This window comes from Nansenia antarctica, assembly GCF_963989245.1.
Source record: "Nansenia antarctica genome assembly, chromosome: 2".
Taxonomy (NCBI): Eukaryota; Metazoa; Chordata; class Actinopteri; order Argentiniformes; family Microstomatidae; genus Nansenia; species Nansenia antarctica.
In genome coordinates this window covers 82,873,920-82,946,008 of record NC_137675.1, presented here as the reverse complement: position 1 = coordinate 82,946,008, position 72,089 = coordinate 82,873,920, and positions in this window count along the sequence as shown.

Here is a 72,089-nt window from a genome sequence, read left to right as displayed (position 1 = left end):
GCATAGACTACGTCATCGCCTAATGACGGTATGTTTTTTTCAAATCATTTATGCAAGAAATGTTTATACTAAGGATAGTTGATTGTTGAAGTGACTGGATGAAAAGGTAATCTTGTGGCTTATATGCCTTGTTGTGATTTTAATAGATAGCTGGAACTCAGCCATATGTTTTACGTACCATTTTCTAGCATTGACTAATTTTAGATGCACTTGAATTCTACAGGGAAAGGAGGTTTTCATTGCTGACCTTCATGTAACCGCAACGTGGGTCCAGCCCCACAACTGTGATCCCATGAGCCATTTCCCAGTAAGTCAAATGATTGAGCCGGTATTTGAATAATATAAACAGCTATGTAGACAACATTGTATCCAGCATTACAATTGGCATGCCCTTCATGGGACATCAGCACATTAGCTGTGTTGGTCCTAAATACCTTCTTTTTTTTTTTTACTTGATTTCATCAAGGTAAATTAAATGGTTTCCTAACACTAAGCCAAAAAAAACACTACATGTATGAGAAAGGACTTCATCAAATTATCATGTAATTCATAATCATGCACACCCCAGTTAAGTGTTGGATAAAAATGATAAATGCAGTACATGGTTTTGAACAGGAACATGCTGATCAGAAGGATGCCCTTATCCTTCAACTGTGGGTTCCAGGCCACTTTGTCCTGTGTGTAAGTGTACTATACCCATATATATATATATATATACAGAGCATAACTTTATGGTGAATGGTGAATGAATGGTGAATGGTGAATGGTCTTTATTGTCATTGCTATAGTACAGGTACCAAACAACGACATTTGGGAGGGATGGCTCCCCTGGTGCTAGGAAAAAAAAGAAAAAAAGAAAAAAACTAAAAAGACAAGAAGGGAAAGGAGCTGGTTTACATAAATAAAGGCTATGTACACTATCCACTATACTATACTGTACAGATAAAACACTGTGCTGTACTCTATGCTATGCTATACCTATTCTAACATTTCCTATTTCTCTGCAACCTTATGTACCCTAGGGTTGTCATATTGCACATAGTGTTATTGCACATTCATTTAAAGTGTCGCAGTTTGCAGGCTTGAAATGTACACATTTGTGCCTCAGCACTACACCTGATTTTTCAATCCAGCAGCTGCCATCAATCCGTCCAGACTGTCCAGGGCCCAGAACCTAGGTCTTTGCTGTGTTCAGGGCCTGGATGGCCCTGGGGTAGAAGCTGAGCTTCAGTCTGTTTGTCCTTGCGAACATGGTCCTGTACCGCCTGTTCGAGGGCAGCCGAGCAAAGTGTTCGTACCCAGGGTGGGATGGGTCTCTGGAGATCTTGGAGGCCTTCCTGAGGCAGCGTGTGTTGTACAGCTCTTCCAGAGAGGGGAGGGGGGTGCCGGTGATCTTCTGGGCCGTTCTCACGACTCTCTGTAGCGCATTCCTCTCTGCGTCTGTGCAGCTGGAGAACCAGTTGCAGATGCAGTAGGTGAGGATGCTCTCCACTGCGCAGCGGTAGAAGGCCACCAGTATCTCCTGTCTGGTGTGGTCCTTCCTGAGGACTCTCAGGAAGAAGAGCCGCTGTTGTGCCTTCTTGATGATGGCTGCTGTGTTGTTCTTCCAGGACAGGTCATCCTGTATGTGCACCCCCAGGAATCGGAGGGTTGAGACTCTCTCCACGCTCCCTCCGTCGATGAGCAGGGGCTGGACCTCAGATTTTTTCCTCCTGAAGTCCACGATGATTTCCTGGGTCTTTGACTGGTTCAGCAGCAGGTTGTTAACCTTGCACAGCTTGCTCAGCTGCTCTACCTCATCCCTGTACGCCGCCTCGTCCCCCCCCGAGATGCAGCCCACCACGGTGGTGTCGTCTGCAAACTTTACGATGGAGTTGCTGGGGTGGACGGGGGTGAAGTCGTAGGTGTAGAGGTTGTAGAGGATGGGGCTTAGCACGCAGCCCTGGGGGGACCCAGTGCTGAGTCTGAGGGCTGTGGAGGTGTGGGAGCCCACCCGCACCCTCTGGGGGCGGTCGGACAGGAAGTCCTTGATCCATGCACATATAGAGTGTGATAGTCCCAGGTCTAGTAGTTTGGTCACTAGCCTGTCTGGAAGGATGGTGTTGAAGGCAGAGCTGAAGTCCACAAAGAGCAGTCTCGCGTAGCTGTTTCCCCTCTCCAGGTGGGATAGAGTGGAGTGGAGAGTCGTCGCGATGGCGTCCTCTGTGGACCTGTGGGCTCTGTAGGCGAACTGGTATGGATCCAGGTTGGGCGGGAGGCGTGTGACTATGTGGGCCCGGACTAGTTTCTCGAAGCACTTCATGATGATTGGTGTGAGTGCCACCGGGCGGTAGTCGTTTAGGCAGCTCACCGTGCTTTTCTTCTTATATGCAACATATGACATCCACAGTAGTAGATTATAAAGACATACAATGTAGTTGAGCATTTCTCAGCTTTAACCTTTATATGCCATATGTTTGTGAGTTTGTGTCTATTGTATTACCCCCAGTGTCCTTTTTGCTTATTGCACTAGGAAAGCCGTGAGGTGTCATAGGGCACCAGTGAGTACAAAAACAAATCTACCTTTGCACTCGATCAAATGTCAGGACCCTCCTTTCATGACTTTTCCTAGATATGTGCTTTCTACCACCCAGCATCTTTACATTTTCAAAATCTAGTTAGTATAAAGTGTTTTTGCAGTATTTCTGTGTGTGTCTGTGTATTTGCCTTGGAATTCGGCTGCCATCTTTTTCTCCAAGGCTGCAATTCTCTTTTATATTAGCAGAGGTAGCAAGGGGACACACACTGTGCTCAAACTTCAGGCTTCAGTGCTGAATTAGATACAGTGGATAAGACTGATACGTATGTAACATAATGTGTTTATATATAGGCTATATATAGCAATAGGGATACATAAGATATGTATATGTACAGACAGTTATGAAAATGATAAACTGTACAGTTGTCTCCCAATCCCTTCAGATTTGTTGGAGCGGAGTTTTTTTTTTCACAGCGGGTTTACCCAAGTTCCATGCAATAGTGATAAGATATTATGATATGTGTAGCCTATGTACAGTTATGAATGATACACTGCACAGTATGTACCTATCAAGTTGTGTGGTGCATGCATAGCTCCCGCAGCAAAGTAATTGCAGTAGCCTACGTTTGATTATGCATGCACTCATCAATGAATATTATATAACAAACGGATATTTATAATATTGTATATAATGTATTTTTTGTATATCACTGTAGACCACGGTGCTAGACCACTGGACCACCTCAGGCCACCAGTAATAACCATAATTGTGGATTACTATTTACAATTAGTAGTCTCCTAATCTCGCTACAGTTTGAGCGAGTCTGTAACTACTTTTGTTTCAGCCCATTCTTGCCTATAGACAACAATGTACAATCATTCATATTGACTTTATTCACCCAATAAAGTAAAGATGAATAATACTGCCCTTCATCTTATTATCAGATGTTCAGTTATGATTAGACCTGTGTCGGCAATGATAATAATACATAACAGGCAAGACGGTTGTACCATAAATATACGCAGATTAATATTTGTAGATTCGTTTTCGAACATTAGATAGGCCTAGTTGATTTTGGCAACATTGTAGTAGCCAATTGCAGAGTGTATTAATTATTTTGTTTGTTTGAATCCTCACTGTGTTCATGTTATAATGTTTAGTGAACGAACAATTGTTGGGTGAATAAACTGTCTCTTGCCACAAATCGGAATTGTGAAATGTGTACATCAAATAACATGATGTCTGCGATCTACTAGAACTGGAGCGGGACGACTGCAATGTACCATATATATCTGCCATATCATACCGTTTTATATTGAAAAATATGATGGTAAATAAATACATGTGGGACCGATGTATGATATGGCAGAGGTGTGGTGTGTATCAGTCTGTCTCGTTCCAGCGAGTCAACTCGTGTGTGTTGACTCAATAAGACATTATTGCGCTCTGCGCTGCGGGCTACATTTGATTATGTAATCATCAACGAATATTATATAACGAACGGATATTTATAATAGGCCTACAGTATATAATGTATTATTATTTTTATTCTGAGCAGTCCCACTCATAATAAAATACTGATGTTCTCATAATATAATTATAGATATAGCCTAGCTAAATCGTGTAGACTGCTATGGAGGTATATTGAAAAATATGATGATAAATAATAGGCTACATGTGGGATGGAGGTAAGGTGTGGGATGGCAGATATATGTATGATATATTATGGCAGTTTCTCGCGCCTGTCCAGCTCTGTTGTTCAAAGACTATAATATAAAACTTTAACTTTACTCTCATTACTCTCGTGTGCCGTGGGCTCTCGGAAAGCTGCGCATTGAATGTATTATGTCTGAAAATAATGCAATAGGCTACATAGGAATAAGTGTGTTCATATGCAAACATACTCGAGAGATATGAGTTCAATCTGTAAACTGTTATCATCTCAATAGGACGGCCAATGTAATGCTTTGGTTTTTTGATTTTGCATTCCTTGTTTCGTGGTAAACAAATCTCTTTCTGATCGTCCCGTTCACAAAAACCTAAGGTGCCTAAGTCACGTAATATGTCGAAATAAATGTTCGTTCAGACAATACAAGATATATTGAAAAATATGATGATGAATACATGTGGGATGGAGGTACGGGGATGTGGCATGTCCGCTCGCCAACTAAAGCCCATTCTTTGATTGATTGATTGAAAACTTTATTAGAAGATTTGCAGAAGTAGGTACATGAAAGTACATATTACATACAAGGTCAACTAACAGGATAAAAACCCAAGAAAGCCACTGGCTTATTTCAATTGGGGTCCTTGATTCTCAATTCATCGTTAAATGTAAGACAGACAAAGAAACTTGTCTATAGACAACTGTACAATCATTCATATTGAGTTTATTCACCCAATAAAGTAAAGATGAATAATACTGCCCTTCACCTTATTATCAGATAGACCTGTGTCGGCAATGATAATAATACACAACAGGCAAGACGGTTGTACCATAGATATACAGTACGCAGATTAATATTTGTAGATTCGTTTTCGAACATTAGATAGGCCTAGTTGATTTTGGCAACATTGTACATTGTAGTAGCCAATTGTCCGCTCGCCAACTAAACACACCACATACCTCCGCCCTATATTTATCATCATATTTCTCAATATAAAACGGAGGTACAACACTACTGAAGCATCCAGTCTTAGCTAGCAACACTACTGAAGCACACAGGAAAGGAATCAAACCATTTTTTTCGTAAAAACACTACACTCCAAAAGTTTGGAAATCAAACAATTACTTTGTGGTAATAGATTACAGTACACGTTGTTGATGATATTTGTATACGTTCAGATAAAGGTCAGAAACCTGTATAGAGCTTACTAGTTAGTCAGTAAGTACAGCTTTATTTATATAGAACCTTTCATACAGGAAATGCAGCTCAAAATCCTTTACAACAGGGATACAAATATAAAATGAATATAAAAGCAGGGGAAGTAGATAAAACAGTAAAAAGAAGGTAAAGATAAAATACGATAAAAGAAGAGAAACAAATGTAAGAAATTAATAGATAAAACATTTAATAATAGTCTTAATCCCCCCACACAAGTGAGGTTCTATCCCCTAAACCGAAATGTAGGTTCTACTGCCTTAATAAAATGCTTAAGGAGTTTGTACCACTGAGTCCCTTCCCTTGACAATATTTAAGACTTGACTTGAAAATATTTAAGACTTGACTTTATGAACATATTTAAGACTTGACATTAAACCTCACAGGTTGGTGAGAAAATATAAAATGTATCTTTTTTGTCTTCAACTGCCCTAAGCACTAGTAGGCTTTCAGTATTTCTTAAAAACATGTTTTTCCCGTTCAGTCGTTTCCCACCGACAGCTGAGCTGTTGACCAGAGGTGCGTTCGTAAATGCGCTCTGAGAGCGCTGGAGCACACACTGGGTTCACCGTCATAAAGGGACCAAGTCATTTGATTGGACAAGAGGCATTCCATGAGTGCTGATCAGATTTTCCAGCGCGTGTTTACGAACGCCACCCCCAGACGATCACGTGATGACGTCATGTCCTCAAAGTGGGGAATGTAGTCTTTTTGTTGTAAATGTGTAGTCTCTAGTTTAGTTTATTTATGTCACAAATGTACCTGTCACATCCAGTATGATCATATGTGTTCATATAAATACGTTTTACTCTTTTTTGTAATGTTTTTTCTGGCAATTTGACCATGTCGGTTTGATTTCGCAATGCATGGTTAAACACAGGATCCTCATATTACCCCTCTATAGTTCATCTACTGTTCAAAATAATAATAATAAAAATAAGTAATTCTTCCTTCCTTCTAGCATTGTGACTGCCAACGGCACCTGGTCCTGGTATAGATGTCGTATTATGATGACGTAAAGATGATTCACTTACTTTAGACAAAATGCACTTGTTGTAAGTCGCTTTGGATAAAAGCGCCTTCTAAATGTCAAATGTAAATGTAATCTATTTTAATTTGTCTTACCTAAACAGAATACAAATTGAATTCAAGGTAGAATGTTTCTTTATTGTCCCCTAGGGGGAGTTAGTTCTGCAGCCAGGTTCACATCAACATCAACCTCAACCCCAACACAACAATCAATACAATAAAATCACAGAGCTAATTCAGAGAAGTAAACCTTGAGAATTAAAGGATCATTAGAAAGAGGAGGATCCTCTCAATACACTAAGTTTTGATTAAGTAAAATGTTTGATTAATTAAAATTGATTTTTGATTAAGTAACATTTTTGATTAAGTACAATTTTAAAACATTTGCAAATCCAAATGCCACCGTTTCTGTAAAATGACCCACAGGCGTTCTGTCACCCATCATCGTGATCTTTATTACAACCCTGCCTTTGCTTCCGAAACAAAACGTCCGTTGCTGGGAGAAAGCAAGTTCCGTCTGACATGTCGTCCCGGCTTCCAGAACTCCCGTAGCGTGGTTACATAGGTGTCATGTTTGGTCCTGAAGTACCGCTTCACGAACAGCTGGGGGAGACAGAGAGTCCATTAAAAACAGCAGTAGAGGAAAGTTCACCAGAGTAACGCTTCACAAACACCAACAGAGTTTGACACTTGTTTTTAGACAGGAGTCAACAGAGTATAATAACTTACCCTGGCTTTGAAATTCTTTGTTGCTTCATCCTCTGAATCGCCAACGATGTCCTCGCCAGCTATCGGAGAGGTCAAGGATGATTCTAAAAGACACAAGGGATAAATACAGCCTTTGAATAACACTGCAAAACAAGTCTAGGTAAACATGGCTGCATTCACAAACCTTTAGGAGGCATGTGTGAGTGGGTGGGGGATGGTGGCAGTGGCGACGACAAAATGACATCAGTGTGATGCGCTAGGATTCTGTGAGGACAGACACAGCCACAGGGGAGTATTCCATCAATGTTGCTAAAGGAAAATCCATTTGATCTGTTCCACCACCAGCACACCTGATTCAACTAATCAAGTACAAACCATAATTGCTTGGTGGAACAGATCAAATATGTGGTGCGGCTAGGGCGCCCCGAGGAGAGGGTTGAGAAACATGCTCTAGGCTACCTGCCACCCCCTTGAGCTGTTCCTGGGGTAAACTGCTTTTTCCGTTTCTCCCCAGGGCCGTGTACACGCAACAACGCCTGCATACTCTGAATGGGGTAGTGGTGGTCTAGTCTCTAGTGGATAGTGAGTTGGACTTGTGATCGGAAGGTTGTGAGTTCAAATCCCGCCTGAAGCCACACCACTACTAGTGTGCCCTTGGGTAAGGCAATTAGCCCTCAGTTACTCCAGGGGGAATGTCCCTGTAATTCGTAATTGTAAGTCGCTTTGGATAAAAGCGTCTGCTAAATGGCAAAAATTAAAATTAAATTAATTAACTCTGACTCAAGGTTAATACACATCCAGACCAGGTGCAGAACCTTTTAGACATTCTAGTACCCCGAGACTATACACGAGTGGAGATGCCTGTGGGCTGGTTAGTTGGTTTAGTGTTAGCAGGGTTCGACAGTAACGCCGTTCTATATCGTGGAGCTCCGCCCCATAGGGGAGCTCTGCTCCTATTGGTTTACCCGCTACCTAAAGTAGCCAATGACTGAATTTTTCAATGCCTGCGCCCGCCTGGGGTGCTATATAAAGGGGCGTACTTCGCTCCATCATTCTCCCAAAAAGTTCAGCACGGGTTTATATCTGAAGACTGAGAAGGACGACTACTAAGACTGGAGAACCCGCCAGACTTTCCCTTCAAGATATGGATCGTCCGCCGCCTATGGAGAAGTTCCTCCGGGACGCCTGCCGCTGCGACTTCCAAGCAGCGGAGGACACTTTTCAGCGGAGGAGACTTTTCCCTTCAGCGATGGATCGTCCGCCGTCGACCACGAAGAAGTTCCTCCGGGACACCTGCCGCTGCGATTTCCTAGCAGCGGAGGACATGCACGACTTCTGCCACGTCTGCCTCGGCCCCGAACATGCCGAGGCGGCGTTGGTCGCCTCCCCCAGCTGCCTCCCCTTCCACCTCCTTTCCGTCGCGGAAAGGCGAAAGGGGATGGCCTGGTTCAAGGAGAGCGTTCCCCTGGCGGGCGCTATCTCGGGGATGCTATCCGACTCGAATAGCTCTGCCGATGATGCGTCCGGACAGACCCCAGAGCGGCGTTCTGGGCAGGCACCTCCCCAAGTAGGGATGGTCCCGCCCGCTCAGCCGGCCCTGACATCACGCCGCCCTCACCCAGCTGAGTGGTCGGTGCCGGTGTCAGAATCAGAAAGCTCTGATGAGCTCGGTGCGCAGGCGGCGGCGGCGGCGAATAACATCGCCGTGTTTAACGCCGCCATTGCGAAAATCACCACAGACCGACCCAACGGTCTGTCTGCAGCGGAGGCGGAGTTTCTGAGCAAGCTCAGTGCCGCGACGATGTACCTGGTCCACCTCTTCTTCTTCCGCCGTGGTGACGACTAGGCCGTCAACGGCTGCGAAACGGAGTTTTCGGCGTGATGCGGCACTGGCTCCACCTCTACCGACGGAGCCATGCCCCACTCGGCATCCCCAGCCCCCGCCGCTGACCACTGGGAGGGCCCGCTACGGCCCCCCACGGCAGCGTGACCCGGTTTCACTGGCGGAGGGGTCGGTAATGACCCCACCACCGGTTTCCTCTTCATGGCTGTTACCTCATAAAGAGGCAAAGGAAGGAAAATCCCCACCTTACTTTTTCAGTAAAGGTGATTTTCCCATGTTATCTACCAGAGCGGAGACCCGCCTGCCTTGTCAGGGCGTGGTCCAATCGCTACCGGTTAGAAACAAAGCGGAGACTAGCCCAGCTTACCAGCGTGTGGCCAGCTCTCTGCCTAGCGGACTAACCCCTATCACGACACAAAGGGGATTAAACACCCCTGTCTGTAGCCGTATGGAGGGACCGTTATTTACATCAAAAACTCCTCCATGTCTATCAAGACCTGGCCCAGCTCATGAGCGTGCGGCCGGTTTTTGGGTTATCAGGCATAATAAACCTACGTCGATAAAGGGCATTGTTACTCAAAACAAACACTCTTTACAGACGGCAAACCATCCCTAAGGAGGATTTTCCATGGTATCTACCAGAGCGGAGACCCACCTGCCTTGTCAGAGTGTGGTCGAATCGCTACCGGTTAGAAACAAGGCGGAGACTGGCCCAGCTTACCGGCGTGTGGCCAGCTCGCTGGGGATGCCCCACTCGGCATCCCCAGCCCCCTATCTGACCACTGGGAGGGCCCGCTACGGCCCCCACGGCAGCGTGACCCGGTTTCACTGGCGGAGGGGTCGGTAATGACCCCACCACCGGTTTCCTCTTCATGGCTGCTACCTCATAAGAGGCAAAGGAAGGAAAATCCCCACCTTACTTTTTCAGTAAAGGTGATTTTCCCATGTTATCTACCAGATCGGAGACCCACCTGCCTTGTCAGAGTGTGGTCGAATCGCTACCGGTTAGAAACAAGGCGGAGACTGGCCCAGCTTACCGGCGTGTGGCCAGCTCTCTGCCTAGCGGACTTACCCCTATCACGACACGAGGCGGGTTAAACACCCCTGTCTGTAGCCGTATAGAGGGACCGTTATCTACCAGAGCGGAGATCGACCTGCCTTGTCAGAGTGTGGTCGACTCGCTACCGGTTAGAAACAAACCGGAGACTGGCCCAGCTTACCGGCGTGTGGCCAGCTCTCTGCCTAACGGACTTACCCCTATCACGACACGTAGCGGGTTAAACACCCCTGTATGTAGCCGTATAGAGGGACCGTTATTTACATCAAAAACCCCTCCATGTCTATCAAGACCTGGCCCAGCTCATGAGCGTGCGGCCGGTTCTTTGATTATCAGGCATAATAAACCTGCGTCAATAAAGAGCATTGTTACACATAACAAACACTCTTTACAGACGGCAGCCCATCCTTTTCGAAATGACCCCACCTTGGGCTGTGCCACCTCCTCGGTGGGCAGCGGCGGCTGGGGTCATACAGAAATTCTAGTTTTTTCTGTCGACTGCACCACAACAGACGGTCCAGCCGCTGTCGTTGCGTTATGCAGAATGACTAGAAGGGACAGGTATTCTGTCGGGCTGGCTAGACAGGACATTGAGGAGGGGATATGCACTACAGTTCATTCAGCCTCCTCCGCCCTTCAGGGGCGTGAGAGAGACTGTTTTTTGTCCTGCCCGATAAAGACACGTGCGCTCCAGGAGGAGATTACGAATCTCCTAACAAAGGGCGCAGTGACATTGGTTCCGAGGGACCAGTGGGACATGAGATGGTACTCCCCGTATTTCCTTGTCCCAAAGAATTCGGGAGACATGAGACCCATACTAGATTTCAGGGTCCTCAACGAGAGAGTGGCGAAACGCCCCTTTCGTAGATACCTGAGGGTCGCGTATTTCGTGTGCCAATCACAGAGTGGCACAGGAAATTCCTACGTTTTGCTTTCCAAGGGAAGGTTTACGAGTACACGCGCCTGCCCTTTGGGTACGCGCTTGCTCCTCGTTTTTTCTCCAAATGCGTGCAGACAGCACTCGAACCACTGAGGCGAAACGAGATACGCATATTAGCATATCTCGACGACCTACTGGTCTTGGCCCAATGCCCAAATCGAGCCATTCGGGACGCAACCTCACTGGTGCAGCACCTCACTCAGCTGGGGTTAGCTGTAAACTGGACAGAGAGTGCTCCGTGGCCGGCTCAACAGTTTTTCTATCTAGGCATTCAGTTGGATACTGCCGAGATGACGGCCAGTTTATCGGCACCACGGAGAGCGACACTGACGTCAGCTCTCCGGGTGTGTCGAGTGACAAATACAATCACCGTTCTGTCAAGGATGTCCTTACTAGGACTGATGTCTGCAGCCCATGTGGTGGTCCCCTTAGGCCTGTTGCACATGCGCAGACTGCAGAGGCGGTTCGCACGACTGCGACTGGTTCCAGTGAGACGCCGTCGCAAGTTGATTGTAATACAGAGATCGGTCAAAACCGACCTGAGCTACTGGAGAGACCCGCGCGTCATCGCGCGCGGAGTCGCCTGAGTTCGCTGAAAGCTCTCCACATTCCAGGTCTGCTCAACGAAGGAGCAGATCTGTTATCACGGGGAGGCCTGAGGGACGACGACTGGAGGTTAGCACCCTCCATTGTGTCGCTGATTTGGGCACGGTTCGGGCAAGCAGAAGTGGTTCTGTTTGCGTCACGGACGAATGCGCAGTGTCACCTTTGGTTCTCCCTGCGCGAACAGGACAACCCGCCATTGGGAGTCGATACATTCGCACACCACCCATGGCCGAGGGTCCTGTTATACGCGTTCCCACCCCTGACATCTATCCTCCCACTGTTGGCACGATTGAGGTCAGAGAGGCTAGAGTTAATTCTTGTAGCCCCGGACCGTCCCGGAGCCCCGTGGTTTCCGGAACTGATGGAGATGTTGGTAGAGGGCCCATGGCCCATACCTCATCGACAAGATGCACTCTCTCAAGCCGGAGGCTTGGTGAAGGGGCCGCCTATGAGGGGGGGCCCCTCATGGCCTGGTTACTGAGAGGGATTGTTAGAACGCAGGGGTCTGACAGACGCGGTCATTCAGACCATTCAGAGTGCGCGCGCGCAATCCACTGCAAAGGGATATGCGGCGCGCTGGCGAGTTTACACAGTGGTGTGAGGGACAGGACGTTGACCCTGTCTGTTGTCGGGTCGAAACGTTCTTGTGCTTCTTACAGTCGCTGTTGACAAGGGATTGGCGGCGGGAACTATTAAAGTTTACGCGGCTGCCATCTCAGCTTGTCATGAGGGTTTTGCGACAACGACACTGGTTTTTTCAGTCATTCGCTGGTTAAGCGTTTTTTGACTGGAGTGTGTAGGCTTAGACGCCCTCATAGGACTCTAATGCCAAAATGGGACCTGTCGATTGTGTTAGAGGCGCTGTGCGTGCCCCCATTCGAACCCATTGTCACTGTGTCGTTGCGTTTTATTGTCTCTCAAGACGAGTCTTCTCCTCGCCTTGACTACGGCTGAGCGAGTGAGTGATTTGTGCGCTCTCTCGTCACGGGCAGATTGTTTGATCATATCTGATGACGAAACAAAAGCTGTATTACGCCCTAACCCGGCTTTTATCCCTACGGTTAATCGTGGGTTTTTAGGGTTCAGAGCTGTGCTCTGAGCGCCTTTTTTTCCTCCTCCTCACGACGGAGAGAGGGAGAGGCGTTTTACATTGTATTGCCCGGTGCGCGCGTTGGCACAATATGTGAAGCGCACGGCAGGACTGAGATCTTCTCCCCGGCTTCTGATCTGCTATGGCGGACAGAAAGCCGGGACACCACTCTCGAAGCAGAGGCTGTCCCTTTGGATTTGCGAGGCTATTAGCCTCGCATACGAATCGAAGGGGCAGCCCGTGCCGACTGGCATTCGGGCTCATTCCACCAGGGGCATGGCCACATCAGTGGCCATTCTCAGGGGAGTGGGAGTGGAGGAGATATGTGTGGCGGCGTCTTGGTCGTCGCCATCACTTTTTATACGGTATTACTTGAAAGATATTTCTTCCTCATCCTTTTCTCATTCTGTCCTCAGTTTTGCTGATGACTGATGTAGTGGGGAAGGCACTTGGATTACCCTGGTCATGGGGATTCTATTCAAGTGCTGTCAGGATGAATAAGGATGTGCCTGGGGAAGGGACCCTCCTCCAGGACATGTTCCGTTAGATCAACAACCCTACGTGCTCACGTAAGGGTTAGGTCAGTGATATTCTTCCTCAATCCTTTCTCATTCTGTCCTCAGTTTTGCTGATGACTGATGTTGTGGGAAGGGCACTTGGATTACCCTGGTCATGGGGATTCTATTCAAGTGCTGTCAGGATGAATACGGATGTGCCTGGGGAGGGGACCCTCCTCCAGGACATGTTCTGTTAGATCAACAACCCAACGTAAGGGTTAGGTAAGTGATATTTCTTCCTCATCCTTTTCTCATTCTGTCCTCAGTTTGCTGTAGTGGGGATGGCACTTGGATTACCCTGGTTGGGGATGCTATTCAAGTGCTGTCAGGATGATTACGGATGTGCCTGGGGAGGGGACCCTCCTCCAGGACATGTTCCGTTAGATCTACAACCCTGCGTGCTCACGTAAGGGCTAGATCAGTGGAGCAGACTCGGTGTGGGTTGGGCCAACTTTTTAAGGTTGTCTTGAACCAACATCAGTGGTCAGCTCCGGGTGCCGCTGAGATTGTTTTCGGATTAATAGTCTCAGTGGGGGTACATTTGGCCTCGCTCGCTCCGCCTAAACCAATAGGAGCAGAGCTCCCCTATGGGGCGGAGCTCCACGATATAGAACGATAGTTATGGAGATAGACTCCAGTTCTATGAGTGGAGCGGAGCCCCATAGGGCTGCTGGCCCACTTCGACTCGTTCAAACCCGGCTGTTTTGTATGTTTGGGAGAATGATGGAGCGAAGTACGCCCCTTTATATAGCACCCCAGGCGGGCGCAGGCATTGAAAAATTCAGTCATTGGCTACTTTAGGTAGCGGGTAAACCAATAGGAGCAGAGCTCCCCTATGGGGCTCCGCTCCACTCATAGAACTGGAGTCTATCTCCATAACTATCATTTTACTTGCCCGGACCAAGTAAAACATTCGCTGGGGTTGTTTGCGCGAGCCCGACGACGCTGCTAGATCCTGGATATGTTTACCTGTGTGCAGGAAGAACAACAGACGGCGCAGGCGCGAGACTAGACTAGATGATCGTGGAGTGAAGATATTATCAAAGCGTACGCGCCTGTCGATCACCCGTACGCTTTTATAATATCTTCACTCACTCGCAAACAACCCGGCGAATGTTTTACTTGGTCCGTGCAAGTAAAACGGCGTTACTGTCGAACCCTGGTTAGGGTTAGTTTTTAGGGAAATCACCTGCACTTCTTCTTTGGAGGGAGGGGGAGCAGCTTGCCACTGAGGACACGGCACAATTCCTGTAAAGCAGCAGGATATTTAACAGATGAAACCTGGAACGTCTACAGGGTATATACAGGAATCTTGAGGTTAATTTCAATACCTTTCTAAGACTTTTTAAAGACCGTGTCAATATTATTCCAGACCTCACCGCCACTTCGAGCTGTAACCGTTGACATCAGTGACACCTTTAACTTAACAGTTTTAGTTTGCAATAGACTAGACCCAGGGTTCGAGTTATAAGCTGATCTCTGTGGGGGTCTCCAAAATAACAGTGCGAAATGTTCTCATGCACGCACGAATCATGCCCACACAGCGATGGGACTTACAAGTTTTAATTAGCTATAGGCAGTAGCGGATTAAGGTGGTCAGTGGCCCTAGGCTACTCCTTTGTGTGAGGACCCCCCGCCCCCATACACAAGCCTCCCCCTCCCCAAAATATACAACTCACGAGCACCCTGCACACACACCACTCATAATGCTTTACCATAAAACACTTAAACACTTTAATAACACAATAACACAACAGTGTTAATAATGCAAAGAATAAAAAAAAAGGTTCAGTGCATTCAGTTCTGTCTCTATTGCTCTCCTCTCCCGTTGTCTCTCTGTTACTGTCCTGTTGTCCGTCTCTCTGTTGCTCCCCTCAGCTCTAAATGACAGAAATGAATTAGCTAATTAGTTGGCATGTAAACATATAGTTAGGGTTGGGTACAGTTTGGGTTTTATTCGATACCGGTGACAAATCGATACTTTAAAAACGGTACTGGTACCGAAACATCATCCTCATCCTCATCCTCCTCCTCAAATACCAACATATCCTGACGCTACAGCTGCAGGCTACTCATTTCACCACTTCAACAGCCCCACATGAAACAACAGCTATAAAAGCGATAGTCACACATGTATCTCGGCCAATAATTGTGTTATTTTTGCTACAGAAGGAGCGAAAAATACATGTACACTAGGTTAGTAAAAAGTAAAAGCCACCTTACCTTTACGGAGACAAGATAGACCTGTTTGGTCTGTTTTCAGTAGGCTGCGGTCGCGGTCCTGGAACCCATGATGCTGACGTCCGATGTCTTTTCTTTATCCAAGATTGGATGAACGGGAGAGGGTCAAAAAATGGCCTTTTTTTGGGCGGCATGGTAGCTACTGTATGTATATACTCCTGTATAGCTAATGAATGAATGTTTGCTTCTCAATAATAGGCTAGGTGCACGATCTCACTACTTCCTGAAAGGCAACTGGTATATGAACATATCCTGTCTCACTCTATTGGTTTAATTGATTAATCAGCTGTGCACTGTGTGTTCCAACGGTTTACCGCACAGCTGATTAATCAACCTTTTGCTGTTGCACAATATTCTACTGCGCCCCATGGTGTCTTGGTGGTGAAGTGCAGGCAGTCAAAGGCCTACTGTCATTCACAGGAGATTAATGGTGCGCGTAGCTCTTTTGGAAAACGTGTTTATTTTACAATATTTATAATATAAATTAAATAATATTCATTACATTGACATTTTGATCAAATAATAGTTGTGGTAATGTATTATTAGCGACCCCCACAGATTTTTGATTTTACTGCCTTCATGGGAGCTCAGAGAGTCTCAGACCATCTCTATGGGAGCTCAGCTCCCATTGGCTCCCACATAACTCGAACCCTGACTAGACCACTATCATACAACAGAATTTCCGGTTCATCTTTGTTTTTTAATAAAACTAATGAATTTTAGTTCGAAACTTTTACTAAAAGTTTTTAGGACTCAAACTCTTTGGACAGAGTCTAATTCAGAAAAATACCTGTAAACCGGTAAAACATATTTTAGGTTGTTATAATCAGTACTTTCTCTTACTCTTTGTCAGCCGAGCCAGGCAGCTCCGCCTCCATCTCCACGGCCGTAGGGCTGCTGCTCAACGTCCTCTGCCAGGCCACTACAGGTTCACCTCTCCCGGACAACTTTGGCCTCTTGCCCTGTCCCCGTGGCGACCCCGTTGATTGTTTCCTGTTGCCACGGGAACGAGTATATGACATCGTGGGAGACGAATAGAATAGATAAGAAATTAGGTCTCTAGAAGTCAGCCTGGAGACCAGCACTCTGGGTTGTCTGCGCAGACAAGAGGACACCAAGGAGGACACCAAGCCTGGGTCTTCAGGGAGCTTGAGGTCTGGTTGAGGTCCTGATACTGTCGTCCTACTTCTCGTCTGCATTATTTCTCTCTCAGTCTGTACTTCCTTCCTATCCTCCTCTTCCTCTCTCACTCCGTCATCTCTTGACCTCTCTTTGATCCTGGTGCATTCCAACCTCTCCGTCGACGTCGAAATCGATTCTTGCTCTACTTCTGTTGAGGTGGATGGAGTAATAACATCTGGCCGACAACATCCTGTTCTCTCACTAGCTGAGGCTGTGAGTGGTAGTAGGTCTTTACTCGATATCAGTCCCGTCGCAGGTGTGATGGGCAATGACTTGTTCTCCACCTGTGTGTGATTTGGTCTCAGGGCTCAGGGCTTCAACTGAGGTGGGTTCAGATCCTTCTAGATCCTTCTGCCGCACTCTTCCAGAGGGCGGGAGATTGAGATTGAGATTGAGATTGATTGAGATAACGTTTATTGCCACTATGCGTTACACATATAGGAATTTGCTTCGTCACCACAGCAAGTGCGTTTATACTTTTTTCACATATCAAAAAACAGGACAACACAACAACAACACAGGACAGACAACAGTGCATTGGATAGTGCGGTATAAAGTAAAGTGCAGTGCAGAGTTTTTTTTTACAGAGTCCAGTTCAGTCCTGGGCAGACTTGGGGGCGGGGGGGGGGGGGAAGCCAGAGTCATTTAACAGCCTGGCGGCTGAGGGGTAGAAGCTGAGCCTGTGGCGGGCCTTAAGTGCCTTAGGCAGCCGCAACCTTCTTCCAGAGGGAAGCAGGGTGAGGAGGCCGTGGCCGGGGTGGAAGGGGTCAGCCATGATCTTCCTTGCCCTCCTCAGAGCCCTGGTGTCATGCAGGGAGTTGAGGGAGGGCAAGGGACAGCCGATCACCCTCTCTGCTGAACGTCGCACCCGCTGCAACTTGGCCTTGTCCTTGGTCGTTGCAGCAGGGAACCAGGTGATGATGGAGTGGGTGAGGATGGATTCTATGATGGCCGTGTAGAACTGGACCATCATGGACCTCGGCAGCCTGAGTTTCCTCAGCTGCCGGAGGAAGAACATCCTCTTCTGGGCCTTCTTTGTGAGGACCTCGGTGTTCTGCTCCCACTTTAGGTCCCGGGAGATGGTCATGCCTAGAAAGCGGCATGACTCCACGGAGGCCACCGGGGTACCTCCCAGCGTGATGGGAGGGGGCAGGGCTGCTTTCCTTCGGAAGTCCACCACCATCTCCACTGTTTTTAGAGCATTTAGCTCCAGATTGTTTAAGCTGCACCATCTCTGCAGCCCCTCGATCTCACCCCTGTAGGCAGATTCGTCCCCCCCGGAGATGAGGCCCACCAGGGTGGTGTCGTCTGCAAACTTCAGGAGCTTGACCGAGGGGTGGCGGGAGACACAGCTGTTGGTGTAGAGGGAGAATAGTGCTGGAGACAGGACGCAGCCCTGCGGGGAGCCCGTGCTGGTGGTCCTGGAGCTGGAAATGCTCTTCCCCAGCTTCACCCGCTGAGACCTGTCAGTCAGGAAGTCCGTGATCCACCTGCAGGTGGAGACCGGCACCTGCAGCAGGGATAGCTGGTGCTCCAGGATGTGTGGGAGGATCGTGTTGAAGGCCGAACTGAAGTCCACGAACAGGATCCTGGCGTAGTTGCCTGCAGTGTCTAGGTGTTCTAGTACGTAGTGCAGAGCCATGTTCACGGCGTCCTCCGTGGATCTATTGGCTCTGTACGCGAACTGCAGGGGGTCCAGCACAGGATCCGTGATGAGCTTCAGGTAGGCCAGGACAAGGCGCTCCAGGACCTTCATGACGACGGAGGTCAGAGCGACGGGTCTGTAGTCGTTGAGGCCTGTGACCTTGGCCTTCTTGGGGACGGGGATGATGGTTGATGCCTTGAAGCACGCTGGGACGTGACACAGCTCCAGCGAGGCGTTGAAGATGTTGGTGAACACCGGGGCCAGCTGGTCGGCGCAGTGCTTCAAGACAGAGGGAGAGACGGAATCCGGACCAGCTGCCTTCCGGGGATTCTGCCTCTTAAACAGTCTGTATACCTCTCGCACTGTGACAGAGAGAGGGGGTGGGGAAGGGGGGGTGGGGGTGGGCGGGGCGGGTGAGGAGGGGGGAGGGAGGGGGGGGGGAGGGGGGAGGGTGGGGGTAGCAGGAGGGACATTGGCCCCCCTGGGGGACGGGGGTGGTGGTTGTAGCCGGGGGGTGTGGAGGGAGAGGGCGGGGGTGGGCGGGAACCTCTCTTTCTCAAACCTACAATAGAACTCGTTCAGCTCGTTAGCGAGGGGGAGGTTGTCGGACATCAGCGGGGACCTGGGTTTGTAGTTGGTGATGGTCTTTAGGCCTTTCCAGACGGAGGCGGAATCCCCCTCAGAGAGCTGTTTCTGCAGCTTCTCCGAAAAGCGATGCTTCGCCTCCTTCACTGCTTTGGCGAACCTGTACTTGGCCTGCTTGACCCGGTCCACGTCCCCACTGCGCCTAGCCACCTCCTTCTCTGACCTCAGACGCCTGAGTTGGGATGAAAACCAGGGCTTGTCGTTGTTGAAGGACTTCCTGGAGCGGAGGGGGACACACACCTCCTCGCCAAGGCTGATAAATGATGTAACAGTGTCTGTGTATACGTCCAGATTGTTACCAGCCTCTGGCCCCGCCCACTCCACCAAGTCCTGGTCACAGCCTGCACTCTCCAACCAGGCGCAGAGTCGCTCACATGCCTCACTGGACCACACCCTGAATCGCCGTACAACAGGTTTAGACAGTTTTAACCTCTGCCTGTAGCGAGGGATCAGGTGTATGAGGATGTGGTCACTGTAGCCCAGTGCAGCACGGGGGACAGAATGGTAGGCTTGACGAGCTGTACAGTAGCAATGGTCCAGAGTGTTCACCCCCCTGGTGGGACACGTGACTTGCTGCCTGTATTTGGGGAGCGCCCGGCTAAGATTAGCCTGGTTAAAATCCCCCAAAACAACAACAAAACTGTCCGGGTAATTACGTTCCACACTCATCAATTGCTCTGCCAGTGTGTCTAATGCTGCGGTGACGTCCGCATCAGGTGGAATGTAGACACACGCGAGAATGAATGAGCTGAACTCACGGGGTGAATAAAAAGGACGGCAGAGGATGAATAGCGATTCTATAGCCGTGGAACAGTGTTTGTGGAGCACTGTCACCTCGGAACTCCAGCGCACGTTAACAAAGAACATTAACCCCGGGAGAGACACGGAAGAGAGGATTCGTCCGATGGAGTCGCCCGTACATGGGGGAAGGGCAGCTGAAAGGAACAGAAAAATAGGGAGAGAGAATTGAAACAGCAAATATGAGAAAGAAAATAGGTTTCAGATTCATCACACCAAGGTTCCGATAGACCGAAATGGTTCCAAAATATTTTTCATGACCAGCCACGGCCTTACCTCCCAGGATGCATTGCGAATCATCTACAGAAATCAGATTTCGCTCTAGGCAATGCGGAAGACACACTCACAAATGTAATTACTTGTTAATAAAGATTAGAAAAATTATGATAACCATCTTATTATCTTAGTTTAATGTCATTTCAATATTATAGACCTTTGAATGAATGAATGAATGAAAGCTTTATTTCGAACATGTGTAGAAAGAAATAGTTATAACAACAAAAGACAAAACAAAAACAAGAAAAACAAACAAAACAAAAACAAGAAAAAACAAAACAAAAAACACTATTTACTTAACATGTCCGAAAAGGAGTAGGAAGAAGCATAAGCTTATTTAATCCTACCCCTTCTCCAATAATCAGAGATTAATAATTAATAATCAGCAGTTGACTTCAATATTAATATAATATTTTTGTTTAATTAAATCAAATTTATTTACGTATTTACATTACATATTGTAACGATCCTGTATGAGACCCCGTTAACAGCTCCTCCAAGGGAGTTAACTCTCTTGGTCTAATGGTTAGCATGGCCGTCGGTTATGCGGGAGATCGGGGTTCAATTCCCGCATGGGGCGAGTTACACTACCAAGGACACGTTCGCTACAATATTGATAAACAATAGAAAACAGATAATGTAAATAAACAAATATTCTGTGAAAACAACAACTGTCAAAGCCCTTCTTCCTCCTCGTACCTGGTGAAAACCATGGTTTTATACCGCTTTTTGAACTGGGTCATGCTTTTCTTTATAACAAAAGTATTTTTTTTAAAAATCGCTATTACTGCTCCTCTAATATCAGTGCAGACTGGCAGGGTAGGTACACGAGCTGCTTGCCTACAGAGCACTGCTATTCTGTCATGTAGAAGTATTGTTCTTTTTTATTTGATGACTTATTTGATCGATTGATAGCATGAAACTTATATGTTGTGAACAAATCGCGAGCGTCCATGCTTTCCTCTGACACTACTGATGACGTATCAGTAAGGGTTGCCCCATCTCATAGGGGGTAACATTTCATAAGCTAACTCTGTTCAGAGAGAGGCAAGTCGAAAACAAGGGGCACTTGAAAATGAGGGGTAGGAGTAAAGATAACAAAATGGGATTGGGCCCAAGTCCTGATCTGACACTTGCTGTAGGCCTGAGATAGAAAACATCCCCTGAGAAAAGCAGCTTGCTATGTGGACCCACCTGCTGGTTCCAAGTGCCCTAGACAAGTCTGGTGCAGAAGGAGAGTCTTCAAGAGCTGGGGTTGAGAGGCAGCCCGTGCACATTCCTCCAAGACAGCGGGGGCAGTACTGAGCCAGGACACAGTCTGAGGTGAAAATTGAGAGGTCAGTCATCAACTTCTGTGACTTGGTACAAATCCTCCTGAGAGACCCTACTGAGAGAGCACTTTTCTACAAGGTCAGACCTCCTCCTCCTCCTCCTCTCAAACACCATCAATGAACAGATCTTATCGGAAAAACCTAGTCCATAACACACACACACACACCCACACTCTCTCTCGTCTTCCTCCTCCTCCTCCTCTTCCTCTAGGATGAGTTTCCTGTAGAATATGGACCTCAGTTTGACCAGGCCCTGGAGAAACTGCTGTGGGAGTTTCTGATCAGACTGGACCAGCTTCTCCCAGTCCCAAACCCTTCAACAACTTTGTCTCGGACTTGTTTGGAGAGTTCCTTGGTCTTCATGGCAGTGTTTGGTTGGTGGTGCCTCTTGCTTAGGTGTTGCAGCCTCTGGGGCCTTTCAGAAAAGGTGTGTATATACTGACAGATCATGTGACACTTAGATCATGTGACACTTAGATTGCATACAAGTGGACTTCATTTCACTAATTATGTGACTTCTGAAGGTAATTGGTTGCACCAGAAGTTTTTAGGGGCTTCATAACAAAGGGGGTGAATACATATGCACATGCCAATTTTCAGTTCTTTATTTATTTATTTTTTTTTTTTATATATATATTTCTCATTTCATTTAAAAACTAACACTATTTTGTGCAGATTCATCAAATAAAATTCTTATTTAAAAAATGTTTAAACTACAGGTTGTAATGTAATAAAATAGGTAAAAAGCCAAGGGGGGTGAATACTTTTGCAAGGCACTGTATTTGCTTTTGTAGACATTCTTCAGATCTTTCTTTACCAATGGACAGCTCTCATCCACCTTGGTTAAGAGGAGAATTTGAGGAATCCCTGTCAACATAAATAGAAACAGATTCAATCAACAAGTGATCTGCATCAGTTCCTTGTAGCACATAGTCAAAGGCCTCAGTATGTGTAGTCATGCATTGTCTTGATAATAAGTTATTATCGTCAATCGACATCAGGGGAGGTTGGTGGAGATTTAGGATTAGAAACATAGAGAAAACCTGTTTTGACTATGTTTTCTAGGTGTATTCTAAGGATTCTTAATAGGACTGGTTGTTAAAATCCCTAAATATTCAGCACAACAATTGAGTGGAGTTGGAGATGTCCTCTTGGGTGGAGTGGAATTTGGCAATGATCACGTGGTGCCACCAGTACGACACATCTTCAGTTGTGGTCCCCGACCTCATTGGGTGTTTCGGCCAGTTATCACAAGACACCCTCTGCCGAGGTTGGTCAGGCCTGGGTGTGTGTCACACGGTGGCACCACGTGGTCATTTGGGAGCCCATGTTGGGTCCCTATGTTTCAGCCACAGCCAGTGACTGCTCCGTTCTGCTGCAGTGGACAGTTCTCTGATTGCCTTCCGTTGGGCCTGTCCTCTGATTCCTACTGCCCTCAGGAGCCTTGTGGTGGAGCTGGCTACAAAGCCTCTGCAGCCCACCTCCACTGGCCACACCTTCACGTTCCAGCCCCGCCCCTCTGCTTCGACTGCTAAGTTGGCATACCGCAGCCTCTTCCGTTCGAATGCCTCATCGATGGCCTCCTCCCATGGGACCGTCAGTTCTACGATGAAGACACGCCGGCAGGACTTGGACCAGAGGACTAGGTCTGGGCGCAGGTTGGTCACTGCAATTTCGGGTGGGAAGGTGAGCCTCTGGCTGAGGTCTACCCGCATTTCCCAATCCCGGGCTGCGTTCAGTGGGCCTGAGTCTGGAGGTGATGGCTTGGTCCGCTGTTTCTCCCCTTCCCGGATGAAGGTTGTTTTCCGTGGAAAGGTAGTCTGGGCATTTAGAGGCATGGCGTTGGTGGTTACCCTCTTGTGCTCAAGTTCGGCAGCCAAGCACTTTAGCACTTGGTTGTGGCGCCAGGTGTATCTTCCTTGAGTTAGACTGGTCTTGCAACCCACCAAGATGTGTTTGAGGGTTGCTGGGGCTGCACACTGGAGACAGGCTGGGTCCTCTCCATACCAGAGATGTAGGTTGGTAGGAGAGGGCAGGACATCATATGTGGCTCTGATGATGAAACTTAGCCTATTAGACTCCATGCTCCACAGCTCGTTCCACGTGATTTTCCTCCTCTCCACGCTCTCCCACTTCATCCAGCGGCCTTGCTGGGCTTGGGAGACTGCCTTGGCGCACCTGGCTGCTTCCTCCTGGTGGCGCACCTCCTCAACCACCATCTTCCGCCGTTCGGTTGGAGTAGCCTTTTGCCATGTGGGTGTTGTTGTTTCTAAGCCAAGGCCCCCTCTGCCATGTTGGACATGCCCCACTATATCCCGGTGTCTGAGGGCGGTCTTTGCCACCGCAACTGCTGCAGATGGCTTCCATTTCCTCCCCGTTGCTAGGATTGGAGCAGCACCTCTGACGAATGGATCCCGGGATTCTGTGAGAGTCATTTCCAGCCTTGATTTGGCACATTTGTACTCCTCCACCAGGCTTGAGATTGGTAGGGAGAGGGCTCCGTTGCCATACAGGCCTATGCTGCTAAGGCCTCTCGGCAGTCCAAGCCACTTCCTCACTTGTGCATTCACCAGTCTCTCCAGCCGGTTGGCATGGGATAGTGTGACCTCGTAGATGGAAATTGGCCACATGAGACGGGGCAGCAGTCCAAACTGAAAGCACCACAGCTTCAGCTTCCCAGGGAGAGCAGTGTTGTTGATCTGCTTGAGGCCACTGATTGTATCCTGCTTGAGTTGTTCCACCTGCTTCGAGTCTTTGAGTTCTGCGCTATACCAGCGGCCAAGGCTTTTGATAGGCTTCTCCAGAACTGTTGGTATTGGCTCGTTGTTGACGTGGAACCTCTCATTGGCGAGCTTGCCTTTGACAATGGAGATACTGCGGGACTTACTGGGTTTAATCTCCATTCGTGCCCATTTGATGTTTCCCTGGAGTTTATCCAGCAGGCGTTTGGTGCATGCGTTTGTTGTTGTTATTGTCGTCATATCATCCATGTACGCCCTGATTGGAGGAAGACGCAGCCCGCTCTTCAACCGTTCCCCTCCAACAACCCATCGGGATGCTCGAATAATGAGCTCCATTGCCATGGTAAAAGCCAGTGGAGAGATGGTGCAGCCCGCCATTATGCCTATCTCGAGGTGCTGCCAAGCAGTTGTACTGGCTTGTGCTGTAACACAGAACTGGAGGTCCTGGAAGTAGGCTTTGACCAGCCTTGTGATGCCCTCTGGGACTTGGAAGAAGTTGAACGCTGTCCACAAAATCTCATGAGGCACTGACCCGAAGGCATTGGCAAGATCTAAGAAAACCACATGCAGGTCTTTCTTCTCCTTCTTGGCCGTTTGTATCTGGTGCCAGATGACATTTGTGTGTTCCAGGCATCCTGAGAATCCACTTATCCCTGCCTTCTGCACTGAGGTGTCGACAAAGTTGTTCTTCTGCAAGAATACTGAGAGCCTCTGGGCCACAACACTGAAGAAAATCTTTCCTTCCACATTCAGTAGACTGATCTGGCGGAACTGGTCGATGGTTGAGGAATTCTTCTCTTTGGGAATCAGGATCCCTCCTGCCCTTCGCCATGCCTTTGGTATGATTCCCTTTTCCCATGCCACTTTCATTAGCTTCCAGAGGTACTTCAAGACGCCTGGACTGTTCTTATATAGCCTGTATGGAACGCCGTTGGGCCCAGGGGCTGAGGCTGTTCTTGCCCGTTTTACTGTGCTCTCAACTTCGCTCCATGTAGGGGGCCTTGTTTCCATCTGGTGCTCAGGTGGTTGGATTGGTGGCATGTCATCCGGAATGCTGGCTGGCACATGCCTCTGGTTGTCAGAGTAGGTCTTCCTCAGGTGCTCCTCTAGTTCCCTTATGGGTACTTTGAGGGTCCCCGTTTTCTCCTTGACAAAGAGGTCTTTGACGAACTTGTAGGGATCTCTGTAGAAGGCAGTCCTCGTTCGCTCTTTCTTCTTGTGTTGCTTTCTCAAGCATTCTGCTCTTCGCAGTGTTGCAAGACGCTGCTTGATGTCGGCCTGTAGTGCCTCAAGTCCTTTCCTTTCCACTTCTGTGGCCTTCTTCCACTGTTTTCTCAGGCACCTTCTTTCTTTCACAAGTCTTTCAATCTCTTGTTGTCTCCTGGACTTGAGATGGGCTGATGGTTCCTTCTGTGTCCCATGGTTCTTACTTTTCACCCCAAATCTCTCTGCTCCATAGCTGTAGATGATCTCTCCAATCTTGTCCAGTTTTCTTTCCACGCCCCCTTTCAGACCTTCTAAAAGATGGACAAGGTCTGTGTCGGTGTTTTCCCACTCCTTTTTCTGGCAGGCTTTAGGCCACAAGATTTGAGGCTTTCGTCCATTCATCTTCCTCTCCACTGCTGTCTGTGGCTGGATAGGCTCTGGACTCATGTCCGTTGATGGATCTGTGCTTGGTTGAGCTTCGTCTGGGGTTCTGATACCCTGTGGACTGTGGTGAATATCCTGCCACTGGGCTTCACTCGACTGATTTGCCCTACCTCTGAGGAAGTAGTGGTCAATGCGAGGCACCTCGCTAAGCTCTCTTAGGCACTTTTTCCTGCCCTGGTGGATCTTGAGACCCTTCTCTGATGTTATCTTTTTCCAGCCACAGATGCAGCTTTGTAGCTTGTGTCCTGCCAGTGTTGTTACTCCGTCAACTACCGTGCTGATCATTTGATTCGTTGTCATTTCCGTTCCAGGGTCTGTTACCGTGTGATCCGCCGATGAGTCATCAGTCTTCCGCCCCCGCTCTCGCAGACTCTAGGGGTGTTTTTCCTTTTGAATTTTTCGTAGCCATAGTTGGGTGGAACCAAGTCACTGTGTAGTGAAAGGCTCCTGCCAACACGGGTAGCTAACCCATGCCAGCCCCGTTGAGGTCTGTTCCCTCCTGTCAGCTGTCTCTTCAGGCCGTCACCAGGTCTTTCCCAGGTTGTCAGCTGCCCTTTCGCAGCGGTCACTGGTTTTGACACCAGACATCAGGATTCTTAATAGGACTGGTTGTTAAAATCCCTAAATATTCAGCACAACAATTGAGTGGAGTTGGAGATGTCCTCTTGGGTGGAGTGGAATTTGGCAATGATCACGTGGTGCCACCAGTACGACACATCTTCAGTTGTGGTCCCCGACCTCATTGGGTGTTTCGGCCAGTTATCACAAGACACCCTCTGCCGAGGTTGGCCCACCACAGGCTGATCAGGCCTGGGTGTGTGTCACACGGTGGCACCACGTGGTCATTTGGGAGCCCATGTTGGGTCCCTACGTTTCAGCCACAGCCAGTGACTGCTCCGTTCTGCTGCAGTGGACAGTTCTCTGATTGCCTTCCGTTGGGCCTGTCCTCTGATTCCTACTGCCCTCAGGAGCCTTGTGGTGGAGCTGGCTACAAAGCCTCTGCAGGCCACCTCCACTGGCCACACCTTCACGTTCCAGCCCCGCCCCTCTGCTTCGACTGCTAAGTTGGCATACCGCAGCCTCTTCCGTTCGAATGCCTCATCGATGGCCTCCTCCCATGGGACCGTCAGTTCTACGATGAAGACACGCCGGCAGGACTTGGACCAGAGGACTAGGTCTGGGCGCAGGTTGGTCACTGCAATTTCGGGTGGGAAGGTGAGCCTCTGGCTGAGGTCTACCCGCATTTCCCAATCCCGGGCTGCGTTCAGTGGGCCTGAGTCTGGAGGTGATGGCTTGGTCCGCTGTTTCTCCCCTTCCCGGATGAAGGTTGTTTTCCGTGGAAAGGTAGTCTGGGCATTTAGAGGCATGGCGTTGGTGGTTACCCTCTTGTGCTCAAGTTCGGCAGCCAAGCACTTTAGCACTTGGTTGTGGCGCCAGGTGTATCTTCCTTGAGTTAGACTGGTCTTGCAACCCACCAAGATGTGTTTGAGGGTTGCTGGGGCTGCACACTGGAGACAGGCTGGGTCCTCTCCATACCAGAGATGTAAGCAAGCATAGAGGATGGATGAACGATAACACAAAACATACACAACATTGTGCACCAACAAAATTAATGTATTGTAATGTAAGAATTTCTTACCCAATTCACTGGCAGATAGTCTGACCTCCCTCATCTTCTTGATGACATCATGGCTGATTATAGGTAATTGGTCAGCTGGTATTATACTAACCAGGCAGTGAACTTTGTCTTCAAAACTCGGGCAATTGACGTAGCACAGGTCCGCTTCTGACAATGGTGCACGTAATTAAACTAGCCAAGGATGAGACACAATGATTTCAAATCAATGTCATTGACTGTTTGGTTATTGTTGTCGTGTTTTAATTTGTTTACATGTGCCTTACCTTGTAACCCTCTTTCACATGTCCTTTCAAGGCACTGATGATGTCTGTCTGGTGCATTCCTGCGTCTCTCATTTCAAAGCCCATGACATCATTGAAGACAAAGGGGAAGAAGGTTCTTGGGTCTCCATTTTCAATGGTGTGGGTTTTATACTGTCAAATACAATGAACATTATTATTAAAAGATTTTTGAAAACATAACAATTTCATGAGTTATTATTATATAAATTCTACTGTCAATGTGTTGTTCTCTCTGGTTTTACAGTGAAGTAAACTCATAAACAATTCTGGTAAAATAATTATTCAGACAATGGTTATTTACTGTTTTTCACTTACTTGTTTGGTAAAGCTGCCACCTGCCTGAGCTGCGTCAACCAAGGCGACACTCGTCATTTGGCCCTGAAAAATACTGTTGACTGAGTTGATGAAGCTGGACTTCCCTGCTCCAACAGGTCCATGGAGAAGCACTCTCACATGCTTCACTTGAGGGTTTGATGGTGTATATTGTCAAAACATCTGCAGCATTTCTTCTCTGTCACTGTCAGGGGGAAGCAAGCCTGTTTCAGTTTGACTTTAAAATCTTCAAACCAATCCACTGTTGCACAATGCAATGTAATTAGAGGTGTGGTCCTCCATTCCTTTTGAAAAGCTGTGAAACACATGGAATATATATTTTGATAAAGATGCTGACACATTACAAACATCTGCACACACAATCTAAATCTAAACATGAATCTTACCTGGAGATGGAGGTAGTGGAGATTTGGAAAATATTTTTTTCATGTCTACAAGTACACAATAATGTAAGTACTGGATTGGGCAAATGCTCACTTTTAAAAAGATACTCAGTACACTTTCTAAATACTCAGGATAACACTGTTGCACTGAAATAGTGTGAATATCATCTATCAGGCTACTCGTAAAATAAACCTCCAGTTCTGTCGCCGACCTGATGGACACACAGAGGTAAGAATGTGACTTCCAGTAACTTCACAATGTTTTATTATACCTCACATGATCTGATATCTTATTGGTTATGAGACTGTTGGTATGAGACTATTGGTATGGTTGGTATGAGACTGTTAGGAAACATCCTAATCAGGAACTGGTTTTCACCACACCCAGTGATGGTGAGTGATACAGTTCGGTGTGACCAGAACTGGCAAACCATTAACATACGTTGGTCTGACATGAAGATATTAATGCTTTGTATACTGCTTCAAACTGGGTGATAGATCATAATAATAATAATAATAATAATAATAGGGTTAGGGGATTTGATACTATGGCAGCGGTTAATACCACTATGCCATCGTAATTATCTGACCGTGTATTAGCCTGCTGCTGATATCACCACAGTAGTGAATATTCATTTATTAAAATATGAACATAAAACAATAAGTAGGGGCAAGTATGACCTACGCATTTAATCGGTCAGGAATTTCTTGCCAAACCATTTCCCTCGCCTTGTTAATTGCGGCAGTATTGCACTATTTTACATCTTATTTTTCATCTTCATAAAGATCAATAAGTAGAACCGCTGCGGAGTGTAGTATCTTCATTTCGACAGTTCGACTCTTCTGGGCAAAACATTTTATATATATTTGTTTACAGTTTTTTATGGTCGCTAAGTCACCATGTTCAATACTGAAACCACAGTTTCACAACTCTTCATACAGTCAGCAGAGCAGAAACCCATGTGAACAAAACTGTGACTCTTTCTCTGTGATTTGTGCATTGCTTTCATACAGAATGCATTCAATGACTACGTTCTCCAAATGCCATAACACTTCTCTCATTCAAACTCCCCCAAACTCCCCCAATACTATGTATTTGCAACACATTTTTTCATTGCTAACATGTTCAAAACTCTGAAGAACACATTCAAAACTGAATTATTTGGTGCAATTTTGCAGTAATCATATTCCTATCATATATTATGACAGAAAGCTCGCAATAAACAGTTTTTTTGCACAGTGTTTGAGTGTGCAGATGCTGTTATTTTGCGCTCTATTGATACTCTTCAGTTCCAGAACCTCAGCAAAGTCTGATAACGGATGAGCGGTGGTATTTTCACTATTTGCAGTAATCATATTGAAATGTCTAGAAAATATTACAGTAGCAGAATATATACAATGAAATGAAATAGACTAGATGCATTGCCTGGGAAGACATTAGATGTGACCAGATGCAGACCAGAGGGTGGACCAAAATCCTCAGGAGTGAGACATGTTTGGTGTGATTGCTATTGTATTGTAGCCCTGGAATTTCTGTTTTTCTTTTTTATTTGAACTTTGCATCTTCCACTTTATTTTTCACTTTTCATTTTACACAAGTAAATGTAGTGTACTTTGTGGTAAATGTACCGTAACTTACTTTCTGCAAAGTTACTGAAAAAAAGGATAAAACATAGAATATAAAGGATAGAAGCAAAAGATAGAATAAAGGATAGAAGCAAATTGTGGCATTTCTGATTCATTCTTGTTGCCTAATACTTTACAGTTTTACAGTCAACTATTCTGTCTATGATTACTATAAATCAAACCATTTTTATAATGAAATATTCATTCTTGTGAAAATCATTCAAACTATGTAATGCTCCCTGTTGTTAGTATTTTGTAAGTCAGAATGTTATGAATGACAGTGTATGCTTCTGAGTGAACATTGTTGACAGTGTGTGGTTGAACGAGCTTCTTTTGAGATATGAATGAAGTCATTGGCCAACATGAGTGTTACGAATGCAGACTGTATGAAGAGTTGTGAAACTGTGGCTTCAGTATTGAACACTGTGACTTAGCGACCGTAAAAAACTGTATTATGTCCTAGAGATAGAGATAGACTTTATTTGTCATTGTTACAGTACAGGTACCAAACAACGAAATTTAGGAGGGGAGGCTCCCCTGGTGTTTAAGAAAGGAAAAAGAAACACATTTTGGAAAAAGCATAGATGCATAAAAATCACAAGAAGATAAGGAGCTGGTTTACATCAATAGAGGCTATGTACACAATCCACTGTACTATACTGCACAGATAGTCAAATAGGGTTGTCATATTTCACAAGAAAGTATTTTTTCACATTTTTTTAAAGTGTCACAGTTTGCAGGCTTGAAAATGTACATGTTTGTGCCTCAGCACTAGCTGCCATACAATCCGTCCGGACTTGTCCTGGGCCCAGAACTTAGGCCTTTTCTGTGTTCAGGGCCTTGACGGCCCTGTGGTAGAAGCTGTCCTTCAGTCTGTTTGTCCTAGCGGCCGGGGTCCTGTACCTCCTGTTCGAGGGCAGCTTGACAAAGTGTTCGTGCCCAGGGTGGGTCGGGTCCTTGGAGATCTTGGAGGCCCTCCTGAGACAGCGTGTTTTGTACAGCTCCTCCAGAGAGGGGAGGGTGGCGCCGGTGATCCCCTGTGCTGTTCTCACGACTCTCTGTAGATCGTTTCTCTCCGCTGCCGTGCAGCTGTGGTACCAGTTGGAGATGCCGAAGGTGAGGATGCTCTCCACTGCGCCGTGGTAGAAGGCCACCAGCATCTCCTGCTTGCTGTGTTGTTTCTTGAGGCATCTCAGGGTGTATAGCCGCTGTTGTGCCCTCTTGATGGTGCCTTTAGTGTTGTCCTTCCAGGCCAGGTCATCCCGCATGATGTGTCCCAGGAAACGGAGGTTTGAGACCATCTCCACGCTCTCTCCGTCGATGAGCAGGGGCAGGATCTCGGACTTTTTCCTCCTGTAGTCTACGATGAATTCCTGGGTCTTTGACTTGTTTAGCAGCAGGTTGTTTACCTTGCACAGCTTGATCAATTGCTCTACCTCATCCCTGTACGCCGCCTCGTCCCCCCCCGAGATACATCCCACCACGGTGGTGTCGTCTGCAAACTTTACGATGTAGTTGCTGGGGTGGATGGGGGTGAAGTCGTGGGTGTAGAGGTTGTAGAGGATGGGGCTTAGCACGCAGCCCTGGGGTGACCCAGTGCTGAGGCTGAGGGCTGTGGAGGTGTGGGGGCCCACCCGCACCCTCTGGGGGCGGTCGGTCAGGAAGTCCTTGATCCACGCACATATAGAGTGTGATAGACCCAGGTCTAGTAGTTTGGTCACTAGCCTGTCTGGAAGGATGGTGTTAAAGGCGGAGCTGAAGTCCACGAAGAGCAGTCTCGCGTAGCTGTTTCCCCTCTCCAGGTGGGATAGAGTGGCGTGGAGAGTCGTCGCTATGGCGTCCTCTGTGGACCTGTGGGCTCTGTAGGCGAACTGGTATGGATCCAGGTTGGGCGGGAGGCGTGTGAGTATGTGGGCCCGGACTAGTTTCTCGAAGCACTTCATGATGATTGGTGTGAGTGCCACCGGGCGGTAGTCGTTTAGGCAGCTCACCGTGCTTTTCTTCGGGACTGGGATGATAGTTGAGGTTTTCAGGCAGGGTGGGACGGTGGCCTGGGACAGGGACTGGTTAAAGATGTTGGTGAAAACCCCGGCCAGCTGGTCGGCGCAGTCTCTCAGCACCCGTCCCAGGACGCCATCCGGCCCCGAGGCTTTCCTGGGGTCCACCGCCTTCAGTACGCGTCTCACCTCGTGCTCTGTGAGGGTGAGGCTGCTGAGAGCTGGAGAGAGTGGTGTCTGTGTTGTGGTTACCTCCGTTCGCACCTCGTCGAACCGGGCGTAGAAGGTGTTCAGCTTTCCCGCCAGCAGGGGGTCGTCCTCTGCGGCTGTGAGCCTGTTGGCTCTGAAGTTTGTCATCTGCTGAACCCCCTGCCACATCCGCCTGGAGTCGTTGCTCAGGAGGCATTCCTCAATCTTCTCTCTGTGCTCTGCCTTGGCCGCTTTGATGCCGCGCTTTAGGTTGGCCCTGGTGGAGCTGTACAGCGGTGTGCGCTTCCCTGCGAAGAAGGCGTTGTCCCTCTCATTTAACAGTTTTTGGACCTTCCCAGTCATCCATGGCTTCGTGTTGGGGTAGACCCGGACCCGTTTGTCCACGGTGACTGAGTTGGTGCAGTTCACTATGTGGTTCAGAACCGACGACGTGTACTGTTCCAGGTCCTCATGCTCATATTCCTGCCATAGGGTGTCATTTAGGCAGATCTGCAGTGGAGCGGACCCTTCTGGCCAGGTTCTGACAGTCTTAGTGGTGGTGGGAGCACTTTTCCCCATTGTGGTGTATGCAGGAATCAGGAGGATTGACACATGGTCAGACATGCCTAGATGAGCTAGCGGACTAGCCTTGTAAGCACGTTTGATGTTGGTGTATACCTTATCCAGTGTTTTTTCTCCTCTCGTTGCACATTTTACATGCTGGTAGAACTTGGGTAGTACTGCCTTCAGGTCGACATGATTAAAGTCCCCCGCTATGATGTGGATAGCCTGTGGATCAGTACTTTGTTGGCTACTAATGACGTCGTATAGTCGCGCCAATGCTACTTTGCTGTCTGAGCTAGGTGCAATATACACACATGTAATTAGCACCGCGTTAAACTCCCTAGGCAGGTATGTGGGTCGGCATTTAACAGTCAAGTATTCTAGGTCTGGTGAGCAGTGGCTACTTACAGTTTTCGTGTTTAAGCACCAGCTATCCTTCGTCGATATTATGATCCCATCCTATGCACCAGGTCAGTATGTGTGAATATACTTGGCCAGTAAAAATAATTCAGATTCTAAATTCTGACACAAATGTAGGTAACACATTTTATAAACACATGTAGTAGTAGTAGTAGTAGTAGTAGTAGTAGTAGTAGTAGTAGTAGTAGTAGTAGTAGTAGTAGCTTGTTTGCTTTCTACCCAGCCCCTCAAGACACACACACACACACACACACACACACACACACACACACACACACACACACACACACACACTCGTCTTCATAAAGAGCAACAAGTAGGACCGCTGCACAGTAAGTAGGACCGCTACGCAGGGTAGTATCTTCATTTCGACAGTTCGACTCTTCTGGGCTCTTTATGTCTGCGTGCACGCGCCCAAATCGAGTATTTCCAAAAAGGTGTTCTGTGAACACTGATGACACAAGGCTGATCCTCGTTCGAGGAATCACTTGAGGCTTGAATCCCAATCACGAGTTGCCTGAACGTGGCTTTTCTTTTAATCGCCGATATACCAATCCAACGTACGTGGAATAGCCCCCAGGTTGATAGCCTACAGAGCACCGTTATTCTGTCATGATCTGATACTGAAGCAATGTTCTTTTTTAATTGACTTGTTTGATCGATTGATAGCGTAACACTTAAGTTGTGAATGAATCGCGAGCGTCAATGCTTTTCTATGACACTAACGATGACGTATCAGGGTCTTGAAGGGTTGTCCCATTTCATAGGGAAATATTTCAACCACTACGGCTTGTGGCTCTGTTCCGAGGCCTTGGCTCCAAAGTGAGTGGCACTCCAAAATGAGCCGTAGGGGTAGGGAAAGGAATCGGAATGGGCCATACTGTACTGTGATATACTGTACTGTGATATACTGTACTAAAGCCCTTTGAAAGAGGACACATAATAAATAAAAATTAAAAAACTCAGATTTAAAAATAAATATATATATTTGTTTATTATGTCCTATGCACCAAGTGCACCACCAACACACACACACACACACACACACACACACACACACACACACACACACAAATATAATATTAAGTTATTATGGACTGTATCTATGCTCAGAGATGCTAAATACTTATGATACTATATCTTCATTCAAGGTTGGGAACCTAAGGAAATATCTAGGTATACTGAGAAGTTCGTTATTATTTTATTGGAATTGTAAACTTGGCATTTAAAATTAATAATATGAAAAATTGTAAATGTTCTTACATTTGTATGTATTTTTAGCTGTACGAAGACTTTGCACTGACTACCAATTTGTTGTAAGTCTTTGTTTTCTTTTCTCATGTGTTAACTCTGCTCACAGAAGCTGAAACACAGCCAGTATCATCCTTTACTTCTACTTTCACCTGTGTGATGCCCTCTCACTAGGAACAACTGCTGCTCCCAGGAGAGGAATTTTGTCTTCTTTTTACATAATGCACTTTGGTCTTCTACGCAATTGAACAGGTTATATGTGGTCCGATTTCTGTTGAACTGTTAAAAGAACATGAGAGGGTGATGTAATTTTGTTTATTTTCTTGAATCATTGTCTATTCTAATCTGTCATATGTAAGATGAAAGCTCCCCAAGTTCACTCGCTATTTATTTTTATTTTCTTTCTTATTTGTTTGTTTTTGTTTTACTTTACTTAATATAAAAAAGAAAAAAAATACTTTGCTCATAAGAACTGAGTTGATTGTGATATGTTGAATGTAATGACGATTGTTGTAACCAATGACCATTGACAATAAAATAACATTTTAAAAAAAAGAAAAGGTTATATGTATAAGTACACTCAAAACAGGGACATATCTACAGTTTGCCTTGCAGTTATGTTCGAACAAAAATGTTGTAATAGGGAAACACTTTTTTTAATTGATCGTATTTATTTTGAAAACACTGTTTTGTGTTGAGCTACTTGAAAAAGTAAATAGTCTGTTTCTAAACAACATTAAAGACACAAACCCTTTGAAATCATGCTTTTTTTAACTTCTAATGATTGCATATCTTAAAGCTCTGCATTATCACAATAACAATATAACAATAACATCTTAAATAATTTTTGCTTATATATTGTTGTTTTTTATGTCCTAGGCACCAACCTCACCAAGCCAATTTCCTGTATGTGCAAAATATACTTGGCAATAAAAAGAAAGAAAGAAGAATGCAATGGGCAGTGTTAGATCAAATCATGCTCAACAGGATGACTGGCAGGTTGAGTTTGAGCCTACTGACCATGGGCGTGTTGGTCTGCTTTTTGTGCTGGTTCTCTCAGAAACCTGTAAAACCCCCTGATAATCCATTCACAGGATCTGAAAAACACAGAGAGATAGTCGCCCAGAGGGATCAGCACAGCCATAGCACCAGATAGAGGAATGTCTTTTGAGAAGTCATCTGCATAATTCAGGATTTTCTTCAGTGCTCTCAAAAGCAGAACGTCGATGTCGTTATTCATGTCAGTCTCCTTGTGGTAGTTTTTGACAGGCAGGATGCAGTTCATGGGGACGCCCAGTCTCACGCTGCACTGCTCCATCTTCAGTTTGTGACGTGAGGATATTAAATGAGAAGTTTTTAGAAAACCTGTGGAACCACCATTTCCTACACATTCCTGTTAACAAACAGCAAGGAACCCTATTTGGTAACCAATTGTTGCATTTTGGTTTAAACTCTTCTGGTCAAGACAGACAAATGTGACACGTTCTGGTCATTTGGGCCGCAAGTCGGCAACCAAATCAAAATGTTCAGACGTTTGTTTTGAAACACGGAAATACATTTCAACGTTGTTGAAAATCAAACTCGCTAGTCAAGCCAAAATACTGCAACACAATGGATTGGGTGAGTAATCCCCACTACTACCTAGTTAATTATAACCAGGGGTGCACATAACTGGCGCGCCAGTGCGCATGCGTGCTGCGCGGCAGATCAGCCGCATGAAGGCGCTTTTGCGCACCAACAGCTGGGTCCAAGAAGCAAGCCCCACCAAGTAAGTAACTATTTGCCGTCCCCTCAGCCGAAGGCCCGACGAGTATCCATCACGACGACCACGGCGACTCCCCTCACGAAAACATTCGGAAAGTATCGTAACTCGTACTTTCATTCCACGTATCGCGTATCGCACGGTTATCACGGTTATCACGCCGACACGTGAAAATTCAGTCCCGAACGACTCGTCGCTAAAAGGAAAAACAACACCAAGGGACTTCACGTTTCTTTTCTCTGAAGCTTTCAAACGTTCAGACGTTTGTTTTACAGCTTCATTATCGCACCTAGACCCCTGACCCAGGGAATATGGTTGGGAATTCTATTAGAAGAAAAAAAAAAGACTTTGTTGCACAATCAAAATAACGAGCTATTTAAAGTGATGGCCTGCCCTACAACATCCTCTACCATGGTTGAAATTGAGGACAGTGATAACTTACAGCAGTCAAGAGAGCAGTGATGATGATTAAGCATAAGTAAATGCTTAGGCTGTAACTTTTTGTTGAAAAGTTGATTTCAGTGTTTACAGAACAGAGCAGTGCTTAAAGAGATGTCAGTTGATTTCATTGTGTTTAAAGAACAGACATTCAGTTAGTGCTTAAAGAGATGTCAGTTGATTTCATTGTGTTTAAAGGAGTCTGACAGACTTTCATGCTTAAAGAGCAGTCATTTGATTTTGCATTTGTTTATTTTGTTTTGCACACAATCATTTGTTCGTTCATCTTTATTTATGAATAAATGTCGTTTTGCTAATATAAGTTATCCATGTATCCCTTTTTCATCCATCCTGTGGGACGGGTCGTGACTCGCGAGCTCGGGGAGCACCAAGCAGCATCCCTAGGTGCTCCTCTGAGCACTGGCCCCAAAAAGTTATGTGCACCCCTGATTATAACGCTACTTTACATTGTTAGCAGGTTCACAAAACAAGCTGTGTTAGTTGACTAGCGAGTGTGTCATTGGTTTTCAACAACGCTGAAATGTGTTTACATTTTTCGAAAGAAAAGTCAGAACATTAAATCGGATGCCGACTTGCAGACCAAATGACCAGACCGTGTCATAAATGTAAAATGTCACAGAAGTTTGAATTCACTGATTGAAAACAGTGTGTGCCATACAGGTAGAAATCGATGGCATGGGATATGGATTCAGCTGGACCTCAGACCACTTTGAGATTAGATTAGATTCAAATGTATTATCATTGCAGAGTACCAAAGTACCAGACAATGAAATGCAGTTTAACATCTAGCTAGAAGGGCACATTTTGTGGCTTGTCAAGAACATGCCTCACCTTCTCCTTGATATACCGTACTTGCTTTTGTAGACTTCCTTCAGATCTGCACTGACCAATGGGCAAGCCAGATCCAGTCTGGTGAGGATGACCACTTGGGGGATCCCTACAACAGAGTTCATGTTGCTAGAATTTGTGACACAACTTGACAATTCTGGAGCCCATATTCATGGAGTAACTTAGGGCTAAGTGCCTTACTCAAGAGCACACTAGTGGTGGTGGTGTTCCCAGGTGGGATTTGAAGTCATGACCTTTTGATCACCAGTCCAACTCACTATCCCCTAGCCCAGGGGTGGGCAATTATTTTTCCCAGGGGGCCAAATGAGCAACTGAAAATATTTTGGAGGGCCGGGCCAAAAATCCGAACTCAGTTATGCATAATATACATTTTATTTCTATATAAAAAGCAGTAAATGGCATTGTTTTGACCGCTGGTAAGAGTGTATGTTATTATTTGGCAATTAAAAGGTGAGGTTAGCTTTCAAAAATATCATTTATTCAAATAGAATTTCCAAAATGATAAACAAAATGTGAAACATTTGACTCATTTTCAGTCACATTAATAACAAAGGGCATTTTGAGTTTCATATACTATTGAAACAAGGACTTTCTTAGCTTTCTAAAGACATCACATCATCTTTGTAGCCAAAATAAACAAGACATGTCACTGAACTGTGTAACTGTGTAAAGAAAAGTGTCCCAGTTGTGTAGCCTTTTTGACTTTACATGCCTATATTAAACATTTAATGTTTTTTTTACTGTGCAGAAAAAAAGAAAAGGATCAAGTGTCCCATTTCACTTGTTATATTCCCACATTTTAGTGTTCTTCAGTTCTTTTTTTTCATTCAGTGTGAGAAACCCAGTCTCTGTTGAGCTTTAACAAGTCCATCAAAGTCAGGTTGAATGTCTGAGGTGGAGAGGCGAAGCACAGCTGACAGATGTTCATCAGTGAGAGAGGATCTGTACCTGGATTTGGTCAACTTCATAACTGAGAATGTCTGTTTGCATATGTAGGTGGATCCAGGGCTGGACTGGGACAAAAATTAGGCCCTGCCATGTGGCTCAGACCGGCCACAATCGGTCCGACACCGCCGATCAACATGCTGGCAGTCTGTTGAATATACCATTTGTAAAACCTCCTATAGAGCGGAGTAAGTGACATGGACAGCAAGTATACCAATGCAAGTGTGAACCAGTGTACTCACTCACTGTTGACGTACTCCACGGTGATGAGACATGGCTGCTGTGCTGAGCAAACAATACCCATACTCAATACTGTTATGAATGAATGAATGAATGAATGAATGGACTTTATTGTCATTGCTACAGTACAGGTACCAAACAACGAAATTTAGGAGGGGTGGCTCCCCTGGTGTTAGGAAAAGGAAAAAAAAAAAAAACTTTTAAAGAAAAATCACAAGAAGGGAAGGAGCTGGTTTACATAAATAAAGGCTATGTACACAATCCACTGTACTATACTGTACAGATAGACGACTAGGGTTGTCATATTGCACAATAGTATTGTTTCACGTTATTTAAAGTGTCACAGTTTGCAGGCTTGAAATGTACATGTTTGTGCCTCAGCACTACACCTGATTTTTTTTTCTTCAGTCCAGCAGCTGCCATACAATCCGTCCAGACTGTGTGTTTAGGGCCTGGACGGCCCTGTGGTTGTAAGTAGTTGTATAACAAAAAGCTCGGCAGTCATAGGAATAATTACAATTATGTATTAACATTTTAATACTGTTAAGTAGTTGTATAACAAAAAGCTCTGCAGTCATAGGAATAATTACAATTATTTATTAACATTTTAATACTGTTAAGTAGTTGTATAACAAAAAGCTCTGCAGTCATAGGAATAATTACAATTATTTATTAACATTTTAAATACAAACAATATCAAATATCACTCAATATAACACCACTGTAAAAAATAGGGAAGAGAGAGAAAGACACACACACACACACACACACACACAAGAGAAATGTGAGACATGGTACAGCAACACATGTAAAAGATGGCTATAGCTGAAAAGATTGGATACTCACCCAGTTCCGAAAGGCTCAGCCGTTTCAATCTCCACCTGGACAATTAATGGCCATATCCGAAAGATAGTGAGAGGAACAGAGTAGAGGGAGGGGCAGAGATAAAGAGACAAGGAGTGAGAAGACATGATAAGTGATTACATAACTGATTCAGATCAGAATCTTCTGGGAATCAAAAAACAGATTTGCAGCATGTCTATATAGTGTATACTCACCAAGTCAAAACGCTGCCTGTGAACTCCAGATCAACCAACACAAACGGAAAGGCTGCAGTCTTTAAAACATGACAAGGGAAGGCATCCTATGAGACATAGAGAGAAAGAGAGAGAGAGAGAGAGAGAGAGAGAGAGAGAGAGAGAGAGAGAGAGAGAGAGAGAGAGAGAGAGAGAGAGAGAGAGAGAGAGAGAGCAAGAGAGAGAGAAGGAGAGAGGAATGATTACATGACAGATTCAGATCAGAATCTTCTGGGAATCAAAAAACAGATTTGCAGCATGTCTATATAGTGTATACTCACCAAGTCAAAACGCTGCCTGTGAACTCCAGATCAACCAACACAAACGGAAAGGCTGCAGTCTTTAAAACATGACAAGGGAAGGTGTAGTATATTTTACTGGGGACAGACACACATACCAGGGCCTGTAAGGGCATGTCCTCTAACAAATGGGGGTTTTATGACAACCACACACACACACACACACACACACACACACACACCCTTTTTTCTCAAAACACCCAGTGGACCAGAGACACACACACACACACACATTGACCATCTCCATATTAGGGCAAAGAACGGGGAAAAAGGAGATCATTGGTTAAAGAAGGTTAGGAACAAGCTTGACCATACTGTTTTTTGGTTGGCCCAAGGGTGAAGGTATTTACATAAGAAAAGGGTATAAAATCCTATGGGCAGCCACTGCCCAGTCTCTTGATTCCTGCGACCCCCGCCCAGATGACCTGCCAGACCTTGAGAAAACCATGCTGTGTGAACTGCCTTTTTGAATAAATAGTCTTAACTCTGCTCAAGAACTATTCCTCATTTTTGGCAGCCAACAGAGAACTCAACAATACACAACAAAGGCATCCTATGAGACATAGAGAGAAAGAGAGAGAGAAAAGGAGAGAGATTAGCATTTGTTTGGCAAGTCTGTGGCACACTCCCGCACAGTAGGTGGCGGTGTGTGGCACACACATCCCTGAGACTGGACTAGCCTAGTGATGAGAATTTAGATATTTTTAAATATATGTCTCACCTTTTTAAGCTAGAGGAGCATCTTTCTCATGAGGTCACTCTTCTCAGCTACCCTGTCAATGATGGTGTCAGAGTCCAACCCCATGAGGACATCTTTTTCGGTCGCCATCAACAAGAACGTCTCCAGCTTGTCTGCAGACAGGGTGCTCCTCAGTCTGTTCTTGATGAACTTGAGTGTTGAAAACTTTCTCTCGCAGGCCACCTGGGTTACGGAGAGCGTCAGCAGGTACTTGTAGGCAAGCCCAAGGACATGGTAGGCATCTGAGAGCATGTTGAACTGTCGAAGTACCTGAAAGCAGCAGAGTGGGCAGTTTCTGCAGGAGGCGCAGCTTTTGCTGACAATATCTGGCTCCTTATCCTCTCCTGCAGACCCATCTTCTTCCACTGTTCTGGCAGTGTATTCCTCCATGTGGGATGCCTTAAGCCTGTCCCACTGCAGAGCGAAGTTCTTCATTTCCATCTGAAGGTTTTCCACTGTAGCCCTGCTGTCAAATCTGATTAGACATTTGCTGAGGTCCTGGAAAGCATTGTGAAGAAGGTCTGTCGTCTTGAAATTGTTGAAGTTCCTGGGGTCCAGGCATGCCAAATCATTAATGAGAGTGCCGTTTGTTAAAAACCTTCTCTGGATTACCTCGCTGGCTGTGTCCAGAATTAGGTTGTGGACATTCACCTCGTATGCTCTGAGAGCATTGTCAGGTACCTCATCTAGAGCCTTCTCTCCCGGCATGTTCTTCCTCTTCCTTATTCTTTTCTTGGGGAGTGAAGTCTCCACTTCGATGTCTGCTCCTCCCTCTCTCTCTTCCAAGTTCTCGTTGTCCCACTTTACAAAGGTGTCTGCAGCCGCCTTCACAGTAGTGAAATCCCGTGTGTTGTTTTTGAGGCTGTCTTGTGTGGCTATCACCATCCGATGGGCAGAGAGGATTTCCATCCCACTGGTCTGGAGGTACTTGGAGAGTGGCGTGGTCAGCTCAAATATTCTGAGGAAGATCTGTGCTGTTAAGACGGTTTCGTATTTGAGGAGGCCCTCTTTGAATCCTCTTGCTTTGGCACGGATGGTTGGCTTCTCCTTTGCCTGCTGTTCTATGGCTGTCAGTGTGAGCACTGTTTCGAGGTAGAGGCTGCTTGTCGGTTTATTAAAGTGTCCAAACACTTTTCCAACTGCTTCATGCTTGGACAACCACCGTGTTTCTCCTATTGGAGATAGTCGTCTGTGCCTTTTGTCTTGGGCTTCATTGTCCCACAGTATGACCCTCTGATATGAGTCCTTGATGAAGACTGCCACGTCGTTTAGTAGACTGAACAGAGATCCACTTTCCAAAACACTTCCAGTCGTGTCTGCCAGGACAAGATTCAGTACATGGGCATAGCACCATACATGGACATGAGTAGGAGACTGGGATGCCATAAGTGCTGAAAAACCTCTGTACTGACCCTGCATATTTGATGCTCCATCTGTTGAGTTGCCGATGCACATGGCCTTGTCCAGTTTCAGACCATCCAGGACCCCAGAGAGCAATTCCACAAAGTATTGCCCTGTGGATGCATGGCACTTCACCACAGCAACCAGCCTCTCATGGACTTCCTCTGTCACGTACCGAATAACGACGGCACACTGATCCTGGCTGGTTATGTCCTGTGTGGTGTCGAGCTGAACAGTGAACATTCCAGCTTTTTGTATGTCACTTGCGATGGTCTCCTGAATGAGATGACCAATACTGTCTATCACTGAGTTTACAGTGGTCTTGGACAGTAAGGTGACGAGGGACCCTCTACCTTTTGTTCCACTGGATGCATGCAATTCTTTGCTCTTTTTAATGCACTCCTCAAGATGCTCTTTGAGGCTAACATTGCACTTTCCTATTATAAGGATGATCTCCAAAAAGTTGCCATGATCCAGGGTACTGTCGTCCCACTTGTATGCTACCTCGTTCTCCACATGCCTGTAGCTCAAGCCCCTCTTGCCTATACCTTCACCACATCCACAACACACTCCAAAACCTGGCGTTTCTTTCTTACTTGCTGCCTATGAGCAGACATCTGACTGCCAGCAAACTTGCTCTGGATATCTCCTTTTCTACTTCTTAGAAAATAGGCTTCAGCACAAAACAGTCACTTATCACTCAAAACACATGATAAGATGATGATAAGATGATTTATATATATAAATAGTTCTGAGATGATGTTCTGACTTTGCCTGTGTGTGTGTGTGTGTGTGTGTGTGTGTGTGTGTGTGTGTGTGTGAGTGTGTGTGTGTGTGTGTGTGTGTGTGTGTGTGTGTGTGTGTGTGTGTGTGTGTGGAATCGAATCAAGTTGTAAATGTGTTTTTTTTTAAGACAAAGACTCCTATTATGAACTATATTACTGCAGAACATAACAGCAAACAAATAAGACAAGAAAACGGTGTTATGTCATGTGACGCACTTGCTGAGGTACAAATGAAGGACATCTACTGTACAAATGACCCCGGGAAGCTATTTTAATTAATTAAAAACACGACGGAGCTTGCTAAGCTAACATCGCTAACTCCCTCCTGGCTCTTAAAGTCACAAGCGCCCTTAGCTTCATTAGATCACCACATCTACAGATTTGGTCCCACACACTCCAGATTTGAACCCAAGGTTAGAACCAGGGTTAGTTACCTAGGGTAGAAAGGGCAAGTTTCTCAGACCTTCAGAACCCATTGAAAGTAGCCCAGCCAGCACGCCCACGTGGGTCCCATATGGTTTCAAGGTGGGCTAACCCATATGGGCCTCATGTCGGCAATGTTAGCGGGATCCACTTGGGTCCCAACTGGGATGCCCATGTGGGCTTTAGGTGGGTTCTACCTGGGCCCTAGGTGGGCCCCAACTAGGCATGTCTATATGGGACCGAGGTGGGTCCTAACTGGGATGCCCATGCGGGCTTTAGGTGGGTTCTACCTGGGCCCTAGGTGGGCCCCAACCAGGCAAGTCTATATGGGACCGAGGTGGGTCCTAACTGGGTTTGGTTGTGCAATGGTTCCTTTGATTTCCAATGTGGGTCCTAATAAGATTTAAATATAAATAAAATAGATTAAGCAGTATTTGACATGAACCGTGTTAATTCTTGTAAACACACCTAAAATAAAAATTGGGTATAACATTTTACACGTCTTAAGTTTTACCAGGATGAAAATAGACAATATATATTTTGACAAATTTATTAAAAACAATATTACAACAAGATAATAAAAATACAATGAAAATAACAATGCAGCAGTGTAAAGGTGCAGGAAAAGGCACACATCAAATGTACAGGTGTACATACAGTATATACATACAAATTGTACACTTAAAATAAAAAAATATTCCCACAATGCTCCACAGAGACTAATAACAGAACAAAATATAAGAATAAAAATCAGTTCGGTTCGTTAGGTTCAGTTCAGTTCTGTTCAGTACAGTACAGTTGAGTTGCAGTTACAGTAGTGTTCCTGAAGTGTTCGTATGTTCAGGTCACGGCCGTTCACTCAGTGACTCAGTTCAGTTCGGTACAGTTCCAGTTCGGTGGGGGTGTGGCAGGGTAGGGGGGGGGGGGTGGGGGGGGGGGGGCGGAGGTGGATGGTTGGTGGTAATGGTGGGGGTAGCGGTGGAGTCACCACCCGCCACCCTGCCCCAAGCCTGCAACTGCAACCTGCTGCCCACCGAGCAGTTGTACAGTTTAATGGCTGATGGGACAAAGGAGTTATTGAACCGCTTCGTACCTGCTGGCAGTGCGATGAGCCACCAGCTGTGGCTGCTCTTCCGCCCCGTGAGGATGGGGTGGTGTGGTGTGGTGTGTCCAAGCAGTGCAATAAAAAAAAAATCTTGGGCCCTCTGTGCGTGTCTCTTCAGCCTTTCGGTTTTAATCCCCAGTGACAGAACCAACCACAGGGCAGCATTGTAGAGAAAGAGAGACAGAGACTTTGCCTACTGGGTTGGTGCATCATCCAGTTGTAGAAGCTGTGTCCGAGGTCTAACTCTTTTTACACCTCTATCGCGAGCTCCAGTGAACCACTTGGAGAGAACCTTTTCTGCATCCTTGTGGTTGGTTTCTTGAGTGAGGGCATTTTTCTTTAGTCCCCCTAATAGAAATGACAAGAGGCCAACTGTTAGAAATTATAGCATTATGGAACTTTCTTGAGTGACATCAGTTTAGATGTTTTGAAGATTTGTTGTGCCCCGTTTCCATTGCTGTATATACTGTCTTTGCTGTGGCATACCTTCTATTGGTATACATCAAATGTGTTGCCAAATTAAAAATGTAAAAGTTAGACTGAGCAATTCAACACTCAAACTTACCATATATGACATCATAAAGGCGCATTTCTCTGAACTTCCTCTTGCTGTGACATCCATGAAGGTTGAACTGGACTGCCAGATAATTTGAGAGGAGGTACGGCATCATTCTTCTGGTAGCATCATCCAGTGAAGTACCTCCGATATCTCCAACCATGGCAACCTGAGTGTATGGGGGAAAAAAATCACAGGAAGGAAAAGCTGTAAGTGCCCAATATAAAATAGCCAGACCTGCTAGACTAATGTCAAAAGAGAGTGACCGTGGGTGCACATGACTGGATTGAAGGAGAGAGGAGGGTGAGCTCTCACCCTCACCTGAGAAGAACTGGACGATCTCCTCCTTGCTGCAGCCGAAGGGCAGGCCGCGCAGCCGCACCAGGCAGTCCCCCTCCGTCTCTGGGCAGTTGGGACCAGTGTGTTTCATCGCCCAGTCCATCTCCACATTGTTCGACTTAAACACTGAGACAAACACATAAACATGTCCTGAATTAACATCCAATCATGCAACCGGTAGTCTCTTAAACGAGAGCGGCCAGCTGCGTCGATCTGGCAAGCTAGACTATAAAACCTGGAGGGAGGGAGGCACATATACCTGAGGCCCAGGAGCTCAGATGTCACTGGTTATTCCGACCCCAGGTGTCACAAAGTGGTACTACACGAGATGTTACATCTATGGAGTTTATTCTATCACGTCTCCACAGACTAAGTACATGCTGGGAGCTCATGGCTACTCTCCACAGACTAAGTACATTCTGGGAGCTCATTGCTACTCTCCACAGACTAAGTACATGCTGGGAGCTCATTGTACTCTCCACAGACTAAGTACATGCTGGGAGCTCATAGTACTCTCCACAGACTAAGTACATGCTGGGAGCTCATAGCTACTCTCCACAGACTAAGTACATGCTGGGAGCTCATGGCTACTCTCCACAGACTAAGTACATGCTGGGAGCTCATGGCTACTCTCCACAGACTAAGTACATGCTGGGAGCTCATGGCTACTCTCCACAGACTAAGTACATGCTGGGAGCTCATAGCTACTCTCCACAGACTAAGTACATGCTGGGAGCTCATGGCTACTCTCCACAGACTAAGTACATGCTGGGATCTCATGGCTACTCTCCACAGACTAAGTACATGCTGGGAGCTTACTACTCTCCACAGACTAAGTACATGCTGGGAGCTCATTGCTACTCTCCACAGACTAAGTACATGCTGGGAGCTCATGGCTACTCTCCACAGACTAAGTACATGCTGGGAGCTCATTGTACTCTCCACAGACTAAGTACATGCTGGGAGCTCATGGCTACTCTCCACAGACTAAGTACATGCTGGGAGCTCATGGCTACTCTCCACAGACTAAGTACATGCTGGGAGCTCATGGCTACTCTCCGCAGACTAAGTACATGCTGGGAGCTCATGGCTACTCTCCACAGACTAAGTACATGCTGGGAGCTCATGGCTACTCTCCACAGACTAAGTACATGCTGGGAGCTCATGGCTACTCTCTACAGACTAATAGAAAATACATAGACTCAAAGTGTTTTGGAGGGAAAACTAGACCGAATTGAAAAGAGCTTCGCCTTTAAAACTGTTTCCCAAAAATGTCATATCAACATTGTTATACAGGTACCGTTCTTGACATACATAGTCACACCTACCTTCTTGATTTATTCAGTGAAAAATAGTACACACAATCAACAGAACACCATTCACTAGCACATAGCACATAGCATAGCATTAGAACACAGTCAATCAATCAACTAGCACTGCAACAACTAGCATAGCTAAAGGCTATCCTGTACTATACTAAACCGCATTTCTTGTAACACAATAGTACATCACACTAGTCGTCGTGTTTAAGCCCAGGATAAAGATGTTCTTCTCCTGGGTTGATGACCGGAGGAGATAGCAAAGATGGCGCCGTTAGCATCACAAACTATGATAACATCCTCCTCCGTAGTAGTATCTAGTCTATCTCAGTCACAGACATGTTCAACAACAACACGTTTTACAACAAGGAAGGGATACAACTAATAAACACATAGTCACACGCCTCCCGCCCAACCTGGATCCATACCAGTTCGCCTACAGAGCCCACAGGTCCACAGAGGACGCCATCGCCACGACTCTCTACTCCACTCTATCCCACCTGGAGAGGGGAAACAGCTACGCGAGACTGCTCTTTGTGGACTTCAGCTCTGCCTTCAACACCATCCTTCCAGACAGGCTAGTGACCAAACTACTAGACCTGGGACTATCACACTCTATATGTGCATGGATCAAGGACTTCCTGTCCGACCGCCCCCAGAGGGTGCGGGTGGGCTCCCACACCTCCACAGCCCTCAGACTCAGCACTGGGTCCCCCCAGGGCTGCGTGCTAAGCCCCATCCTCTACAACCTCTACACCTACGACTTCACCCCCGTCCACCCCAGCAACTCCATCGTAAAGTTTGCAGACGACACCAGCGTGTTGGGCTGCATCTCGGGGGGGGGGACGAGGCGGCGTACAGGGATGAGGTAGAGCAGCTGAGCAAGCTGTGCAAGGTTAACAACCTGCTGCTGAACCAGTCAAAGACCCAGGAAATCATCGTGGACTTCAGGAGGAAAAAATCTGAGGTCCAGCCCCTGCTCATCGACGGAGGGAGCGTGGAGAGAGTCTCAACCCTCCGATTCTTGGGGGTGCACATACAGGATGACCTGTCCTGGAAGAACAACACAGCAGCCATCATCAAGAAGGCACAACAGCGGCTCTTCTTCCTGAGAGTCCTCAGGAAGGATCACACCAGACAGGAGATACTGGTGGCCTTCTACCGCTGCGCAGTGGAGAGCATCCTCACCTACTGCATCTGCAACTGGTTCTCCAGCTGCACAGCCGCAGAGAGGAATGCGCTACAGAGAGTCCTGAGAACGGCCCAGAAGATCACCGGCGCCCCCCTCCGCTCTCTGGAAGAGCTGTACAACACACGCTGCCTCAGGAAGGCCTCCAAGATCTCCAGAGACCCATCCCACCCTGGGTACGAACACTTTGCTCGGCTGCCCTCGAACAGGCGGTACAGGACCATGTTCGCAAGGACAAACAGACTGAAGCTCAGCTTCTACCCCAGGGCCATCCAGGCCCTGAACACAGCAAAGACCTAGGTTCTGGGCCCTGGACAGTCTGGACGGATTGATGGCAGCTGCTGGATTGAAAAATCAGGTGTAGTGCTGAGGCACAAATGTGTACATTTCAAGCCTGCAAACTGCGACACTTTAAATGAATGTGCAATAACACTATGTGCAATATGACAACCCTAGGGTACATAAGGTTGCAGAGAAATAGGAAATGTTTGAATAGGTATAGCATAGCATAGAGTACAGCACAGTGTTTTATCTGTACAGTATAGTATAGTGGATAGTGTACATAGCCTTTATTTATGTAAACCAGCTCCTTTCCCTTCTTGTCTTTTTAGTATTTTTTTTTCTTTTCTTTCCTAGCACCAGGGGAGTCACCCCTCCCAAATGTCGTTGTTTGGTACCTGTACTATAGCAATGACAATAAAGACCATTCACCATTCACCATAAAGTTATGCTCTGTATATATATATATATATATATATATATATATATATATATATATATATATATGGGTATAGTACACTTACACACAGGACAAAATGGCCTGGAACCCACAGTGGAAGGATAAGGGCATCCTTCTGATCAGCATGTTCCTGTTCAAAACCATGTACTGCATTTATCATTTTTATCCAACACTTAACTGGGGTGTGCATGATTATGAATTACATGATAATTTGATGAAGTCCTTTCTCATACATGTAGTGTTTTTTTTGGCTTAGTGTTAGGAAACCATTTAATTTACCTTGATGAAATCAAGTAAAAAAAAAGAAGAAGGTATTTAGGACCAACACAGCTAATGTGCTGATGTCCCATGAAGGGCATGCCAATTGTAATGCTGGATACAATGTTGTCTACATAGCTGTTTATTTTATTCAAATACCGGCTCAATCATTTGACTTACTGGGAAATGGCTCATGGGATCACAGTTGTGGGGCTGGACCCACGTTGCGGTTACATGAAGGTCAGCAATGAAAACCTCCTTTCCCTGTAGAATTCAAGTGCATCTAAAATTAGTCAATGCTAGAAAATGGTACGTAAAACATATGGCTGAGTTCCAGCTATCTATTAAAATCACAACAAGGCATATAAGCCACAACATTACCTTTTCATCCAGTACTTCAACAATCAACTATCCTTAGTATAAACATTTCTTGCATAAATGATTAGAAAAAAACATACCGTCGTAAGGCGATGACGTAGTCTATGCAAATATGCAGGTGCGGTATGATGACGCGCTCCAACCACTCCAACCAAATATGGTCCATCAAGCGTCCGGGTGATAGGCGTGATGTCCGCAGCTGGATATACTTGGAGAGTGTTTGTAAGGCTGGCGGCCATCTTAGGTGAGTCTGGTTGTGTTGTTAGGCTGGCGGCCATCTTAGGTGAGTCTGGTTGTGTTGTAAGGCTGGCGGCCATCTTAGGTGAGTCTGGTTGTGTTGTAAGTAGGGATGTCCCGATCCCACTTTTTCACTACCGATACCGATACCTGGGCTTCGGGTATTGGCGATACCGATCCGATATTTGTATACATTTTTTGACCCCTGAATAATAACAAATACCTCCCCAGTATATAGTCCACACCAACAACAGTTAAATTAAAGACTGCCAGCCTTTATTAAAGCAACAAAAATAGTACTCTGCAGTACTCAGTGACCAGTACTCAGTAACTGGTTTAAAGTTAAAACTATTTAAACAGCAGCATTCAGTATTGTAGAAAAAATAGTTATGTCTGGTCCCTGGCTTGTTAGGCTGCAGTAGGTCACGCAACAGATTAAAGGCCTTTGGACCCATTACTGACAGAAACGTGGCTACCCTTTTTTCATCAGGAATGTCATTAGCTGATAGGAAATAATCAAAACGCTCAGAGTATGCGCTCCATTGTTCCACATGTTCATCAAAAGGGCCAATATTTCCAATAACTCCAGCCATCTTCCTTGTAGGCTCCTGGTTATCAGTATTACCTTCCGACAATTCCTCTTCAGCTGATAATTCCTCTTCAGCTGATAATTCCTCTTCAGCTGACATCCGTGTCAATCACAACCGACGCTGGGCGCGACGCGCGGTGCCAACTAGCTGCATTAGCTTCACACTGCTAACAAGAACACAGCCACGTCCTAATTGACTCAACTCCACACACATACCGTTCACGGGAGTTCAAACCACCTCGTCGCCAATTTGTTATATACGGAGACAGGTTTATGACTGCCATACAACCATAAAGTAGTCGGAGCACGGAGCTTCAGTTAGTGCTTCTTTATTTCCACTCGGTACTTCAATACAAAGACAACAACCCGGTCTTCCCAACATGCATTGCACTTCCAGCTACGTGTCTGGTTGTGTTGTAAGGTTGGCGGCCATCTTAGGTGAGTCTGGCTGTGTTGTAAGGCTGGCGGCCATCTTAGGTGAGTCTGGTTATGTTGTAAGGCTGGCGGCCATCTTAGGTGAGTCTGGTTATGTTGTAAGGCTGGCGGCCATCTTAGTTGAGTCTGGGTGTGTTGTACGGCTGGCGGCCATCTTATGTGAGTCTGTTTGTGTTGTTAGGCTGGCGGCCATTTTGGGTGAATCTGCAGGGCTGCCAAGTTTCACCAAAAGTTTGGAGTGAGATTTTTTGGCGGTGGAGCGACCCAAAACTGTTTCAGTATGACTTTTATTAAACTGCGGTTCCTCCCGCGCACGCCCACATACAACATCCAGGTCTTACATGCAACATTATCAGGTCACCCCTAGGTGTCCCTGTCCGCTTGTTAAGTCGTGACGTATTTCCGGGGCCAACTTTGGCTGAGGCGCTGTCTTCGAGATGCCGAAATATTAATAATAATTAATTATATTTATATAGCGCTTTTCCGAGGCTCAAATACCCTGACAATATGGAGAAAACGGTAAAGTGCTGTGTCCCTTGTTGTATGAATAGATCCGAGTCTAAAAAACGATTAAACTGTCATTCTACCGCTGTAGTTCACAGGTACTCCGGTGCGGAGAATTTCTGATTTGGACTCGGAAATGGCTAAACGTCACTTTTGACGTCAGACTTAACAAGCGGGTAACACAGGCTACTAACATATGTGTGGTGGCCTGGGAAAACCCTTCACATGGTGGCATTTTGACATTTTCATTTTTTAATATTTCCATAAATTAGAAGTTCTCAGCTATTCATAACTGGTTGAATGACTGAGATAGCCCTTTATTTTAAAAAGTTATGAGCATTTAATGTATCATGTCAAAAAAAGTGAAAGGTGAAAAATGCTGCCCCCATGCTGCCCCCGACTCCTTTCTCCTCCGGGTGGGGGGAGGAGCCTATGCAGATCGGCCGGTCTCGTTTGTCTGCTTGTGATAAGGTGTTAGTCTGCTCGCCTCGTCGGTATGCGAGGGACAGATCCATTTGTGTGTCTTCTAGTTAAGATTGTATTACTTTATGCTTATTGTGAGTATCAGTAAACTGTCAATAACACAGGTGGAAGTATCGTCTCTCCTTTCGCTCATGTGTGCATGCGTTGCTTAACTAAGAATGAGACACGTTCGTTGTTTCGCTAGCAAACTACCCACCACAAAAACATAAAAATAAGTACTTTCTCTTTTGTTTTCTTAAAATGTTTATTCACCATAATGTAGTATTGTAGTATGGAGTTCAAAGTACTAGAATACCACATAATATCAAAATCGCCGAAATAGGACATTTCCATCTATTTTTGCTCTTTGCCACAAACGAACGCCAGCGACATCCGACGGGTTTTCCCAGGCCACCACACATATGCCTATATGTAACATCTCCTTTCCTTTAGCTGTTTGCAAATGACATGCTTGCATCTCCGTCTGCAATTCCATTGACAATAACAATCCCAAACATTAACAATAGCATTACAACATTGCATTATTTCCCTTTTTATTTTATTTTATTTTTTCTGAACAAAGAACAACAGTCCAGTACAGCCGTCTGAGGCAAAGTCAAAACAGTCCGAGAAGAGCTGTCCCTTTACTCACCCCTTCCTTTTTTTTTTCTTTTTTTTTCAAAGTCATAAGTCCAGTCGTTGTGGCGGCCGTGACAGGCGACCACTCCGTGAGTAGACACCCTGGCCTGCCGTGGCAGGACCCCCCGGCGTCGCCGGTGCCCTTGGTGTACGAGGATGTACCTCGCCGCCTGTCTCCCCCCGACTTGAGACAATCCGTGTCTCGGCTGAGGCAGTCTCCCCAGCGACCTGGGTCTGGTCAGGACTGCTCCGCTCAGGCCGTAGAATGTCTGTCTGTTGCGCAGATCCACTCGGTTGCGTCTGTACAGTGTGCCGTCCACATCCACCACGAACGAGCGGGGAGCGACTCTCTGGAGGCACTGGCCTCGTCGCCACCGCCCTGTGCGATCACCTGGCAGAGGCCTCATCCTAATGTGATCTCCAACATCCAGCTCTGGAAGGTCTCTGGCAGACGTGTCATAGAATGACTTGGCGACCCGCCGTTTCCCCGGCAGCTTCTCTGCCACTCCGTCCACCACACGTGGTAGAAGCAGGCTGTCCGCGACGGGCAGTGAAGTTTTGAGCCTGCGTGCCATTAAGCGCTGGGCCGGGCTGCTGTCCAACCCCTCTGTGGGTGTGTTGCGCCAGTGAAGGATGGCCATCCACGCATCCGTGCCATCCAATTTCGCCCGCTTGCAGAGTGACTTGACAATCTTAACGGCCGACTCAGCCTTGCCGTTGGATCGAGGATGTCGGGGTGAGGATGTGACATGGGCAAACCCCCAGCTCGCTGCAAACTTCCTGAACCGTTCGCATGCAAACTGTGGGCCGTTGTCCGAGACCACCCTCTCTGGCTGCCCATAACGTGCAAACTGAGCTTTGCAGCGCGTGATGAGCGTGTCAGCAGACAGATCTGGCAGCTGGTCGATTTCCCAGAAATCCGAATACTGGTCCACAATGACGAGAAAGTCCTTGCCTGCATATGAGTAGACATCCATACTCACTGCCTGCCACGGGCGCACCGGTATGCCATGCGACATCATCGGTTCCTTCTGCTGGACCCGTGCGTACTCATTGCATGCGGAGCAGTTCGCCACAAAGTCCTTTATCTCCGCTCTCATGTTCGGCCAGAAGAGCGTATCCCTGGCCCGTCTGTAACACGCCTCCCCACCAATGTTGCTAGCGTGTATGCGTTTGAGCAGCTCAGATCTCATGGCTTTTGGTATGACGACGCACTGTCCCCTGTACAACGCTCCGTCTTGAACATTCAGCTCGTCTCTGAAGGGCCAGTATTCCCGCACTGCCAGCGGAGTGTCCTCTTTAAAGTCTGGCCAGCCACTGAGGATCACAGATGCCAGCTCCTGAAGCACATCATCCGTCTCTGTGTGCTGCACAATCTGGTGGAATCTGAAAGCCGTAACGTCCAGGTGCTGCGCCTGGTCCAGCTGTGAATAACCGGCCTGGGTGCTGTTCACGGCGCACACAGCATGCTGCAGGTACGGGGTGTCAGACCCACGGCACGGGGGCGTGGCCCTGCTCAGAGTGTCGCTGACATACATCTCGGGGCCCGGCTTGTACACAACATCCAGATTGTAGCTTTGCAGCTGCAGCAACATGCCTTGGAGACGTTTCGGTGCGCTCAGGAGGGGCTTCTTGAATATTGTGATAAGCGGCTTGTGGTCTGTTTCTGCAGTGATAACCTCCCTGCCATACAGGTACTGGTGGAATCTCTGGCAGGCAAAGACTATGCTCAAACACTCCTTCTCAATCTGAGCGTATTTTTGCTCTGTCGGCGTTAGTGCCCTCGATGCAAAAGCCACCGGCTGTCCCCCTTGTAACAAACAGCCCCCCAGCCCGGTCATGCTGGCGTCGCTCTGGACCGTGACAGGCTTTGTGATATCATAGTACTTGAGGACGGGCGTGCAGGTGACCATACACTTCACTCCGCACACTGCATCTTCGTGTTTGGGCAACCAGTGCCACATGACGTCCTTATCCAAGAGCCTGCGGAGCGGCTCACAGACCTCCGAGAGCTTTGGCAGAAACTTTGCAAGGTACGTCACGAACCCAATAAAGCGCTGCACTGCTTTCACGTCGGTGGGTGTCGGCATTTCCAGCACGGCCCGTGTCTTCTCTGGGTCGATTTTCAGTCCCTCCGAGGACAGAATGTGGCCGTGGAAGTGTACGGCTTTGAGCTTGAACAGTAGCTTGCGTTCACTCAGCCTGAGTCCCACTGCTCTGCATCGTTCCATGAGAGCACTCAAGTTTCTGTCATGGTCCAGTTCGGCCTCGGCATCCGTATCGCCACACCCGACCACCAGGATGTCATCCGCGATCGGTTCGATGCCGGCCAGGCCCGATAGCAGCTCGTGTTGCTTGCCCTGGTAGATCTCATGCGCTACTGAGACTCCGAAAGGGAGCTTGAGCCATCTCATCCGACCCCACGGTGTCCAGAAGGTTGTCAGACGGCTGCTCGCGTCGTCAAGCTTGCACTGTAAAAAGGCAACACGAGCGTCTGCCAACGTGAAGAGGCGAGCCTTGGGCAACTTGTACAACACATCTTCCAGCGTAGGCATATGGTAGTGAGACCTCAGCAGCGCTCGGTTGAGAGGCTTTGGATCGATACAGATTCTTATTTTCTCTGGCTTTGCGACAGTCACCATGTTACTTATCCATGCTGTCGGCTCAGTCACCGGCGCAATGTTGCCGACCTTGACATGTCTGTCAAGTTCCTCCTTGACTCTCGCCTTCAGAGCCACTGGAACATTCCTCGGCGTGCACTGCACCGGCGTCACATCAGGATCCAGCTCGAAGTGTATCTCGCCCGGGACTGACTCGATTGGGTCATTGAAGACGTCATGATAGTCTCTCAGCAGCTAATCTTTGGTGAGGGGCACAGATTGGCTTGCATCAACAGTGTGGAGTTCATCTGGAACGGTGAAGGATACGAGGCCCAGACGTTCGCATGTGCCCCCCCCCGAGAAGAGGCTTTTGCTCTGCGTCGACTATTTCAAATGTGAGGTTGTGCTTTTCTCCCCGGATGACACATTCAGTGTGGAATTTCCCCAGTGATGGCATGATTTCCCCAGAGTATAACTTTAACTTGGCTGCGCTCGGGCCTAGCGCCGCTCTGTGTGACAGCTTCTCTTTAATGTTGCGGCCCATGACATTGCAGGTGGAGCCTGTATCCAGCTGACACTGTTGCCTTTTCTCATTCAGGCATAGATTCACAAACCACTTGCGCCCCTGCTGGGCCTTTGCAGTATTGACACATTCAGTTACTAGAAACAGTCTATCATCAGTATCTGAGTCATCTTCTCTTTGCTCATCATTTTCAAGCACATTCACTTTTTTTATTTTGTCAGCCTTGCTGCCAGCCTGGCATACCTTGGCAAAGTGATTTGCTATGCCACACATCCGGCATGTCTTACCGTAGGCTGGGCACTGCTCCCTGCCCCGTTTGTGGCTGCCTCCACAGTATTTGCAGCTCCACTGTGGCTCTCTCTCCGCTGGCGCTGTTTTCCTTTGATGTGCGCGCCTCTCACTCTGCCTGTCCGCGGCATTCACATTGTCTGTCTGTGCTAGCGGGGCCATCACTCTCATGTGTCTCTCGGTTAGCTCAGCGAGCCTACAGATTTCAGTCGCTGTGTGTAACGTCAACTCACGTTCGCGTAGCAGACGCCTCCTGGTGCCCTCACTCGCAACACCCAGCACGAGCCTGTCACGAACCAGCTCGTCCTTCAGCGCACGGTATTCGCATGACGATGCTCTCTCCTTAAGCTTTGTCAGGAAACTGTCTATTGGCTCATCAGCCTCTTGTTTGCAGCTTCCAAACATGTACCTCTCATAAATGACGTTTCTCGCCGGTTTGAAGTAAACCCCCAAAGCGTCCATAATCGCTTTTGGGTCCTTCTGTTCATCCTCCGTCAACGTGAGGCTATGTGTGTACACATGACGGCACTCACTTCCCATCAGCCGTCTCAGCGTGGCTGCCTTGATCAGCTTCGACTTCTCGCTCAGTCCGGTAGCGAGCAAAAAGTCCTCAAACTCTGCACGGAAAACTTCCCAGTTTTTCGCCAGATCACCAGTCATGCGCATACCATCGGGCGCGGTTTCATTTCTTTAAGCATCTTTATTTTATTTTTATTTTTACTTAGGTCCCGCTTCTGACTCCATGTTTCAGTATGACTTTTATTAAACTGCGGTTCCTCCCGCGCACGCCCACATACAACATCCGGGTCTTACATGCAACATTATCAGGTCACCCCTAGGTATCCCTGTAACACAGGCTACTAACATATGCCTATATGTAACAAAAACTGTGCACGTTTTGGCAGCGGCGGCCCCTCTCTCCCACCCAATTATTTGTGCTAGTTTCCTGCAATTTTACATGTTGTTCATAATAAACCAGCACAAGAAATGAAAATAATAAATAATAAATAATAACATTTTATAAAACAAGAAAAAAATTCAGACAATATATCATATTTATGAAATCTTAATAAACAAATACAGTAGCCTACAGACTCTAAAATAAAAATGGGCCCCATCAACAGGAATCAGCCCTTGGTCAGCAGCAGGAAGACCCGTGGTCATCATCTTATATACAGTGCATTGCTCATGGATGGCTATCATGTTATACAGTACATACCCGGGTTTTTCCTGGGTCCGAATGAGGGCTTGGTGGGTGATTTTGTGCGCGCACAGCGCGCCCATATTTTTTTTGAGGGACCCCCAATTGTTGTATTTGTATTGTAAATTGTAATTATTAATTATTATTATTATTATTAATGTACCTGGTTATGTTACAGTAGGGAAACAAAAAACAGTTACCAAAACTGAGTAGCTAAGATTGGCAAAAGATTGGCGTGGTGCAACCGAAATTAGTAAACAACTAGTTTGAAACTAACTAGTAACAACTAGGGGTTTAGTAACTACTAAATGCCTGCATTTAGTAATGACTTAGGCCATATTGGTGCAACCCAGTCCAGTAGGCTACCAGATACGATGTTGTAATGTATGCACATATTTTGCTACCACGGTTGCCAGACGGAATTGACAATGTCCAGCCCAACCGGTCTAAAAGCTGCCGAATCCACCCGTCCAGTGTGACCAAAAATAGCCCAATCTGGTGTGGCGGGTGGCGCCAATAGGAAAAGGGGAGGTGCCCAAAGGAAAGCACTTAGGGCTCACCTTAGGGGGAACGCCAGAGCGCAGCCGTGTGATCAGGTCGGAGGTGAGGTAGTTGCACACCTTACTCCATGCTGACAGGCAGAGATCAAGAGGTAAGCCGCAGCCTATGGCTATTTTCTGTGCGTAGCGTTTTATATTATTTCTTTGATTGTATGTAATATTGATGGTGTGATGTATTACAGGTCACCTACTTCCCTGCTGGGTTGAAGGCGGCTGGTAGTCATTCTTATGCTAGGGACCTATATGGTGGGTGTAACACTGGCAACACTGCTTGCTACGTTCTTGCAGCTCGCGTGAACACAGGTTCTTCCATCAGCGCTCGCCTGCCGCTTCGATTGCAGACTCAAGTTAACGCGCGTGCAGAAAGATGCCACGAAACTCTGGTAGCTTTCTTTCAAGGAATTTCACAAATAAAAGTCCCATAAAACAATTGTTATTTCTCGCCGTGAGAAATAGAGATGTGGCGTGAGAGCGTGAGAACTGGTTGAAATGCGTGAGTCTCACGGCGATTGCGTGAGACTTGGCAGCTCTGTGTTTGTTATCGCATAACCAGTTGTTCAGAATGCTCTCAGTATTTCCCCTACAGTTGCCTTGGGGTGGGCGGGCCAGACCTCCACACACAGCTTCGTGCCGTGCTGGAGAATGGTTTTGTTTTTGTTTTGTTTTGTTTTGACCGAGAGAGTTTTTGCAGGGTGAAAGCTCTGCAGAAGAAAGTAAGCAAGTTGAAACGTTAGCAAATATAATTACTGTGTTCTGACAGAGAAAGTTGGTTCAAATTAGTCGTTATTATTGTGACTAGAAAGTGTCTGATTATAGTTTCATGATGTGAATAATAGTGTCAAAGAACTAGCAAGCTAGCTAGCGTGCTCAGAGGTGATTAGATGAGCTAGTCTGCTGCACACATGCCAGCTAAAGAGCTAACTGGATGCACTTTATTATTTTACTTAAAGTAGATATACAATCTTTCTTATTCTGCTAGAATTGGGCTTTATGGTAATACCATAATGGTATATTTACAGTACATGGACAGTGGATTGAAGCATTGGAACAAACCCTCACTCATTGGAAATGTCTGTTTTTTGTAGTTGGACATACGATTTTCTTACAGGTGAGAGAGTAAGTAAAGTATGGAGGACCAAGTCCGCCAAAATTAACAATAAATATATAGACACATAAATGAATGTATGAACAAATACACATACAAATACACACAGTATACCGCAATACATTTCTATATGTATTTATTCTTTTCCACATTTATTCTTTCTTTTCCACATTCATTCTTTCTTTTCCACATTGTTTTCCACATTCATTCTTTCTTTTCCACATTGTTTTCCACATTCATTCTTTCTTTTCCACATTGTTTTCCACATTCATTCTTTCTTTTCCACATTGTTTTCCACATTGTTTTCCACATTCATTCTTTCATTTCCACATTCATGCTTTCATTCTTTCCCCGATTATCAGTAATGTATGCAAATATAGGGGCGTGTCTTGCATGTTGTCCTCGCCCCACGCATTTTCATTGGTTGATGCCCCACGCATTTTCATTGGTTGATACCGCGCGTGACGTGGTAAAAGCGACAAAGTTGAAAAGTCCACCACAGAAGAGAAGAGTACAATGGCTGTCACCTTACCTGAGAATCAGAATCAGAGAGCCTTGCTGGCCAGAGAATTGTTCGCCATAGCTGACCTGGCCGACACTGCTCCTCTTGATTATGTACTTTTCCGCGTGAAGGCTGTTGTTGATCGTTTGGCGGAGTTTGCTGCATCGACCGATGAAGAAGTTAACCCTGACATCTTCCGCATGTTGAATGAAGTCGTCCATGACATGAATGTTGCTCAGCTGCATTCAGCTAACACCACGACAGTGGGTAGGCCCTCGTATGTACTGCCCGTGGAGACACTTGAGGGTTATTTATCATCGGGGTTGTCTGTACACGACATTGCCAGGCTTTTTGGAGTCAGTGACCGTACAATTCACAGACGAATGGCAGACATTGGCCTAAGGTAAGTCTTGTTTACCGGTATGATATTCCGATTTACGAGTAGCTCACGTTTAGCCCCGTAGTGACTTCAGATGAACCACTGTTGCTCCATCTAATCTCATCTAATCTCATCTGAAGGCGTACGGGGTTAGCTTATGCTATAAACTATCATACTATGGATAAATAGCCTACAGTTGGCCTTGCTATGTAAATCAATAACGTAGGCTACCTATTTACCTATCCCAAAAAGTCCTGAGTCTGACCATAAAAACTCTTCTTTAGGGTTTCTGGCATGTATGCCAACATGGGGGATGCTGAGTTGGATGAAGTAGTCCAGGAAATCCTCGAGTATCACCCAAATTCCGGCTATAAAATAATGGTTGCTCACCTTGATGCTCGAGGCATACGGATACAAAGTAAGTTAATTACCACTAACGTCTAGCCTAATGTTGATGGATTACTCACCATTTAACCGTAGCCAGGTAAGAATTGTCTAGGTTGTTTGAAGTCATATTGTGTAATAGGCTACCTGTATTAGTATATGATTGAAAGATCAATGAAAGTATCCCAGGTCATTCAAATAGGGAGATTCTCCTGTATTTGGTCATAAATCCACCTGACTTGTCCTATATTGACTACTTGGCCTATAGGCTACTTCCCCATCAACCATGCTAATACACTAGGCTACAGTATAATGACAATAAAGCTTTGAACTTTGTATAAGCAATCGTTATTTGCTTTGGGTTCTTATTTTGTTTTTTCCTGCTTCTATAAAGGACAGCGTGTCCAAGAAACCATGCGCCGTGTCAGTCCAGAGGGAATTGCGAGCCGCACTCTCCAGCTGCGTACAGTAAGGCGCAGAAGGTATACTGTTCTGGCCCCCAATAATTTATGGCACATCGATGGCAACCATAAACTTATACGGTAAGGCTATGGTTTTGAAAGATACACTGCATATGATACAGTAGCCTACCAAAATTATGCAATGCTGTTTTCCATGTGTGTAAGGGGATGGTATAATTGTTCTTTTTGTATACACAATTTGCAATTTCTTACATTACAGGTGGCGAATCGTAATTCACGGTGGCATTGATGGCTTTAGCCGTCTGGTGACATTCCTGAATCCTGCCACCAACAACCGTGCCTCCACAGTATTGACAAGCTTCCTTGAAGCAGTTCATATCTATGGAGTGCCGTCCCGTGTCAGGTCTGACAAGGGAGGGGAGAATGTCAAGGTTGCGCACTTCATGGTGTCCGCCAGAGGCCCAGGCCGGAATTCGCACCTCACAGGCCGAAGCACACACAACCAGAGGTATATCATGCTTCTCCAAATCAACGTCCAAAATATACATGTCCCAAACATTTCTCAAAAACTCTTTTTTTAAGTATGTTTTTTGTTTTGTGTAATATGTGTGTTTCCCCCCTCCCACCTTTTCCATACCCTATCTAGAATGGAGAGATTGTGGAGGGATGTGTTTGGGGGAGTGTTGGACCTCTTCTACACCATGTTCAACAATATGGAGAGGGAGGGTTTGCTGGATCCTGATGATGAGGTCCACATGTATGCCCTCCATTGGACCTTCATGCCACACATCCGAAGGCATGCATTTGTTATTTCTTATTCTGGCACGGGTACTTCAACACTGGTTATGCTCTTGGATGCTGGTTTAACATAGGCTACTTACGATTTCTGATGACTGGCAGTTCTCCTGACCTTCAATGCCCAATGCACTGATTGTAAGTCGCATTGTATAAAAGCGTCTACTAAATGACTAATGTAATGTAAATGTAATGAAGGCATCTACACTCCTTCCGGGATGGCTGGAACCACCATCGCTTGCGTACAGAGGGCAATCGGACACCACTGCAGCTGTGGACTTTCAACCCCCGGGAAGGAGATGAGGACCCAACCCAGGTTTGTACTCAGAGGAAGCACAATTCCAACCTCATGTAATTGCACAACACACTTTCAGTCCCAACATTGGAAAATGTACAATTTATATTTATTGTTCTTAATATCAAATAATCATCTCAGTAATCCAATCAGATTTCATTTGCAACTATAACATTAGGTAGACCTGGAGTATGGTATTGATTGGGAAGGTCCACACGGGCACCACCGAGAAGGAGTCCACATCCCAGACATCCAGCTTCCACGACCACTGACTGATGCAGAGATTCAGAGTTTGCCTGATCCCCAAGGTCCTTTGGTCAATGCGTTGCATGTATTTAATGACACAAAAGAGACACTAACTAGCATAATCTAAGGAAGAATATGTACAGTAGTGTGAGTCTATCATTGAAATTGAGTTGTGTGTGTATTGAAATAAAGCTGAAAACTGCAGATCTGTTTTTATCATTTTATTACAGTTTTTTACGGTCGCTAAGTCACAGTGTGCAATACTGAAGTCACAGAGTCACAACTCTTCATCCAGTCAGCAAAGCAGAAGCCCATGTGAACAAAACTGTGACTCTTACTCTGTGATTTGTGCATTGCTTTCATACAAAATGCATTCAATGACCACGTTCTCCAAAATCCATAACACTTCTCTCATTCAAACTCCCCCACCTGCAAAACACTATGTATTTGCAACACATGTTTTCATTGTTAACATACTGTGTTCAAAACGGTGAAGAACACGTTCAAAACAAAATGATTTGGTGTATTTTTGCAGTAATCATATTCCTATCATATATGACAGAAAGCTCACAATAAACAGTTTCTTTGCACAGTGTTTGAGTGACTGTTATTTTGCACTCTATTGATACTCTTCAGTTCCAGCACCTCAGCAAAGTCTGATAAGGGATGAGCGGTGGTATTTTCACTATTTGCAGTAATCATATTGACATGTCTAGAAAATATTAGCAGAATATATACAATTAAATGAAATAGACTAGATGCATTGCCAGGGAAGACATTAGATGTGACCAGATGCAGACCAGAGGGTGGACCAAAACCCTCAGGAGTGAGAAATGTTTTGTGATTGCTATTGTATTGTAGCCCTGGAATTTCTGTTTTTATTTTTTGTTTGAACTTTGCATCTTCCACTTTATTTTCCACTTTTCATTTTACACAAGTAAATGTAGTGTACTTTGAAGTAAATGTACCATAACTTACTTTCTGCAAAGATACTGAAGAAAAAGCAAATTGCGGCATTTCTGATTCATTCTTGTTGCCTAATACTTTACAGTTTTACAGTCAACTATTCTGTCTATGATTACTATAAATCAAACCAATCTTATAATGAAATATTCATTCTTGTGAAAATCATTCAGACTATGTAATGCTCCCTGTTGTTAATGTTTTGTAAGTCAGAATGTTATGAATGACTGTGTATGCTTTCTGAGTGAACATTGTTGCCAGTGTATGGTTGAACGAGCTTCTTTTGAGACATGAATGAAGTGATTGGCCAACATCCAAAGTGATATTTTAATCACGCTCTTATTCTGAAAGAATTATAGAAAAAAACGGGTGAGCTGTAGCAATTTATACAATAAACAACAATGAATACATTAACAAGTTCAAGTTCAAATTCAAATTCAGGTTTCTTTATTGAATATTCTTTTTGCATTTTGTGAAACTGAAATACAAAGAAAATGTATTCACGTGAACATCAATGAAATACAACATAAAAATATAAAACACAATTTTGGACAGTCTCTGGCGGTGGTGGGTGAGGCTGAAACGTTCATGCTGTGTTCAGGAGACCAGTGCAGAATGGGATGGGGGATGGTGTTTTGGGGATCTGGAGTTGGGTACTGTTTCCGGTTTGGCATTACTTCTTGTTACAAAATCTTACAACATTTCTTATTCTAATTTAAACTTAAACTAATTCCTCAATGTACAAAGTTACTAATTCCCATATTCCCAATAATATTATATATAATATAAATATATATAAAGTTGTATACTACAACTGAAAGCTGCCGCTACTACCGCTACCATGGCAACCGGAGACAAGCTACCGTAGTTCACATAAGGCTGGAAACGCTACAAGCACACACCTGACACCATCTCCAGGAACAACAACAAAAAACACAGAGGGAGATCAGGCACCTGTGAGGGAAGGAAAAGGTGATCATGTCAGATCTATGGTATAGAGCTACATGACTGGGGTCTTAATCGCTCTGTATAAATGATAGATGGATGTAATGATAGTGGTATCTCCAGATGTACGTCTGTGTGTGTGTATATGTGTGTGCCTGCCTGCATGTCATGAAAGTATACTTTATTATTTCTTTTATGCAATGTTATTTACCTTTAATACTGGCCAAAGCCATAGGAAGCGGTCGAAATGCTGGCCATCAGGTCGCAGTGGAAGTTCTCATATGTCCGTGGATGTTTTGACAATTTCAGCTTCATGAAGCAAGTGGATGACTGTGGTAGAACACAGTCAACCACTTCCACTTGCAGGTATTCTGGAGGGACATCCCACCCAGTCCAAAAAGCCAGAAGTCTTTTCAGACCTTCAGACGAACCTAGGTAGTGGATAGGATATCAATTCAGAAACAATCCATTTCAACAAGGGCCAACAACGAATGTCTACGCCCTAGGAGACCTATCCTAGAGCAATAGGTGGCAGATTTTGGCAGAATAAAGTAATTAATTGCAAGTGCCCTAGAGAGTGCTGTGGTCTAATGTGCTTGGTGCTTGTTCTGTATACACATCCATGTAAGGGCATCAGTATCGAATAATGAAAAATAGCCATACTTGTTTCGATGAAGGTCCTCAGGAATCCCAGCATCCTCTCCTGGCCCTCCTCATCGCCATCTTCCAAATCTGCCTCCGGCCATTCAATTTTCTCCAGAATCATCTAATATAAAATGCACCGGTAAAAATTTGCTCCCCCTTTATGCTTTTTCAATTACAAAAGCCGTTTCAATACACAATCTTTAAAAAAAAAAATCGAGACACATTTAATGCAAAGCTACATGTGATAAGTTCGCACTTTGGCGACCCCACTGGTCATGATAAAAATGATCGTGAGTTTAAAGAACCATATCTCCTACAATTCCCTCCTCTCTTGCTGTGACACTGCTTTGTGGATTCCGAGGGGGGAGTGTTGATGTCGTTGCATGCTTAAAAAGTCACTTCTGGCAATATTTCCCACTATCTAGCCTAGACACCTATGTCTAAAATCTGAAATTCACAGGGTCTCATGTCACGAAAAATATTTTGGGGATCTTGCAAAGGCCAATCCATACTCTCGTAACAAAAACAAGTGAATATTTAGCAATAAAAATGCTGTCACATGTAGCTTTAATGTTTTCATTTGCATTACCTGTGGCGTGATCCTGGTTTCTGCGGCTCTTGGCCATAAGACTGGCACAGTGTCCGGCCTGGAACTTAATAGCTCCCAGACACCGGTGTCTTTTAGCCCCCTCCTCAGGTGTTTGACCTGCTGTTTCGTCCTTTCCAGCACCTGTAAAACAAATAAACCCCCCCAAAAACGTGTCATGGTTATATTAAGGCAACAGTGAATTCAATGAGAACCAGTGGTTTCGTTTAAATTCAAAGACTTAAGAAAGACAAACTTACAGCATGCACCAATAGTTTCTCCGCCAGCCACATCCTGTTTGCTGATGTAGGCCCTGGGAAATCCCATGCCTGGCATAGGGAGAGGACAGCTGACAAGAAATGTAATTGTGAAATGTAACAAATGTAAAAAGCAATTACTTAACACATTGTAAATAGAGAGCAATATAACATCATGAAATACTGCACAATACTAGCAATTAAAAAGCTATTTCTAACCAGTTCCATCGCCTCCCGAACATCCATGTCCACACAATCCAATGGGGAGACAATTGTCATGTGCTGCGCCCCCCAAAACAGGACATGTGCAATGGCTGGGCTCAGGCCGGTCAAGCATGGTCCACCATGCAGGAAACTGTGCCCCATCATGCGGCCCGCGACAATGAAGAAGTCGCTGTCGAGGAGGGTCTGGTCAGTAGACGGAACCAGATGGTCCGTCTCCCCGTGGAAAAGTAAGGTTTTCCCTTAAAAGAATAAAAAGGTAAAACATTTATTTTAGACATCTGGAAAATATTAACATGACCACCAGGCTAGGAAAATATAGCATATGCATTAAAAAAATAAAAATCACATATGTACGAGTAACAAGACTTAATTACCTTTCTCTTCATCAAGGTGGAAGCCATATTGGAGGCTCTCCATTGCAGTGGCGAGGACAAATCTGGCCACACCCTCACCGACGGCGGCGTCCCCTTGTAAAAATGAAATAATCAGTAATTTTTAAATAACAAGTTTAGCTTAACAAGTTATTGAAAACCATTAGTGTAATGGTACTGTACATATCTATAGATTATCCTGATTGGCCCATGGGTAACTGGTTTTTTGCTTCCCCAAATGTCCTCTCCAATCTCTCTATCCCCCTTTCCTGTCATTGTCTCTACTATCTCTCTACAATAAAGCATAAAATGCCCCAAAAATACATTTAAAAACAAGAAAAATTATTAAGATCATTACCAATCAGTTTGCAGGTGAGAGGACTCGCCCAGTTCACCTTCGGCCTTTTGTAGAACGAAACGATCGCTCGTGTTCGTTCCTCCAGAGAACCGCTCAAACTGAGAGTGAAGTTGAGCGGCGACTGATCAATCATATCTGCGAGGGCCGACGCGCAAAAGAGCTTGGCAGCCTTTGCAGAGTCTGCTTCCGTTACCCACGCTTTAACAGAAAGAAACTCAAATTACACTACACACAAGATTGCATTCACTGTACACAGTTCTAAATTGATATAACTTAGTCAGACATGTAGCCTGTCAATAGCCTGAATGTGATTGTAGGATTCAACCCCATCCATGGTGTACACACACTTAAACATAGTGTAGAACCTTTGTTTTTCTTATTCACAGCTTGTGCTTACCAGCAATGGAGTCCAACGACTCAGATGGATCAAGGTCTGTTATCGATATAGAAAAGATAATCAATTAAGTCCACAGTCCACAGTTGTCACCAGTATAAGTCCACAGTTGTCACCAGCATTTTATTGCATTTTATTAAGGATCCCCATTAGCTGATTTTCCTAGCAACCAGCTTTAACACTGTACATGTGCTGACCATCCATGATGTGATCCTCTGACTGTAGGGTGCCAGAGGAACCTGCTGCCACGGCAGAACCTGCTGCAGCAGACGGGAGAGAGGCTGCAGAGGACCCAGCTGCAGCAGACGGGAGAGAGGCTGCAGAGGACCCAGCTGCAGCAGACGGGAGAGAGGCTGCAGAGGACCCAGCTGCAGCAGACGGGAGAGAGGCTGCAGAGGACCCAGCTGCAGCAGACGGGAGAGAGGCTGCAGAGGACCCAGCTGCAGCAGACAGTAGAGAGGCTGCAGAGGACCCAGCTGCAGCAGACGGGAGAGAGGCTGTGGAGGATCCTGCTGGTTCAATTAATAAAGAAATAATAAGTAAAAGCAGTTAGCACAGTCCACAGCTTAGTCACCAGGAAACTGTAAATGTTTTGATCATCTAGGTAAACAATAAAAGTTCAGATTCTTAATCTAAACGTGAACAGTAAAAGTTCAGTTTTTTCCTAGTACAAAAGCAGTTCGCCATTTTCACAGAAATTAGTTCACATTTGAGCCATGTCTTAAAGCACTAAAAATGTCAGAAACCCTCGGTCTACACTGACTAACCTATAAGATCCTGCTGTGTGGCACTGTCAGCTCTCCTTCTCTCACCCTGCAGTATACTTAAGAGGGCGGTAAAACAGTTAATAACATCAGGGATTTATCACACTTATACTTGTCTACACACAAGAACTATTTATTTACAACAGTAAATCATTATTTTCCTACCAGAGTATTGCAGTACTTGTAATAATGAGTAGACACAGTATTTCCTGAACAAACACTGTTGTTTCCAATTCACAATACGGAATCAGGGGTAAGTAATTACATTTAGCATGTTAGAAGATACTTTTCTAAATTGCTTTACATTCAGTATTACCTGGAACACACTGCATTGTGTGCCCTTATAGTGGAGAAGTCATACTCCTCCCCACAATTTACACACTGGACCGAGGGTCCACACTGGGCCTGTCTGTTATTCACGACCTATTTGTGGAGACAAATCACATTTAAATATAAATTAGTTAAACTTCAGGAACATTCATTCAGTATTTTATAAATATTTGGGACACAACACAAACTGATATCGAATCTTACATTCACAGAGGTCAGACTGCGTTGCAGTGGCCGGACATAAACCGTTGCATGGTTCAGTATCTCCTTCAGATACTGAACCGTGTACTCCTCATTTGGGCATGGAATCACTTCCAAATTGCGGCTCCGTGTAGACCCCGCAACTTTCATTAGCTCAAACCCACCCCCCTCACGCAGTTTAGGGTAGGCTGAGAAGAGCAATTCTGCCAATTCCTCTGCACTGCGTTGGTTTCCTGTGAAATTGAGAGGGACAGACAAGACAAATAATGCACAGATCAGGTGCTGGGTTGAGATGACAGAAACTGGCTACACACTACAGACTGTCTGGCTACACACTACAGTGTACAACTGGCTACACACAGTACAGACTGTCAGGTGACATACCTCGAAAGGTCAGGCGACCGTCCCCCAAACCCATGCCCAGCAGGTTGTCTTTCACAACCCTTGTAGGGACCATCCTCATGTCTTTCTTCTCCAGGCAGCAGAAATTGTGGGTGTAGGTGGTTACCCCCAATCCCTGAGCTGGGCTTCTCTGAGTCTGGAGGCGCCTTCCCCTGGAGGCTGTATTGTTTCCCCGGGAGGCTGCATTGTACAGAAGGAACAGTCTCACAACTTCTACTAACAAAAGAAAAGTTGACAGTTAATCCAAGGTCATGTTGTTCAATTCCTGGATTTCCAGGTATTTAGATTACCTCTGCCCCGTTCACCATGATTTGAGGCATTTGAGTCCAGATTAGTGCAGACTAGTGTCTGACAAGGCTGCTGTGCACAGAGCCACTACTACACAGGCCCGCACAGCTTATATTAATTTGAAACTGATGTAGATGCATGTAAATGCAGTTTGAGTAAAAAATAATTTCCTACCATCAGTAGGGTGCCGTGGGGTGCTTGTTCCTGGCACTGGAGTTCCTGGCACTGGAGTTCCTGGCACTGGAGTTCCTAGCACTGCTGGAGTTCCTGGCGCTGGAGTTCCGGTGCCACTCCCAGAAAAAGTTGCTGCTGGTAATAAATTAACGTTAGCTACAATGTATAGTTCCCTCGTACACAAGCTAAGTAAAGAGAGGCTAAGCATGGTCCTAAAAATAAAGGTGAATAGGCAACCACTAGACATTTGAAATAACACTGCCAAAAGTCTTAAGTGGGCGTGTCCGTGGAAACCAGGGGTAACAACCACGCGACCGAATGACATATGCGAACTTGATAAATATCTACTTCTTCTCTGGGCCCAAAAAAAAAGCAATGTTTTTTTTTTTTTGGGGGGGGGGGGAATAGAGAGCGTTCGCAAGAGATATCCCGCGATGACAGGCTCCTTGTTAAACGAGTCGACTCTCAATACAGTCTGTTCTCTCTCTCTTCTGTTCTCTCTCTCTCTTCTGTTCTCTCTCTCTTCTGTTCTCTCTCTCTTCTGTTCTTGAAGGGGGGACTGAGGTAGTGACAGTTGAAGGGGGGACTGAGGTAGTGACAGTTGAAGGGGGGGGGACTGAGGTAGTGACAGTTGAAGGGGGGACTGAGGTAGTGACAGTTGAAGGGGGGACTGAGGTAGTGACAGTTGAAGGGGGGACTGAGGTAGTGCCAGTTGAAGGGGGGACTGAGGTAGTGACAGTTGAAGGGGGGACTGAGGTAGTGACAGTTGAAGGGGGGACTGAGGTAGTGCCAGTTGAAGGGGGGACTGAGGTAGTGACAGTTGAAGGGGGGACTGAGGTAGTGACAGTTGAAGGGGGGACTGAGGTAGTGTCAGTTGAAGGGGGGACTGAGGTAGTGACAGTTGAAGGGGGGACTGAGGTAGTGACAGTTGAAGGGGGGACTGAGGTAGTGTCAGTTGAAGGGGGGACTGAGGTAGTGTCAGTTGAAGGGGGGGACTGAGGTAGTGACAGTTGAAGGGGGGACTGAGGTAGTGACAGTTGAAGGGGGGACTGAGGTAGTGACAGTTGAAGGGGGGACTGAGGTAGTGTCAGTTGAAGGGGGGACTGAGGTAGTGACAGTTGAAGGGGGGACTGAGGTAGTGTCAGTTGAAGGGGGGGACTGAGGTAGTGACAGTTGAAGGGGGGACTGAGGTAGTGTCAGTTGAAGGGGGGGGACTGAGGTAGTGACAGTTGAAGGGGGGGGACTGAGGTAGTGACAGTTGAAGGGGGGGGGACTGAGGTAGTGTCAGTTGAAGGGGGGACTGAGGTAGTGACAGTTGAAGGGGGGGGGGACTGAGGTAGTGACAGTTGAAGGGGGGACTGAGGTAGTGACAGTTGAAGGGGGGACTGAGGTAGTGACAGTTGAAGGGGGGACTGAGGTAGTGCCAGTTGAAGGGGGGACTGAGGTAGTGACAGTTGAAGGGGGGACTGAGGTAGTGACAGTTGAAGGGGGGACTGAGGTAGTGTCAGTTGAAGGGGGGACTGAGGTAGTGACAGTTGAAGGGGGGACTGAGGTAGTGACAGTTGAAGGGGGGACTGAGGTAGTGTCAGTTGAAGGGGGGACTGAGGTAGTGTCAGTTGAAGGGGGGGACTGAGGTAGTGACAGTTGAAGGGGGGACTGAGGTAGTGCCAGTTGAAGGGGGGACTGAGGTAGTGACAGTTGAAGGGGGGACTGAGGTAGTGACAGTTGAAGGGGGGACTGAGGTAGTGACAGTTGAAGGGGGGACTGAGGTAGTGACAGTTGAAGGGGGGACTGAGGTAGTGTCAGTTGAAGGGGGGACTGAGGTAGTGACAGTTGAAGGGGGGACTGAGGTAGTGACAGTTGAAGGGGGGACTGAGGTAGTGTCAGTTGAAGGGGGGGGACTGAGGTAGTGACAGTTGAAGGGGGGGGGACTGAGGTAGTGTCAGTTGAAGGGGGGACTGAGGTAGTGACAGTTGAAGGGGGGACTGAGGTAGTGTCAGTTGAAGGGGGGACTGAGGTAGTGTCAGTTGAAGGGGGGACTGAGGTAGTGTCAGTTGAAGGGGGGACTGAGGTAGTGTCAGTTGAAGGGGGGACTGAGGTAGTGACAGTTGAAGGGGGGACTGAGGTAGTGTCAGTTGAAGGGGGGACTGAGGTAGTGTCAGTTGAAGGGGGGGGACTGAGGTCGTGACAGTTGAAGGGGGGACTGAGGTAGTGTCAGTTGAAGGGGGGACTGAGGTAGTGACAGTTGAAGGGGGGACTGAGGTAGTGACAGTTGAAGGGGGGACTGAGGTAGTGACAGTTGAAGGGGGGACTGAGGTAGTGACAGTTGAAGGGGGGACTGAGGTAGTGACAGTTGAAGGGGGGACTGAGGTAGTGACAGTTGAATGGGGGGGGACTGAGGTAGTGACAGTTGAAGGGGGGACTGAGGTAGTGTCAGTTGAAGGGGGGGGACTGAGGTCGTGACAGTTGAAGGGGGGACTGAGGTAGTGACAGTTGAAGGGGGGACTGAGGTAGTGTCAGTTGAAGGGGGGACTGAGGTAGTGACAGTTGAAGGGGGGACTGAGGTAGTGACAGTTGAAGGGGGGACTGAGGTAGTGACAGTTGAAGGGGGGACTGAGGTAGTGACAGTTGAAGGGGGGGGGACTGAGGTAGTGTCAGTTGAAGGGGGGACTGAGGTAGTGACAGTTGAAGGGGGGACTGAGGTAGTGACAGTTGAAGGGGGGACTGAGGTAGTGACAGTTGAAGGGGGGACTGAGGTAGTGACAGTTGAAGGGGGGACTGAGGTAGTGACAGTTGAAGGGGGGGGGACTGAGGTAGTGACAGTTGAAGGGGGGACTGAGGTAGTGACAGTTGAAGGGGGGACTGAGGTAGTGACAGTTGAAGGGGGGGGGACTGAGGTAGTGACAGTTGTAGGGGGGACTGAGGTAGTGTCAGTTGAAGGGGGGACTGAGGTAGTGACAGTTGAAGGGGGGACTGAGGTAGTGACAGTTGAAGGGGGGACTGAGGTAGTGACAGTTGAAGGGGGGACTGAGGTAGTGTCAGTTGAAGGGGGGACGGAGGTAGTGACAGTTGAAGGGGGGACTGAGGTAGTGTCAGTTGAAGGGGGGACTGAGGTAGTGACAGTTGAAGGGGGGACTGAGGTAGTGACAGTTTAACATCCATTACATGTGGGCTCTTTGACTGGCTCTTTGCTAGCTATGCACGTAGTCTATGCACAGCTGCTTCACTAATCCAATAGATTGGCTACACACTACAGTCACTGTCGTTTACGTTACTACGAGGCCTTAATTATTTACCACATTCATTTTCTACACATCCAGTTTTGACCGATCAGACACTTCCCCTGACAGAGGCGATCTGTCTTTAACGCCACGCATATGTTGGTCCTATTCAAACACTGCCCAGTGCATGGTTAATTTACGTTAGCTAACACTAGCTATCAATAGCCTAGGTACAGGGGTGTAAACCCATCATGGGTGAAAAATGTGACAAAGATGCAACTGATACATAAATCAAACAACTGAGCTATCTTGGATTTAAAACAGAGCTATTTTCACCTAACGGTGTCACATTTGCAACCCTGTAGGTAGGCTACCTTTCATTGAAACTTCATGCAGCTCACTGAAGAATCACCTTCAGCATCGTGCAGCATCGTGCGCGCACAGCGATGGCTATGGGCTTTTAGCTAGCACTAATAAATTACTTTATCAAGTAAAACTACTATATCAAGTAATCA